At 40.7% G+C, this 72089-nt stretch overlaps 2 protein-coding genes across 3 annotated transcripts; one reads left to right on the top strand and one right to left on the bottom strand.

The window, feature by feature from the left end:
* Positions 1–59865: 59865 nt before the first annotated feature.
* wdr83os (WD repeat domain 83 opposite strand) lies at positions 59866–63442 on the bottom strand. Its single transcript, XM_030736424.1, has 4 exons — positions 63282–63442; positions 62380–62485; positions 61296–61393; positions 59866–60223 (listed from the first exon to the last, which is right to left on the bottom strand). Exons 1-4 carry the CDS (start codon positions 63329–63331, stop codon positions 60157–60159), a joined length of 321 nt encoding a protein of 106 aa, XP_030592284.1. The 5' UTR covers positions 63332–63442; the 3' UTR covers positions 59866–60156.
* Positions 63443–63548: 106 nt separating this feature from the next.
* Positions 63549–71418, top strand: wdr83 (WD repeat domain containing 83). Of its 2 annotated transcripts, none has more exons than XM_030733561.1 (10): positions 63549–63676; positions 64739–64849; positions 65073–65193; positions 65533–65638; positions 65772–65820; positions 66055–66181; positions 66373–66440; positions 67351–67459; positions 69046–69160; positions 70461–71418. In XM_030733561.1, the coding sequence occupies exons 2-10, from the start codon at positions 64747–64749 to the stop codon at positions 70614–70616; spliced, it is 954 nt and encodes a 317-aa protein (XP_030589421.1). In that variant the 5' UTR covers positions 63549–63676; positions 64739–64746; the 3' UTR covers positions 70617–71418. The 2 variants fall into 2 exon arrangements, with proteins under 2 accessions (XP_030589421.1, XP_030589430.1); XM_030733570.1 differs by having other exon boundaries at positions 63588–63723.
* Positions 71419–72089: the final 671 nt, after the last annotated feature.

The raw sequence follows: 72089 nt of genomic DNA, 5'->3' as shown, positions 1-72089 counted from the left end.
AGATTTCCACAGGAATCACAAACTATGGCACCAGTGAAAATGTGCTTAGTGGTCAGTGAAGGCAGTGAAGCTGAATGATGGAAAAATGCTGGTAGTGGTCTTTGTTCAGGAGTCAGTTTTGCACAGGAGTCTTGTTTTGTCACTCCAATGTGACATGAGAAAACAGGGCAAATCAACAGCATTCAAAAAGACTCATATAAGAATGCAGGCAGACCTTTTTGTTTCCCGTACAAATCTTGCTTAAGTGCAGCTGCAGTGTATTTGGCAGGCCACTGGAAGTTTAAAGTCATTTACCACATTAATCTGTCAAATATAAAGTGAATGCAGCCATATGTATGTGTGTTATAAATGTCCTCAGTGTAAAGGTTTCATTGAGAAAAAGCTGAGGCATGAAGGGTAAGGAGGTGCCCTCGCTAAATGGGGGGAGTTGGCAGTCATTCAGCTGTAAAGAGCAGTTTTGGCGGCAGATGCATTTGATTTCTTTTAGCACGCCGTGACAATCAAAGTCATTTTCTTGCTAACCCTTTCAGTGCAACAACATGTTCATATCTGAATGCTTCATTGACATTGAGCATGTCTTTTGTGATATGACCAGTCACAACTGTATAAACTGTATAAATATGCCCCAGTCAGCACCTGATTTTTGTGTAGAGATTTGGGTGCACTTCTCAGAACAGTTGCTCTTGCAGTCAAAAAAACAAACAAACAAAAAAGGATAGTCAGTAGATAGAAAGTAATAAATAAAGAAATAAAATAAGTAATAAAAAAATAGAGTATGTGCACAAAATAGAAAATAGTAAAATAAATATAGAATTCACAATCAAATACTGCTGCTGTACCATGTGAGGCTCCCATAGGTGTTCTCAGGAAATAAAGTCGCTGTTGTACTTTCTTGACCAGTGAGTTTGTGTTTATTGTCCATGTGAGGTCTTCAGAAATATGTGTGCCCAAGAATCTGAAGCTGGAGATTCGTGCCAATCTGTCCCCGTTTATGAGAAGTGGCCGATGTCCTTCCTGCTGTGTCCTGAAGTTGATGATCAGCTCTTTTGTCTTTTTGGTGTTCAGTGTCAGGTTGTTATCTGAACACCAGTCAGTCAGTCTCTGAACCTCCTCTCTGTATGCGGTCTCGTCACTGTCAGTGATCAGCCCTACCACTTTGGTGTCATCTGCAAATTTAATAATTGCATTGGTGTTGTGGCCTGGTACACAGTCATGTGTGTATAGAGAGAAGAGAAAGGGGCTCAACACAAAGGCCTGAGGGACCCCAGTGCTGAGTGACAGTGTGGTGGAGTGATGAGGTCCCATCCTGACTGACTGTGGCCGGTCTGCGAGGAAGTCCTGAATCCATCGGCAGGTGTTGTAGTAGAGGCCGAGATTGGACATCTTGGAAAATAATCTGCTAGGGAGGATGGTATTAAAAGCAGAACTGTAGTCCATAAACAGCAGCCTAGTGTATGATCCTCGCCGTTCTAGGTGTAGCAGGGTGGTGTGGAGTGCAGTGCAGATGGTATTGGCCTATTTCCCCCATAGGCGTATTGGTGAGGGACCAGGCTGGGTGGGAGAGCTGCTTTGATGTGACTCAGTACCAGTCTTTCCAGGTACTTTATGATGACCAGTGTCAGAGCCACCAGCCTATACTCATTAGGACAGTTGACTGAAGTGCTTAGGGACTGGCACTATGGTGGACACCTTTAGGCAGTGACGCACGGTGCACTGTGACAGGGATCAGTTAAAGATGTCAGTAAGAACTCCAGACAGTTCCTCTGCACAGTCTTCGAGTATCCGTCCAGGCACGCCGTCACGTCCAATCGCTTTCCAGACATTGATCTACCGTAATGTGCAAGTGACGTCAGCTGGCAACAGGATGAAATTAGTCTATCAGAGTAACAGTTCCGGCTGAGCGCTTTGGAGACAAAGTTCGAGAGGCAAGCTTGAGATGGTTTGGACATATGCAGAGGAGGGATAGTGGACAAATGATGCTGACAATGGAGCTGCCAGGTAGGAGGAAAAGAGAAAGACCACAGTTTAGGTTTATGGATATAGTGTGAGAGGACATATAGAAGGTTGGTGGTTGGTGTGACAGATAAGGATGCTAGGGATGACAACAAGCCACCATGGCAACCCAAAAAGGGAGCAGCTGAAAGAAGCTGAAGGAGAAGATCATCGATGTTGGTATATTGTGACACCCAAATAAATAGTGCAAAGCAAACTCACTTAAACAATAACATCTGAACTATGAACATCATCACTCATTATTGGCATATGCTGTGAGCATCCAAGGTCATGAGAAATACTTTCAAAGTTAGAGCAAATTATCTTCCAACCATCCATCCATTTTCTTGACCACTAAATCGGGGTCACAGAGGATCTGGAGTCTATCCCAGCTGTCATTGCTTGACAGGTGTGGCACACCCTGGACAGATTGCCAGTCTATCAGGGGGTAACACAGAGACAACCATTCACACTGTCAATTTAGAATCACAAATTAATCTAATATGCATGTCTTTTAGCTGTGGGATGAAGTCGGGGTACCTTCAGAGAGCCAACGCAGACACAGAAAGAACATAAAAGCAGAAAGACCTCACCTGGTTGGTGGATTTGAACCCAGAGCCTTGTTCAGGTGAGGCAATAGTGCTAGCCACTGCACCACTGTGCATTATCTTGTGGTCAGATACGAGTTTTCAAAGTTCTAACATCTTAAATTTCACACTCAGCAGCCGAGCAACCTTTACATACATATTGTTTCGTAAGATGACTAAATGCAGATGAGCACTACGCTCTTTTTGATTGATGAGTTTGCTCTCCTAAGTGCTTTTATCTGTAATTTCATTGAGAAAAAAAGGCAATCCAAACCTCTACCTCTTCCATTTTCTCCTGCATGCAGAGTAGCCAAACACTAAATACACCACCATCCAATTCCTTCTGTCCAGGCAGAGAAATGGCTGTGTCATTACAGGAAGATAGCAGTGACTAAGACTATTAGCTAATTGATAGGCCAACTGTGTTGGCTGTAGCTGTCCATCCAGGCTGACACAACAAAACCCACACACCCGGCATTTGCAATAATCATTTCAGACTCCCAGACATCCAGCTACATTTGCCTTTAAAATAAAATAAAAAATATGGAGGTTCTTAGTGAGTGTAGAAAAAAGGAGAAATCACCTAAAAACAAGGGTAGCATTTTATAATATTTATGCGTTGCACAGTAATTCTAAGAGTACATCCAAACTTAAAGCTCAGTGGACAAAAAAAAATTTTGCTGAAAAGTCAAACCTGTTTTCACAAGCTAAAATGTGATTGTGGTCTAATGGAAACAGTGCAGATGAAATAGCCAAATAAACCATCCTGCCACTGACCCCTGCTGGGAAAGAGCCAAAAATCCTCCACCTTTGAGTCCCTGGCTTGATTTACGGCACCTCCACTGTAATAGTATGAAAAGTGGAAGTAAAAATTTGTTTATACAGGTAACAATGCAGGAAGCTGAGCACTGCCTTAAAGGGCCAGTGTTAGGATTTAGCAGAAACAGAAACTAGTATGGTGGCATGATGGTGTAACTGTTACCTAGCAAACATGCCCTATTGGGGTCCATGTGGTGCTACTGTGGGCAGACCCACATGGCCCACAGTGTGGTGCCTTGTACTGGTGTTAAATGTAGGGCACATCTGGGCCCCAGAGGGGCAGCCCATGTTGTGGATTGAATGTGGGCTGCCCACAGTGGGATCTATTGTAGGTCTGCAGCATACCCACACTCTAGGTCTTGGGGTTGGGTGTGGGTGAACTGTGGGGCTGTGTGGGCAGGGCAAATCCACACTTATCCTATGCAGCCACAAGTAGGTTTGCTCACACGGGGCCCCCAGCAGTTCTGCCCTTTGGGGCCCCTATATGGGTTTTCTATGGGCAAGCCAAGTGGGGCTAACCCTTGGAGGGAGAAGTGAGAGTTTTCTGTGGGCAAGCCCACTTTGGAGTTTGCATGTTCTCTCTGTGCCTGCATGGGTTCTCTCTGGGTAATCCAGTTTTCTCCCACAGTCCAAAGGCATGCTTGTTAGGATAAGTGATGATTTTAACTTAGCTGTAGTTGTTCTTGGAAAAGAGAAACCCTTCCTCATTCCCAGGGCATTGAGAGATAGCTAAATGACACCATCTGCTTCAAGATTTGACATGCTGTGCATTCAGAGTCCTCTAAGCTGAAGCAAGTTATTATTTGAGATGCTGTTGCCTTCCTATCAATTCCAGCAGTTTGGGCATTCGCCTCCGACCTCTTACATCAACAAGGTATTTTCACCTAGAGAACTGCCGCTCACTGGATATTTTATCTTTTTTGGACCATTCGCTGTGCACCCTAGAGATGGTTGTGTGGGAAAATCCCAGCCTGTCTGGTATCAACAATCACGCCATATGTTTATGGGAATTTTTGACCATTCTTCTAGAAGCACATTTGTGAGGTCAGACACTGATGTTGGATGAGAAGCCATGACTCACAGTCTCCGCTCTAATTCATCCAAAACGTGTTCTGTCGGGTTGAGTTCAGGACTCTGTGCAGGCCAGTCAAGTTCTTCCACACCAAATGCTCTCATCCATGTCTTTATGGTCCTTGCTTTGTGTACTGGTGTGCAGTCATGCTGGATCAGGAAGGGGTCATCCCCAAATTATTCCCACAAAGTTGGGACCGTGAAATTGTCCAAAACGTCTTCGTATGCTGAAGCATTAAGAGTTCCTTGCACTGGAACTAAGGGGCCGAGCCCACCTCCTGAAAAACAACCCCACACCATAATCCCCCCTCCACCAAACTTTACACTTGGCACAATGCAGTCAGACAAGTACCGTTCCCCTGTCAACCGCCAAATCCAGACTCATCCATCAGATTGCCACACAAAGAAACGTGAATCGTCACTCCAGAGAATGTGTCTCCACTGCTCTAGTCCAGTGGCAGCGTGCTTTACACCACTGCAGCCGATGCTTTGCTTTAATGTGAGGCTTAGATGCAGCTGCTCGGCCATGGAAACCTATTTCATGAAGCTCTCACACTGTTCTTGAGCTAATCTGAAGGCCACATGAAGTGTGGAAGTCTGTAACAACTAACTCTGCAGAAAGTTGGTGACCTCTGCTCCTCAACATTCACTGACACCACTCTGATTTTACGTGGCCTACCACTTTGTGGCTGAGTTGCTGTCTTTCCCAGTCACTTTCACTTTGTTATAATACCATTAATACTTGACTGTGGAATATTTCAAACAGGACTTGTTGCACAGGTGGATCCTATCACGGTATCATTGCTGGAATTCGCTGAGCTCCTGAGAGTGACCCATTCTTTCACAAATGTTTGTAGAAGCAGTTTGCATGCCTAGGTGCTTGGTTTATACATCTGTGGCCGTGGAAGTGACTGGAACACCTGAATACAGTGATTTTGGATGGGTGAGTGAATACTTTTGGGAATATAGTGTACATTTATGCATAAGGGGTCTTTGTCTTTACAAAGTACAAGGTAAAACTTGGTGCTTTTGTATGGAAGCTTGTAATCAATACTAAAAAAAAGCAAACAAAAAAATGCCATCCGTAACTCAAAAATTTGAATTAGTAAGACAAATTTTCAAGAAAAAAAGTCAAAATTTTGACTTATGTATCTCAAAGTGTTGCGTTAATAATGTGAAATTTCCAGTTTTTACTGCCACTCAGGAAGCTCCGTGAAAGAGGTCATTTCCTTGTTACCCGGAACCAGATGATGCCAACGCATGCGCACTCAAAATGGGGTAGTGACAGTATCAGTGAGCTAGCAGTGTCAAGCAAATGTGAACAAATTGTCATCAGATTTTTGACAGTCAACAGTCAAAATGCCTTCTGGTGAAAAACAGCTGCATAAAAGGTAAGAAATCAATGTTTTCATGTTGATCTGTTGGACAGCTGATGCCTTCAGCCTCCTGCTTCCGGTTAACAAGGAAATGATGTATAGTCACAGAGCTTCCTGATTGGCAGAAGGAACTCGAGATTTCGAGATATTTTCTCAAAATTTTGACTTATTAACTTGAAATTTTGAGTTACAGATGGTGATTTTTTTTAATGGCCTAAACAGGCTTCCATACTTTTGAAATCAAGATCTGAGAAGTTTTTACTTTGATGCATGATAGCATACACAGTGTTAAAGGCACTTTTCAAATTGATGGCAATGACTTATTCACAGGGACTTAATTCTGACACATAGGATTTAGATGAGTTTCAGCTCTTTTGATTTGCTGCATGTATGAGCTGTTTTAGAGACGTTCAAAAACAAAGCAACTGATGAAAAACTCTGAATTTCTGATGAGAAATATGTGGCATGGTTTATTGTTTCAATACTGTAGGACAGCGTGTAATGTGCAAAGTACATGCCTTTTCCTCTGTGTGTTTTGAAAGAGGATATTTGTTTAAACTGCTGTCTTGTGCACTGTTTAATCCTCAGAGAGAGCATACGCATTCCCAGTGGATTTAACCTCATTAAAATAAAGGACGAATCAATGATTTCCAAACCTTCTATTTATTCGGGAAGGGAAATTGCTGAGCTTTCATGCTTTCTCTGCAGAAAAGCTTTAAAGCCTCTGCTGCAGATTCACACACCTTAGATCTTACACCGTCTGAAATCTTCCCATTGTAGCAGCCAAATGTGACTGATGCAACTGATTTATCTTGGACTGATGGTGAAAATAAGATTGTTTTTTTTTTTAAATTATTGCAGCTGTACTGTTTACACTTTGAGTAATGAACTGTTGACAATTACAATAAAAAAATCTCTTAATCAATTTTAAACAAGATGCAGCATATGAAGTCTGAAGTTGCTGCTTTTATACCTAATTTCATTCCCAGTATGTCATGATGACACGACAGAGTACATGGCAGATGTAGCGTGAGTGTTTGTGTTGATCAGAATAGACTGATGTCAAAGGTGCTCTGCTGACACTTTGTGGTTGCACAAGATCTTGCAAAGAGGTGCACAATCCAAAAATCCTCCAGAAGTAGAAAGCATTGGTCACTGTTTCACATATAAAGAATAGATAATGACTTTCTTTTTTCTTTTAATAATTAAAAGTAATTAATTAATTCATTAAAAACTAAGTTAAAAAGACCTCCCCTCAAAAAAACAGCAACAAACAAAAATTACATCTGTTTCAGTCAAATCTTCATGAAAACAAATCCTTTTAATTGTTTTTTAATCACATAAAAAATCAGAATATATAAGTTTGTGCTTTGATAACTTGTAAATACATTTTAAAAAGTAAATTATATAAATTTTATAGTAATTTTAATAGTTATAATATACAATATGGAATCACACTTGACAGATTTTTAGACCAATGGACTGATTAAATTTAAAAAAATCAAAAACAAAACTGAATAACTGAAAATAATACTGCTATCCGTCTGCATTACCCTGCTGTCACCTTTGCATTGGTATTTTCTTTTCAAAATTATCATGATCATGATCAAGTCTTGTTTTTGTTATTGCATTAAGGTGCATGTATTTGTGTCTGCTGGCACCTAGAGGCCTTACAAGCTACTGCAGATATCACACAGATATCTGAGTGCGTGTGTGTACCATCACTACTCTGTCAGATGGTTGAAAATAGATCACCCACAGTCTGGCGCACACGCAGAGCAACGACTGCTGTGACAGAACCACAATTACCACCAGGCCTGTGTTGTGTTTCACTACATACTCTCTGTCAGCCAACTCCTCCTCTGTAATTCTTTACATTTTTGTGCTTCCATCTGTCCATCTCTCTTTCTATTTCCCTTCTGAAGTATAGTGAAGACATCAATTAAAAACTGTTTTTAAATACAGGGTGTAATTATTGATCCCAAAACAAAAGTCTCTAAAGGTGAGCTAATCAACCACTGTGTGTGTTTGTTCATAGCCTGGGACTGCAAGAAAAACGCAACTTTGTGTGGAATCTATTTGGATATTCAAACCATTACCACTACAAAGCCATTGTTGCATCGTTTCTAAATGTTTGTAGTACTACTACATAACATTTATGGCAAAGACACACACAGCCACGTGTCACACAGACATGTCCTGTCAAACCTGCAGCCTTGCTGCAAACTTTGGCAACAAAGTTGTGAGAGATAAGCAATTTTAAACTCCTTCACATTTATTTAAGCATATCCAGTAGGAAGATAGTGAGAAACATAAGAACTAAACAATCATATAGCACAGGAAAGTCTTATTATTATATCTCTGCTTTTAAAAACAATCACGTAAGGTGGGAAAATATGTTCATGTTAGCTTCTTTGTTGCAAGTCAGAAATAACATTTCTGATTGGTGCTTTCTCTCCCACTTGGAAAAAAAGCTGTCAGCAAATTAGCAGAAATAACTACAGAGCTGCAATGTCAGTCAAAATTCCACATTTAATAGTTGATTCAACTTTTATAAAAAGGACTTCTACTTTTCCACTTTCATTAGTTAACAAACCACTCTGAATAGTAACGCATAAAAGTAAAAAAAAACACAGGTAGTACTAGAAATAACCCTTTGGGGAAAACTGAAGTCAAGTCAGAATCACAATCTCACACGAACGAGCCCCACTTTGGTCACCGCCCTCAGCACATCCAGACAGCCCAGTGCAAGAGCTCTAAACGCTTCAAGACCTTTCTGAATCGTATTCATTGTGTGGGCACGGAGCCCATCTGCGTCAGCGTATGTGTCAGTGTGACGCATTTGGTCCTCTGCTTTGAACACACACACACACACACACACACACACACACACACACACACACACACACACACACACACACACACACACAGACCTCTGATTTATCTTCTTGAACACATAAACTCAAACACACATCACTGATAGTGATATCACACTTCACCACCATGGGCACAAGAGGGCGGCAGTTTCCCACCTGAGTACTCTATTACCTACTCCTCATGCTGGAGTGCAGTCCTCTTGTGTTTGTGGCGTCTGAGTGGTTGTCAGTCAAGGGACCATGGGACCTTTGATCAAACTGACTTGCTAGTGTGGTGCAGGCTGTTTGTATGTGTGTGCACACATGTGTGTGTGTGTGTAGAGATGGGCAGGTTGAGGTAGAATAAAGGATAGACAATGGGAGTGAGTCACTGTGGATTTGGATGTTGCTTATATAAACAGAAACAGAAGGAGAGGGGCAGACTGACTGAGAGGTGAAGGCTTCTGTGAGTGCCTTTCCATGACAGGACCTTTCCCTGGAGACGGGCAACCTTTGAAGGGACTGTTCCCACAAAAAAATTCTTAAGTTGGATCTAAACAAGGTTCTAGGTTGTAATTCTTCCTCAAGAACTTTTAGAGTGGGGCTTCCAGTTGGGAAAGCATGTTAATCCCCTGCATTTTTAGAAACCCGCCACTGCAGACATGTTGTTTTGCTTGTAGACTGAGAGAGCTCTACAGATTTTATGGCCGACATGAGTTTGAGGCCTTATGAGATGCGAATAAGCCAAAGCTGTGAAATCTGGGAGGGAAATAATTTTAACACTGGTTGCAACACCTGTGTACAGTAGAAATATTTCATACACGTTGACCCCCAGACTGTCTTTCCAGATTTCTAAAGCCATTCACATCCTTCTGCTTAGCTGGGTCACCAGACTCATTTCACTGAAATGACTGAGGAGGCTCCTGCTTTATGTAGGTTACAACAAACTCTGAGACTCTGGCCTTAGAGCCATTTAAAATCATAAAAACATTTTGACTCTAAACCCAGCTCCCGCACCTGCCAGAAATGAAGTTTGTCCTAAAGTCACTTATTTACAGCAGGGAAACTTTCTTAGTTCAGCTGGTTCTATCTGAGCTGTCTGCAGAAGCTTTGTGACAGTCTTGAAATAATGAGCCATTCTAATGACATGTGGGAGGTCTCCTAGTGTCAAAATGTTCAGTCATTGTGTTGTCAGAACCCCGGTAGGAGCAGCTGAATTGCTTCCCAGTTAGGATGAGCATACACGGATACTATAGTCCTTTCTTGTGGCTTTTTTCAGTTAGTTCACATACTGGGTAACAGTAAAGAAAGGACCCCATTCCCATGGCCCTTTGTAGGCTGGTCTGAGTGGCTTCCCTTCTTTTTGTTAGTTTTTGCCAGCCTATTAGTCCTTTGTTGTTTTGTGTTTATGGTTATTCTTTTATTTCTTCTTGTTTGTTAATAAATAATTGTGGTTGAAACAAATATTTTGATAATTTTTAAGAAGTTTAAAACAAAATTTTCAGTTAACAAGGAATATGGAAGAAGAATTAAACCTTTCAAACTATTTAAGTATTACTAATGCTGAAACAGCTGTTTGCTGTTCTACTTCCTGGCCCTTCCATCCGCATACGTGAAAAACACAAGGTGGAGAGAGCAGCAGCAAGAGCCAGCATAGAACAGAGCAAGCAGGGACAAATGATATGATGCTGCTTAAGCTATTAGTCACAGAGGGATAGAGACCTGTCAGCAAACATTTGATAACCACCAATTGGTGGTGGTTGCTGGCAATCACTAGTGTGAAACTGGTCGCAAAGAGGTAAATGGTGCTGCACCAAAACCTTCTTGTGATTGCTTTGGTTGGCAGATTTTCAGATTGCAGTGATTGCCAGTAATGTGTCTGCAAAAACTTCCAAACTATTTGTTAAGATGTGGTGAAACTGTAAAAAAGTGTGATGTAAGACTGTTTCCCTTCAAAATAAAAGCTGCACTTTTTGAAATGTGTTTGTTTCAGCGGTAAGGCACAACTTTTACTTTGAAGACAAATGTATGCATCACACTTTTTCAAGATTCACTACAGCTTGGAGAGTCAACATCGACTGCAAACTATGGGTGAATCTGCAAGCGACCAAAGTGATCACTTCTTGTGCAGCATCCTCTTTGGGACTGATTTCGATCAGCAGCAGCCGGGAATCTCCAGCAACCACTCAGCAACCAGTTGGGGAAAACACATTTTTCCCTAGGAGATTGCCAGGGGGATGCCGACTGGTCTCTAGGTCTGTGTGACTGAGGCCTACAGATATAGCCGCTTTATAGTTGCAAAGAGGCTTGCAGATGTGTGGCAACTGTAAGTGGACCAAAGCCGTCTGCTGTTAAAATCTAATGTATTTAATGTCTGTGAAAAGCAAATATAGGTGGAATGAGACATTTCGTGTCGTCTGCAGTCTTAAAGACTTTTAAAAAGACACAGAAAAACACTGAAGTGATTTACAGTTAACAGAATTTACAACTTGGGAACTGTCCAAGTTTATATAACTGAAAGGGATGCAGTCATTTGGTGTATGAATTATGAAAATGCTTTACAGTATTGATTAAAATACAACCCACATAGCCTGTCTCATTAGAAACTGCTGTTGAACTGCGGAAATGACTTTTAATGAAATCAAACAACCTTGGGTGGAGACAAATGTCACTAATGTGCTTTGTAGACATACAGTGACAATCGACCGATCACCAAAAACATCAGTGAGTATTTTCAAATCAGAACACTAATCCACAAACTGATAGAAAGGGGAGAGGAAAAACTGTTAGATAAATGAAGGGTGAGAGGCATTAAATAAGATGAAATGAAAGAGTGGAGGCAGGGAAGGAAAAGATTGGATAGAGAAGGACTGATGGATGACTGAAAAAAGGAGATGTAGAAGGAAAAAGAGGAGTAAATATTAAAATGAATGATGTGCACTCTCCAGTCAGAAGTGCAGCTGGCAGTAGAGTGGCATCATCAAGCCAACTTACTGATGCTGGCACTCATACAACTCAACAGAAAGCCAGCCACTGACGGAGAGACAGAGACGAGGAGGTACATTTTACTTTTTTCCTTCTTTATTAAAACCCACCCACAAGCTGCCCCTCACACAGTCCTGTCTCCAAAACATTAAACAGCTGCTCTTTACCTTCATAGTTTTGTCAAATATGTTGCCCTGATCATACTTACTGGTGGCATTGTGTTCAGGAAGTGTCAAATTTTAATGCCTCAAAGAAGAGAGGCAGGAAATAACTCCAAGACGATTAGTGCTAAATGTAGCATTTGAAACACACATGATAAACTGCCGCTAAATGCAGACCCTACCTACAGCTTAATACTAACCCAAAACCCTGAAACTGTGCTGATGTAAATTAATATCTTATGTCCTTCATTCATCCACAAAATGAATCCACTGAGAATACCCTCACACCAGTGGTTTAGCTGAGTTATCGCTCTAGCTGTTATACCTGATCATCACCCACCATAGTATACCCCAACGAGTCATAAAACTGAAAATGTCATGTAATCAGTAAAACTATGTTACATATTACTCCCCTTCACTTATGTCTAGTTTGCATTTAAGCACAGTGGAAATTGTTTTATTGCCATCCTGGAAGCGAGTAAAGTAGCTGGGTTGCTGGTATGTATTCCATCACCAGTTGGTGAGTGGTTGCTGAACCTCCTTGTGATTGCTTTGGTTGCCACGGTCCTCCGTAGTTTGTGTGAAGATGCCAACTTGTCTGCAAACCCTTGTAAACTGCTCATTAAGCAGTGGGTGCATCTTTGAAAAGTGTGATGCCACTGGAAACAGAGACTGTTCACCCTTAAAGTAAAAGCTGTGTCTTACTGCTGTAACCAACACATTTCAAAAGGAGCAAGTTTTGCTTTAAAGGTGAACGCTCTTCATTGCCAGGGCCTCACTTTTTGAACTTTCACTGCTGCTCTGGGAGAAAATAATGAGTGCTAATGAGTCAGTGTCTTTCATGCAAACTACAGGAGACTGCAACAACTTGCTACTGACCAAAGCAATCACAAGGAGGTTTTTAGTGCAGCAACCTGTTTGCTGTTTGGGACCAATTTCACCCAGTGACAGCCAGCAACCTCCAGCAACCATGTGCCAACTGAACGGGGAAGACACATTTTTCCCCAGTGACTGGAGGCTGCCAGGGGCCTCTAGGCCTGTGTGGCTGAGGCCTCATCCCTACATAGAAATGCAGGCTGACTATTAGTATGCTTCTGAAAGAAATGTGTTCCACTTGAGCACACCATCTCTCTCTCTCACCCACACACACACACACACACACACACACACACACACACACACACACACACACACACACACACACACACACACACACACACAGAGTAGTTTATGGGTTTGTGGTGTTGGGGGTGACAGATTTTGGCAAGATGTTGCAGCTTTGGCGTGAGGGCACTGCAAATAGCTGCCACTGACGAATGAGCAGAGAAGAGAAATGAGAAGAAACCTAGGAGGAGAGGGACGAGGTTGGAAACATTTCTTATGTATATTATGCTACTTTACTTTAATTTTGGTGCTTTGAGCATCACTGTGAAATTACTTGGATTAGAGTTCCCATTTTTTGTCATTTACTTTTAAACACAAAATCACAAAATCTAGCAAAACCAAGTATTAGATTCAAACACTGTAACTATGGTTACATGGCTACAGAGAGGCCTATCTGTTCTAAACTGATCCTTCACATAGTAAACATAATCAAGATGTAAACTTAGCTTATAAATAGAAGTAATATTCCTATGTGCCATATATTCATTGATAGGTGATGATGTTTCACTGTATTGTATCCAGTTTGGTTTTGGGGATGAGCCTCTCATGTCACTGAACTGTCTGCTATCTTTACACAGCAGCAGGCAGATGTTTACATGACACATTTTAAAAACAGCATCCCAGAGAGTCTTAGCCTTAAAGTTGAGAAGGTCTTTGCTAATAATCAGTTTACATTTGCATCTGAATGTTTTTTGCTTCTTTCTTCTTTTTTTTCTTTCTCCTATTTATTGATTAATGCATGTGAGCCAAACAATAGTGTTGACACTTGTGCTTGGATCAATGATCTTTATGATGGTCAAGGAAAAAAACTGCTCAGGGAATCAAACACTGATCTTCCATGTGATACTATACTAATGAGGAACACTGTAGGTTATGTCACATCACTCTCACCCTGTTAGAAGGACTGACAAGGAACGCTTAGATTAACAACAGAGAAACAATCGGTACATGCTTGTGAATGTTGTGTGGTGTGATGGTTAGCACTCTGCACTCTGAATCCTGCGACCTGAATTCAAACTTCAGTGGAACCTGCCTTTGATGTAGTGTACCACATATTCATCATCCATCAGATAAGACACCTGCAAACCCATTAGGAAAAGGCCTGCCTTCAATCTTTTTAGAAGCCGGCTAGGGCAGCACATATAATGATGTCATGAAATTATATTGAACTGTAATTCAAATTTTTGGCGCTTCTGCACATAATCTCACTTTTAAATGGTAGACGGGTTTAAAGGGTTCACTTCACACTTTATATAGTCAGTCTTGGTCACCTTGGGCACCATTCTGGAAGTCTTGACATGTGTGATGTTCATGGCCTTCACTTAATGTCTCTGTCCCAAAACTACTCATACTCTAAACTGTTCTCAGTTCTCACTCTGTTTTGTCCCCTTCAGGCAACCTTAGGTCACCTTAGGGATCATTTTAAGGGTCTTAACATTCGATTGGTTGCCCTAAATTTGAGACATTGTTTCATCACTTTGAGCACTTTGAGTCTGCATTGAGCTCTTCAACCTCTACAATGAAAAAGGACCTTAATTAAAGTTGTTCTAAAATTGTTTATCATGTAATATATGTTGGTATTACACCCAGGGACCCCCAAGTGGACAGAACTCTCCTAAAAACGTATTGCAAAATCTTTACATTAGGTGAGGTAGTACATCACATGGACACTTGATGTATGCTGACCTTCTAAAATTATGACAAAATGGCCAAAAATGACTAGTAACTGACAGTTTAAGAGCCGCATCTGTGATGGAGGGGTATTAATGCACATGGCACGTTGAGCTTAAAATCTGTGAAGAATTAAATTAATTGAATAAATTCCAAAACAATGCAAATTAATCTGCATTTTCTTTCACCTGCTCCATTTAGGGGTCGCCAAAGTGGCTCATCTGCTTCCATCTCACCCTATGCCTGGCATCCTTTTCTGTCAGACAAGCCTTTTGGATGTCCTCTCACTATATCCTTCTCTGTGGTCTTCCTCTATTCCTCCTGCCTGGTAGCTCCAAATTCATCCAACATATACACTATGCACACATCCAAACACATGTCCAAACCATCTTAATCAACAATAAACATTGAGAAAAATCAGCACATCCTCAGGCAACATTTCTTGGTGGATGGAAGTTACTTTATAATTGTCCAAATTAAATTTTTTTATAAGGTCGCTCCCACTTGACTGACATAAAGAGAACTTGGCTTTTTCATTTCTAAATCATGATGTGTACCATGGCATGGCAGACTGATAAGTTTACTGGGAAATGATTGATGTAGTGGTGTTTTTATTTTTTGGATCATTTAATATCATTTAAAAGATTAAAAAAAAAAAACCCTCATCTGATGTTTTAGTATTTCTTGTCAGGTCAGCACATACAACAGTCAACTCTTCCCTCTCACCCCTGCCTTTGCTTTTTTTTTTGCCTTGTGTTTTTCAAACCACAGGCTTTCTATAATTAATGTGCCCTTAAACAATGTCACAGCCCAAAGCAGTGTTTCTCAAACTGTGGGGCGCAGGGTCATGACAGGTGGGGTGCGAACGACCTGAGAGAAAAGTCACGCAGAGCAAATGTTGAACGTCGGATTCATTTTCATGGCGGACCAACGAAATTACGTTAGCAGGCATTAACAGGTACATTAGCACAGCGACTAGCAAAATACTCCAGCTTCATAGAGCCATTGTGCTGAGGGAAAGTGGCGCATGGAGGAAAAAGTTTAAGAACCACTGGCCTAAAGACAGATCTATGGTATCTGAGTGCTAATGACAGCAAACAGTAACAGGGGTCTGACAGGCTGCGTCCCAGCTGACTTTCAAACATGGCTTTAGAAAAAAACAAATGTTTTATTGTGCTTTCTTCTGAAAATCTGAAACTGTAAAAATTAAAATGGTATATCATGAATAAATGTTAGAATTAGATAAATAGCTGAATTTGGCCATATGAATATATTTAAGGCTTCATCCTTTTTCTTTACCCCCAGTTAGAGGGATTCTTTGGATTCTTGGAAGGGGATTGATAAGAACTTTGTCGATCCACTTGCTTTTACTTTAGTTACCATAAAGCATGATAAACTGCAGAAGTTAGAATTTAGCTCAAGAACTACTGCGCTAACCACTAACCATTTGATAAAAGTGCACGCTAAGACCAGTCAGTGCTCAAGATTACCAGAGAATGATCTGGTAAAGCCAAAGAGACGGCCAAGGTACATGTATGTACCCAATGTGAGTGCCTGATAGCTGGACCAAAGTTGGAAGAACCAGCAGACTGAAAAACATCATGCTGCTTAAAATAGACAAATAGCTGTTGTATTAGGCCTTTGTTTTCCAAGAGGTTCAGTTTGGTGACTCAAATTACCAAAGGCCTTTCTCTCTGTTACTGTTTCTCTCTCTTTATACATTAAATAACAGTAGCATTTGGGCAGCCACCATGTTGATTTTTAGGAGCCAGAAGTTAGCTTACATAGATAAAACAGCAAAGTGCTAATTTACCAGGTAAGTTAGCTAGCTTGGTTTGTAAGCTTGGTGAACAGGCTGCATGCATAAATCATATCAGTGCAATGCACCAACACACATATTGGGTAATTAGAGCTAAGCAGTGGACTAATAAAATACAAGCATTTCAATTTCTGGGATGATCTGTACCTCACAGGAAGCCATAATATCATCCAGATAATCTCTAGCTCAATTATCCAGATGGATGGAAATTCACCATACTGAGAGTTGTGATAAAGGGTGGGGGGAGGACTATACATAGAGATCAAAACTGTACCAGGCTGTAAATATGGTTTTTAACACTGTAAAGCTGGACATTTTAACATAGGAGTCTACGGGGTTTGACTCCATTTTGGTGCCAGCCTCAAGTAATACCTAGAGGATTTGCAGCTTTTGTAACTTCCAGGGTGGCTTCATTTCTCAGCTCCAAAGATTGCCCCTTGGGATTGGTAGGCTTTTGAGGTCAACTTCAAGAGGCTGTTCAGAGAAACTGCAGTTCCTGGCCCTTGTGTGCTGGCTTTAATATTTAAGCCACAGACACTACCTCTTGGTCTTATTGTGTATGACACAGCTATATATTCCAGAAGGACACAATTGCATTAAAATTCAACAGTTTATAGTATATTCAGAGCCCATACATAGTTTTCTGTCCTTAATTTATTTATTCCCCGACTTCTCTTGCTGTTGTAACACCAACTGCTTTTTATTCAATTGAGGTGTGTCTTTTGAATGACTTTATTTTTTTTAATTTTTTCTGGCAACACGTGGAACTCGGTTTTCTGCCAATAATGAACTCACTTAACTGAACTGGTGCCAAAGACAGCAGGTCAGCAGACAGGTGATGCACCAGAAGCAGTAAACATGCTCTCAGTTACAATTAGAAGGGAATAATGGCAGAGGATAGATGAGATGATACGGCTGTTGGTCCTGTTGCATTACTTGCCATTCAGGTGTGATCAGCTAGCAGACGTGTACTACCTCTGAGACTGGCATTAAAAGAGATGGAGTGACAGACACACAGCACCAGAGGGTAACAAAACCTATCCTGCCCATCGGCAATCTTTCCATCCACAGATCTACTGCGTGACAGGGTAAGTGGGGCTTTAACCTGTCATGTCTAATAAAAATCAGCTTCTCCCCCTCAGGCTTTGCTGACACACCTGGTCTGATCTGCAACTGGGTCAGCAGCTGTCTGCCTGCCCACTGTTCTGCTTGTTTGTCTGTCAAAAAACCCCCAAAACAAAACCACCCCACCCCCCAAAAAACAAGGCAGAATAAGACCGTTTCTGTCACCGCTCAATGCCTCTGTTACAAATCTCAGTACTCAGCTGGCTCAAGGACGTGATGGACAAAGTTAATTTTTGCCTTTTGAGCGGCAAGAGGGTCAGGCCAGGTAACGATTAGAGTAACTGTTCTGCCACGTGGTCCTGTGAGTAAAGATGTCATGATCTTTCTAATTAATCCTTGGTTTCTGGTGTATTTTTAGTTTTTCCTTTCACCTGGTGATCATGGCTATTTGGTGTGTTTACTTCACTCCTCTGTTCCTTTTCCCATCCTTATGCTATCATCTTGATTGAGTTCAGCTGTGGCTTGTTACTCCTGTCGCTGGTGTCTTTTTTAAGCTATCATCTGACATTTCTCGGATTCTGTGTCTTCCTCCCTGTTTCCCTCATATTGGGATTTATTTCATGTATTTTATTCTCTGTAACTTCTCATTAAAGACCTTTTTAATTTTCCTATCTGCCTTGAGTTTCATGCTTTCACCGATTTGGATCCATAAACACGTTCCAACCATTGTGACAAAAGAGTCTGAATGTACATATGGCAGCCACGCTCACTTTCATTTCACTGATTACTTCTTCTCTGAAGGTGTTACTCAACCAAATCAGCTGCTGTAGCACTTGATTGCGAGGAAAACCTGCAGACTCTTTTTCTGTTACTCACAAGTGAGAGATATGACACAAATAGGAATACGGATCATACAAATCATATAACATTGGTTGTTAATTTCTATTTTAAAGGCATGAATATGCTCTATAAAATAAATACAAACCTGTTAATGAATTTCAAGAAGTAAATTAAAATACATGACTTTGTAAAGAATAAGAAGAAAACATTTAGATATTTCAATATATGACGAGGTTATACTGCAAGATTTTTCAAATACTGAAAAGATACTTCAGATACTGCTTCTGCATCTTGGCTTAGTTTTTAATAAATAAATAATTACATGGTGTAATAAACAGTACTGTGCAAAATTATTGATTTCAAAATTTCTTTACATGTTGCTTCTAAGGAGTCAGACTGCACATTGCACAAGTGGAGGACAGAAGAAGAAGTTGAAGGCCTAAAAGAAACTACATACAGCAGATGAACAGTATCTGCAAGTTCTGTCCTTAAGAAACAGGAAAAAATCCAACAAGGACCTGACACAGGACCTGAAATACATCTGGGTCTTCAGTTTATCCTTCTACTGTTTGAGGAAGCTTCAGCAGAAATGGGCTCAGTTGAAGGGTAGCTGTCAAAAAGCCATTCTTAAGGGAGGGAAACGGGGAGAAAAGGCTGCGATATGCCAAATTACACAAGAACTGGACTGAAAATCAGTGGAGTGATGAAGCCAAATTTAAAATCATTGGTTCAAATCAAAGCAAAGGAGGCCAGGCAAGAAGGTGAGTATTTACAGCCATCATGGTTTTTCATCTGTCATGGTTTGGAGCTGCACTTCAGACAGTGATGCTGGAGATCTTGTCAAAATTGATGGAATAATGAACACAGAAAAGTACTGTCAGATTCCGATCCACCATTTAATTCCATCTAGAATGCATCTGATTGGCAATAGCTTCATTTTTCAGCATGACAATGATCCCAAACACACTGCCCATGCAGTAAAAGCATAGCTGGTCATGGATTTGCCTCCCCAGAGTTCAGACCTCAACATTTAAGACATTTTATATTACAGAGGCGTGGGATCGTCTTGACAGAGAAACAGAAGGCAGCCAACATCCAAAGAAGAGCCCTCAAGAAGCCTGGAGAACTATTCCTGAAGACTGCTTAAAGAAATCACAAGAAGGCTTGGCTAAGAAGGTTCACGCTGTGTTGAAGAATGAAGGTGATCAAACCACATACTGACTGCCAGGTTCATTAGAAATGTACAAACTCTGTCCATATATGTTTGCACATGTTTCAATAAATAATTGCATCAATTTCCCATTTTCCTAGCAAAATATAAAAATTGCAAGATTTTTTGCACAATACTAAATCACGTGTTGTTGTATTTAACCAATTTTAAGACCTGCTAAGGACCAGATGATTTTTATTATCTCTGTAGTCGATGGTCGATGCATAGTGAAAAAGTAATTAAAGTGGTGCATGAGCCAGAGTTTATTAACCATTAAAAATATTGTTTGCTGCAATTGCATCCATGTCCAAGTCTTTTTCACGCGTTTGTGTGCACCCTGTACTTAATAATTATAGCTGCTGTGAACTGGGACCTTGTTAAGATGGCTAGATCCTAGATATGATTACTTAAGTATTGTTATTAGTGTTGACTAATAATAAATATATATTGATTTTCCCTGGCTCTAGGTAACGTGCAGAGTCCTGTGTTAGGCATATGCAGGATAATAAAAAATGTTGCTATGGAAAACAGGATGAGGAGGGAGGGTGGGAGGCAGACAGAGGGGTGGACAGACATAACCAGAGGGAAACCATTCTGATGTTGGCTGAACCTGATTAACTGATACCACACCTCAGTTACCATCAGTCTAATTTAGTACATTCTGTTTTAAGCTCTATATGTGTTCCCAGAAATAGGAAATAAAACATTGGCCTCTTAAATTTAACTAGTTAGTCAACATAATATGACTTACAGGTTGTGCGCAGCATACTATGAGAGTCAAAGATCCAAGATGGTCAAGTCTGGCTAGTTCTGACATGTGGACATGGAAGCATGTTATTGGTTGATGCTTCAAAGCATCATTGTTGCTCAAAAAAAGTAACACTAGTTGTGCAGACGCAAGTGTCAGATCACCAGCTCCCTTAAAAAGGACTTGAAGCTGATACCTTCTTCACTGACAGTGTGAACAGCATGATGCTTGGAATTATGGCTGCAACGTTTATATCAAATGTGCTGAAAAAATCTATTTTTTTAATCAATAGTCAAAGGTATTTCCCTCTGGACATTAAAAAAGTAAGTGGCAGAATATTACTCTCCAACAGTACTTTTAGTTGGTCTTCTTAAAATGTTTTTACTACTAGCAACCTGGATAATCAGACCAGCAATTTGAATCAGCTCACAACGCTGGGTTCAGTGGTGTCATGTTTTGGTTCACAATTCAGTGAAACAAAGGCCAGCAAGGACTGATGGGTAAAGTGGTTTTTACAACCTCTTGCCATACTAGACTGACAATAATAAAATGTAGTGCAAATTTATTCAGGAGGAACATTGAGAAAAGGATTAAGTTAAACAAGAGAAAATGCCCTCCTAATTCAAGTAAGCTTTACTCACTCCCATTGTTTCCTCCTGGCCTGTGGTGTGTTGTGCAGCTTGTGCGCCTGATGGGCCAGGATGACATCCCGGTGATCCACCAGTCCTCCCCTCCGGCGAATCAGTGGAACTGTGGGATCATTGTTGCTGGTAACCAGAGACAAAGAGTCCCGGCTGGAGAGATGCCCATAGCTGTCACCTCCACCACTGAAGGGCACTTCACTGTAATGCTCCACCTGGACGTCGTACACAGTATGATAGTATGTGGGGTTGGGGCCCACGCTGCTCCCGCTGATTGGTGGCGGGTGGCAGTGTATTGGCCGGTGAAGGCCCTGAGAGGAAGAGGAACAGGATGAAGTCTGAGGCCACAACCCCGAACCGCCATGGTCCTGATAGAGGGGGGACAGCATGGAGCTGGAGGAATAGGAGGGATGGAGAAAATAGAAGAAAAGAGGAATGAGGAGAAAGGAGGGAAGCACAGAAGTGAAGAAAGAGGCGGACAGGGAAAAGAAAGACAGAAGAGAGACTCTTAATAATCAAAAGAACATTCACTATAAAGCTGCAACAACAAACCCAGAAAATGAAATGTAATGTAATTATTACTTCATTTTTCATTGTTCAAGCAAAAATTCCAGTGCCTTCTAAATATGTGAAGCTAGAGAGGGAACATCAATAATCAGACAACCCATGTGAGCAACCCCCTGTTGACAGTGAGCCTGAGCCTGGTGCTGCCACAAACTACAAACAACTAGTGGAATATAAATGCAGTCACTGGTGGCCTGAGTCCACAGCAGCATAACTAAGGGATGGTTCAGGGCAGCCGATTTGAATGTTATCAGTCCATTAAATGCACATTATTAACAATTATCAGACCCATAGTTAAGGGCCAGGAGGGGCCGTCTCCACCTCCTAGCCAGTCAAAAAGGTTGTTATCATCGTTCTAATCGAGGATCACGTTTCCGGTTTCTGGAGTGGATCTGGATTCTGCTCTAATTAGTGATAACGGCCTACTGAGACGGATAGCAGGTGCAGGAGGGCCAGTCTGAACTACACTAATGGGACTGATAACTGTTAATAAAGTGGATTTAAGGACTGATAACATTCGAATCAGCTGAATTAGAGTGGTAGCTCGCTGCTGGGAGGGACTTCGATGAATCCAGATCCACTCCAGACACCCACTCCAGTCCACGTCACACCGGAACAGTGTTCCTCAATTAGAATGATGATAACAACCTTTTTGACCAGCTAGGAATTGGAGATGGCCCCTCCTGGCCCTTAACTATGGGTCTGATAACTGTTAATAACGTGCATTTAATGGACTGATAACATTTGAAGCGAGTGGTTCAGGGCCACTTGATCCAGCCCTAACTATATGTCATGGCCGGGGAGGAAACGGGCGAGGAAGGGCCAACACGAGGGACTCCAGAGAATGGCATAACTTAAAGGTATTTATTGGGACCGGGAGAAATGAAATACAAAACCTTTTGGGAGGGAGACGAAGGAAGCACAGGAAACACTGGAACACGGGGACACGTAGGTACACATCACACGCAGGCACAATAACGTCAACGACGCGACAAGGAACACATGGAAACTGAGGGCTTAAATACATAATGGGTAATCAGGGTAAGAGGAAACAGCAGGGAACAACAGGTGAGGCAAAGGAAACTAATTACACAGGGGAAGCAAAGCTAGACACAAAGCACAGGGAAACCACACTGGCAAAATAATACAGGAAGTGATAAACCAAGGAACACGCAGACAAGTCACAACACTGGGAACAAGACATCAAACATACTGGGAGGACAAGCACAGGAAATAAACTATAAACACAAAACGCTGGGCAAACAGCCCAGGACATGACACTATAACCACCAAAACCTGCTTTTAAAAGCAGAGAGGGTGTCTGTCTCCCAAACCCAAACTGGGAGCGAATTCCAGACGAGGAGCCCAATAGCTGAAGCCATTTAGTCTAGGAAACACAAGTGAGCTTTGAACTCTACTGGGAAAGTATGGTGCTATGAGATATTTGTACATAAGTGGAATAATTTTTGTGGGCTGTGGATTTAACAGGGGACCAATGAAGAGAAGCTAATATGGGAGAAATATGATCTTTATAGTCCCTGTTAGTAATCTAGCTACAGTGTTTTGGATCAACAGAAAGCTTTTTGGGAAATTTGTAGGGCAACCTGATAATAAGAATTTACAGTTTAAAAGTAACAAACCATAAACTTTGTGCAGGTTAAAAAAGATCTAGCATATCATATAGATATGGGGACTATCACCACACAAGTAAAAACTACCAACAAAACAATATCAAAATATCATTTTCTTGATTATTTGAGGGAAAAAAATAATCAAATATTACTAATTATTACTAACTACATCCCTAACCAAGGCTAGGTTCAGTAACAATATGAGTTTAACAGATTAGCAGGTGCTCAAAGCAAACCACCTCACCAGAAATATGATGTGAATGCATGCATTTGGCACTATGAGAACATCAGAGGTGGCAAAAGTACTGACATCCTGTACTTAAGTAGAAGTACAAGTACTTGTGTTAAAAAATACTTTGGTAAAAGTCGAAGTACTGGTTCAAGTTCTTTACTTAAGTAAAAGTAAAAAAGTACAGGCTCTGAAATTTACTCAAAGTAAGAAAGTAAAAGTAGCTCTTTGGAGGACGTTTCTACCTGCTATTTTTGTGTAAAGCTAACTGAACCTTATTATATATTATTGTAATAATATAAAATAATACATGAGAACACAAACGTTATTCCAATCTAAATTTTAATTCTAATGAATGTACTCAGCTTGAATCACAAACTGTGAAAGGGAATTTAAACACAGGTCTGTTCTCTGTGTCCTCCATGGTAGAGGGTGACTGTGTCTCCACCTAAACACAAACATGAGGATACTCAGGGGTTACAGTGGGATTCAGAAGCTGGAGGAACCTTAAGATCAGCTGTAGTGGCTCTGCATGGGGAGAAGAATCACAACTTTCTATTGTGAGCTGCAGTAAATGATGTTGGTGTGCAGGCTGTGATCAGCTGACCTGCTGCTGCTGCTCTGGGGTTTACTGCTCTGTGTGGATGAACTGAACTCACAAAGATGTAACCCAGTATTTCACAGCTATCTGAGCGGATCTCCATCCCCTACACTGACAGCATACAGGCTGTAGAAATGTTGGATTCAGTGATCTCAGCATCAGCAGCTTTGATTCAAACTCATCTCTGCTGCACTGATGTAACCTGTAACTCTGACCATGAACACAAAGTGCACCAACACAGAGCTTTACTGTAAATACAGTACAACAAGATAACCTGTTTATTACGTACTAAACTGCAGTATTTTCATACAATCTTTGAATAACACAAAGTCAGCATACTTCTGTTTATTTTCCAGTCCTTACCTTTAAATCTAACCTCTCTTCTTCCTCTCCTGTCCTCTTTCTCCATCTCTGAGTGAACTTCTCTCTCTTTGCTCTCCCTGACATGCAGCAGCTCTTCTTTTAGCTAGTAGACACACTGTGTGACAAACTGCACACACTTTGTGTGTTTGCTCATATTTGTTGAGCATTTAAAAACGTTGCATTTACCTGCCACACGTTACTCCCTTCATGCTCGCTCCTCTTCAGTAGCGCTAGAGCTGTTTATGTCCTGCGAGCATAACTTACGGATTCGGTCCGGCCCGCTGTAACCCCTGATTATAGCGCTATAAATGAGACATTAATTACATGGGTTTGTGTATTTAATCCCTTAGTACCCGATAAGCCCCGGTGATGGAGGATACGCCAGTACGATTGTCTCTTATATGTTAATAATCCTCCGTTTAGGCTCAGATCGCTTGATGACTGACGGCGCACTGACCGGAAACGCAAACTTCTCCCTGACGTGTTAAAAAGTAACGAGTCTGTTTTGAAAATGTAAGAAGTAGAAAGTACCGATACTTGTGTAAAAATGTAGGGAGTAAAAGTAAAAAGTACTCAGAAAAATAAATACTCAAGTAAAGTACAGATACCTAAAAAATCTACTTAAGTACAGTAACGAAGTATTTGTACTTCGTTACTTCCCACCTCTGGAGAACATACTATGTATAGATTAAAAAAACAATAATAAATGAATGCATCAAAAGCATATTAATAATATTGTTAGGTACTTGTTTCAGTTTCATCATGTAAGTGTGTTTATGTGCAGCTATTAAGTGATTTGAATGTCACGGAAAACTCTTTTTGTGATCATTTTTGTTACTTTTCAAAGCCAGTAATTGGACAGGCACAACCACTTCATGCAGAGACCGGCCAGCTGTGTGGAGGCGTAAAAGTAGGCAGTATACTACTTGTCATTATCACTGTCACTTGCCATGAACAAAACTGATTGCAAAATCATGAACCCTTCAAGGCTGTTTATACCTGTTTTGCAATTCATTGTGTAGAGAGAACAAAGACATACACAATGGACTACTGGGGAGTTGATGGCCACTTTTTTTTTTTTTTAAATTTCTTTTCATGTTGCCATTAAGAAAAGGTAGGAACACCTATTTTCTAGACTTAGTCAGACATGTCACGTGTCCAGGTTTGTTTCTGGGAAAGACCGGATCTGATAGAATCAAAACATGGAAGAATTGGCAGTCGTGGCCTTAAATAATATCCCTGTGTGTTACAGCCAAGCACTTCTTATCATCACAGCCTCAAAATTAATTATTAAGAAAGTTAAATTGAACTGTACAAACCAAAAAGTCAATATTTCAGAACGTCAGCTTCTAGATTCCAGATGTTCTTATTATAAATCAAGTGGTTCTTCCTTAGCTGACTCTGTGAGAAGAAGCAAAGATCTGTATTCTTTCTTTCAATCATTACCATAAATAATCCAGTGCTGCTCTGCTGCAGCCTACACCAAATATGTTTGCAGCTGTTATTTTGTCACCGAACCCTGAGGTGTAACACATCACTTAGGAAAGTACAGCTCTAACAGCAAGACGAGGAAAACAATTTCAGAGGTTTCAGAAGAGAACACCTGGTTTGAAGAGTATGTTTTGCAACAACTATGAAGTATAAGAGCAACAGCAGAGTAGACTACAGTCAGTAATTTAGAGAAGCAAAAACAGAGGAAAGAAACAGGGAGCTTTATATTTAATGTCAAGCCCAAATGTCGCCTTGGCCTATTGTTTAGTCAGCAGACAACAATTATGAGACCTACAGCAAAATGCACAATTAGCAGATTTAGGGTTGTAAAAGTTATTTAAGCAGTTTTCAAAAGTAAGCATTAGCTGTGGAAAACACATGTAGACAAGCCACTAGCACAAACCACAAGCAGCTTCACAGTCCCTTGTTCAAACAAGCGACTAAAAGATAAAGGAACACTTTTTAATCAGAGTATAACATCAAGTCAGTTAAACCTCTGGGATATTGATCTGGTCTGGGGTATGGGGTTTAGTTTGAGGGTGGAGCAGATCCTTATACATTGACATACACGGCTCAAAATAAACAAATAAATAAACAAACACTTTTTAATCAGTCTAGCATCAAGTCAGTTAAACCTCTGGGATATTGATCTGGTCAGTAAGTAGCAGAGGAGGTTGTTAATCAGTTTCAGCTGCTTTGCTGTTCATGAAATTAACAACTGGTGCACTAGAGGGGCAACAATGAGACAACCCCCAAACAGGAATGGTTTTACAGGTGGAGGACACTGACATTTTCCCCTCCTCATCTTTTTTGACTGTTTTTTTCACTAGTTTTGCATTTGGCTAGGATTGCTGTCACTACTGGTAGCACGAAGCAAAACCTGGACCCTACAGAGGTTGCACAGGTAGTCCAACTCCTCCAGAATGACACATCAATATGCGCCATTGCTAGAAGTTTTGTTGTGTCTCCCAGCACAGTCTCAGGAGCATGGAGGAGATTCCAGGAGACAGGCAGTTACTCTGGACAGGGCTGTAGAAGGTCCTTAACCCATCAGCATGATCAGTATCTGCTCCTTTGTGCAAGGAGGAACAGGATGAGTACTGCCAGAGCTACAAAATGACCTCCAGCAGGTCACTAGTGTGAATGTCTCTGACCAAACAATCATAACAGACTTCATGAGGGTGGCCTGAGGACCCAATGTCCTCTAGTGGGCCCTGTCCTGACTGCCCGAAACTGTTGGACCCGAATGGTATTTGCAATGGAATACCAGAACTGGCAGGTCCACCACTGGTGCCCTGTGCTTTTCACAGACTAGAGCAGGATTACCCTGACCACATGTGACAGAAATGAAAGGGTCTGGAGAAGCTGTGGAAAACATTATCCTGCCTGTAACATCATTCAGCATGACCAGTTTGGTGGTGGGTCAGTGATGGTCTGGGGAGGCATATCCATAGAGGGACACACAGACCTCTACAGGCTAGGTAACAGCACCCTGACTGCCATCAGGTATCAGGATAAAATCCTTGGACTCATTGTCAGCCCGTACGCTGGTGCAGTGGATCCTGAGTTCCTCCTGGTGCACGACAATGCCCGGCCTCATGTGGCAAGAGGATGCACGCAGTTCATGGAGGATGAAGGAATTGATACCATTGACTGGCCCCCACATTTGCCTGACCTAAATCCAATAGAACACCTCTGGGACATTATGTTTATGCTCAATATAGAAGTAACACATATGCAGAATTCTATATATTTTACATTTGTTAATGATTACCAAATGTTATTCTGGTTTGTGATAAAGGTTTTATCACTAATCAGTAAGTAAGTAAGTAAAATTTATTTATTTAGCAGTTATCACAGATAAAAATCACAAAGTGCTTCACAACAAAAAACAAAATAAAAGTACAACAATATCAAACAATAGAATACAATATAACATGTTAATTAAAAGCTTGTCTGTATAAAAATGTCTTCAGCTGCCTTTTAAAAGAGTCAGTGGAGTCTGTACAGCGTAAAGACAGTGGAAGAGAATTCCACAACCTTGGTGCCACAGCCCCAAAAGCCCAATCCCCACGAGTTTTGAAACGAGTGCGAGGGACCAACAGTAACCTTTGACCTGATGATCTAAGAGCTCGGGATGAAGAATATGGTTTCAGCAGGTCAGAGATATACTGGGGGGCTTGGCCATGTAAGGCCCTAAAGGTTAAAACTAAAATTTTAAAATGAAATCTAAAATTTACTGGCAACCAATGAAGAGAGGCAAAAACTGGAGTGATATGAGATCTTCTCTTGGTGCCAGTTAAAAGTCTTGCTGCAGCATTCTGCACAGTTTGAAGGCGATCCAAAGCTGATTTGTTAAAACAAGTAAAAAGACCATTACAATAATCCAAACGAGAAGAGATAAAAGCATGAATAATCATCTCAAGCTCAGCCTTTGACACCAGTAATCTGAGTTTTGAGATATTCCTTAAATGATAAAAACAATTCCTAACCAGCTGTTTGGAGTGATGCTCGAGGGACATTGAACTGTCGAAAACGACACCTAAATTTCTGAGGCTTGATTGCACAGAAGGGCCTAAGAAGCTGATATGTCGCCTAATTTCCGAGATCATGTGGTCAGGAGCAATAATCAGTGTTTCGGTTTTATCAGTATTTAACTGGAGGAAGTTGTCATTTAACCATTGCTTCATTTCTGTCAGGCAATTACTTAAACTGGACAATTTATAAAACCCAGAGGCTTTGAAAGAGCAATATAGCTGAATGTCATCAGCATAGAGATGATAAGAAATTTCATTGTAACGTCTTATAATTTGGCCTAGAGGAAATATATAAAGTAAGAAGAGAACTGGACCCAAAACAGATCCCTGAGGTACCCCACAAGACAAAACTGTTGTTTCAGACATCACTCGATTCATATGAACAGTAAAAGATCTCTCAGATAAATATGACATGAACCATTCTAAAACGACACCAGCAATCCCAAACAGATCCCTAAGCCTGTTTATCATGATACTGTGATCAACAGTATCAAAAGCAGAGGTGAGATCTAATAAAACCAAAACTGTGAACTCTCCAGAGTCTGCTGCCATCAAAATGTCACTAATCAGTGACAAGTACAAACATCACTTTCAATATCATAATAGACACTGAAATAATATTACTAGATATAGTACACCAAGCATTTACAAAATTTTATAGCAATTCCAACTTATTGTTTTCATAGGAATTATGAGGGTAAGTTGCAGTCAGCTGCTGATAATCAAATGTATTTGATTAACTGATCATCAGCAAATTTGAGCACCTTTATAAAAGCAGAGCTTTTGGCAGTTTGCTGGTCTGGAGCATTCAGGTGTGTGTTAATACAATGCCAAGGAGGAAAGACATCAGCAATGAACTCAGGAAGCAACTGTTGCTGACCATTAATCTGGGAAGGGTTACAAACCCATTCCCAAACAATTTGAAGTCCATCATTCAACAGTGAGAAACAGTGAGTTGCCAATCATCTGAGGACTTAACGTCCCAACAAATTTGCCCCATGATCAGACCAGAGAAACTGCGAAAACTCAAGAGCTGCATCGCAGAATCTATAGGCCTCAGTTAGCATGTTAAATATGGGGTGGCTGTAGCTCAGTAGGTAGAGCAGGTCACCTACTGATCGGAAGGTCAGCAGTTCGAATCCTGGCTACTCCGGGCTACATGCCAATGTATCCTTGGGCAAGATACTTAACCCCAAGTTGCTCTCCGACCGAGTGAATGTTAGGTAATTAAGAGCACTTAGCTTCATAAAAATGGAAGTGCTTGTATGAATGGGAGTGCATGGGTGAATGCAAACAGGTTGTATAAGCGCTTTGAGTGCTCTGACTGAGTAGAAAAGCGCTATATAAGAACTAGTCCCAAATGTTAAAGTTCATGACACTACAATTAGAAAAAGCAGAAGCAGAGTGGCTGAGAAAGAAAAGAATTGAGATATGGCAATGGCCCAGTCAAAGTCCAGATCTCAGCCTGACTGAAATGCTGTGGTGGGACTTTAAGATAGCTGTGCATAAATGAATGTCTGCAAACCTAAATGAATTGTAGCAACGTTGTAAAGAAGAGTGGGCCAAAGCTCCCCCACAATGAAGTGAGAGACTGATAAAGTCGTACAGAAAATGGTCACTTCAGGTTATTGCTGGTAAAGGTGGTTCTACAAGCTGTTGAATTATAGGCTGTACTTAATTTTTGACAGGACTGCATGACGTCCTATAAAAACCTTTCACATGACTGTATGTGATAGTATTTCATTTCAGTATTCCAGTATGCTTGGTGAACCAGGAGGCCTTGGCTGTGCAGCTCTGTGCTTTGCACTCTAATGCTTGTTTCTAATATTAGAGTTTAGCTAGGGGGAAGTAAAATAATATTTGTTAGTCTTAGCAAAGAAGAAACTAAAAAGAAATAAAAGAGTGAGAAAAAGTGGAGAATATAAATCTACACTGTCCGAGGAGGGCGTTAATAAACCAGAAGATCAATAAAAGTGCAGAGGACAAACAAAAGTAAGAGGCATGAAAGAAACGGAGCAAGAAAAGAGGGGTGGAAAGAAGTTTAAGCAGATGAAATGCCTGCAAATAGCAATGGCACCAGTTTAGCCTTTAAATTGTTTTTACTACACAGTTGCCGCCATGGACAGCACAGTGTCATGGTGGTTAGCACTGCTACCTCACAGCAAGAAGGCCTGGGTTTGAATCCACCATCTTATGTGGCCCGTGTGGAGTTTGTGTTCTGTCCCATGTCTACACGAGTGCTCACTGGGTACTCCAATTTAATCCCACAGTCCAAAGACATGTAGTTAGTGGGGTTAGGCGACTTGGTGCCCATAGGTGTGAACGTGAGTGTGAATGGTTGTCTTGTCTCTCCATGTTAGCCCTGTGGCAGACTGGTGATCTGTCCAGGGTGTACCTGCCTCTCACCCTATGCACCCCCACCCTGTCGCAACTCTGAATTGGATAAGTGAAAAGTATGTGGACAAATGGAGTTGCAAAAAAACAAAGAAAATGAATAGAAAAAAATCCCATTTGTGTATGTGTTTACGTGAATGTAGAAGTGTGTGGATAATGGACACAGCGTTTTCCCTCACCCATTACCTGCTGACAGTGCATTACACATTATTTCTTCCTGACATGGTGTAAAGCGAAAACTAATTCACAGAGACAGCCGCACACACACAGATTTACGTTCACACGCTGCAGGTACAATGATGAGACATATTGCAATGGTAAGGAGTTTGTTGGGTAATTGAGGATGGGTGTGCTTCTGTGTGTGTGTGTGTGTGTGTGCCGCAGGGCTTGAATAACACAGGTCAAGTTGTATTAGTGGTGGCAGCAGAGAACACATAAACTGAGGACCATGCACATACAACAGAACAAGGGCAAAGTAGAACTAACAAGGACACAGATGATTCATGAAGAGGTGAGGCACAAGAAGCGATTATAGAGGGAGACAGACAAGGTGATGGACAGGTGAAGAGGGGGGAAGAGGGTGATTGGGGCACAAATGAGAAACAAGAGGGGAGAAAGAGAGTAGCAAGGAAGGACAGAAAACGGTGTGACAGTAGCAAAAGCAGGAAACCAGCAGTCACCCAAAGGCACTGTGGCAGAGAGCGTGCTTTAATGAAAGGTACAGAGGCAGCAAAAGAGAGGAGAGAGGGAGGATAAGAGTAGGAGAGATTAGTGGACATGACAGATGAGTGGAGGAATGACTAATTGCTGAGAGGGAAAGACAGAGCAGAGCCATGCAGATGAAGCAAAATTCTTTCTCACTTTCACTTATTGTGTCCCTCTCTTTCTCCCTTGAGGATTGACAGCCAAAGAGGAGGAAGGTTCTGCATTTCTGGCCTTAGTGGGGAACTACTTCAACTCTCCATACTGTTCATATATAGTACAGAGGGCCAAACTGGGTAGACAACCAAAACACTACCTCACAGTCACAAGTCCTTTACAGACATGGTGATGAGTAATGTTGCTGAAAGACTTCTAGAAACAGCTTGAAGCCACAAACTAACCTCAGCATCTATAATGATTTTATTAAAACTCTGATAATTTTCTTTACGGTTGAGTCCTTTTACAGATAGCGGTAACACTTTATAATATAGCCTGTGATTAAAGCCATAAGTTTAAGTATTTTACAGGGATGTACACTGTAAGTACATTTAAGTTCTGTGTAATTACAGTGTACTTACAGCCTTAGGCCTGGAAGTTACACAGAATTTACATATAGGGTATATACCTGCACTTACACGTAAGTACAGGGTACTTAAGGCCTTATTCATGGTACATACACATAGGTACGGGGTACTTACGGCCTTAGTCAGGGTACTTTCACATGTTTATGGGGTACTTACGGCCTTAGTCATGGTACTTACACATTGGTACGGCATACTTATGGCCATAGTCCCAGAAATTACACATAGGTACGGGGTACTTACGGTCTTAGTCACGGTACTTACACGTAGGTACCAGTGTTAATTTTGACAGCAAATTTTGATTTAGTTTTAGACATAGTCTTTTGACGAAAATGCTCTGACACGCTCTGAAAGGTACAGGGCAGTGTTCAGGACTAAGTTTAGGAAAGGCTAATCCACCGCAGTGTGGTGATTTTCTCTAAACACAAATGCTAAACTGGGAAAAACACTTTACCCTGCATGACATTAAAATGCTTACCTTTGCATGGAGATCTGGGTGACTGGTTTGCAGATGTTGTTTAAGATTTGTCATGTTTTTACCTGAGATAGTCGCCCCACATGGTTTACACATCGATTTGTCTGTCACGGTATCAAAGGACAAATGTGTCCATACATCGGCTCTTCTCTTTCTTCCTGCTGACATTGTTTACATAACTTAGTTCCCTCGGAAGTAAAGAAATCACAGGCTAATTTGTCCTTCCCGGGTTTAGAGCAAATTTGCGCAACTGTGCGTTTGATTGAATGTTTTCCTAACTTGTCCCGCCCTGTCACAAAATTAAATCAGTTCTGACTGGATGTTGTCCCCGCCAAACATTTTTGTCCCGTTTTCATTTGTTGACGCAACTGTCAATTAATTTCATTATCGTTTTTTATCCTTTGAGGTAGTTTTTATTTAGTTATCGTCATGAAAAAAGGGTCGTTGAAGAAAACTATGACAAAAAATAATTCGTCAACGAAATTAACACTGGTGGGTACGGGGTAACTTATGGCCTTAGTCCCAGAAATTACACATGGGTATGGCATACTTATAGCCTTATTTGCAGTACTTTCGACTTTAGTCATGTACTTGCACATAGTACAGGGTACTTACAGCCTTGATCACAGTATTTATGACCTTAGACATGGTACTTTCATATAGGTACAGGGTACTTACGGCTTTAGTCCTAAAATTACAGAGAACTTAAATGTACGTACAGGGTACATCCCTGTAAACAGTGATGGACATAGTTACTTTGAAAAAGTAATCTGATTACTGATTACTCCTTTAAAAAGTGACTTAGTTACTTACCGATTACTTAATTTTAGAATTAACTAAGTTAGATTACAAGTTACTTTATTAGTTTACATTCAACAGCTGCCAGTGTTGTGCCAAAAAGTGATCATCTGCCATAAGTGATTCCGATGTTTCTGTGTGCTTTTATGTGTAATGTCTTTGCTTATATTGGTAAATAGAGTGTAGTAAACATGAGGGCTTATACATAAAATGAAAAAATAACCTGCTTTTCAAGAATCTTTATGAGTCTGTGTTATTGGACCTACATATAATCAATCCAGTGCTTTTTGGCCACTTAAAATATCTTTATAGAACTGTGATGTTATATTTGTTGTAACTTCTGCAGCCTTTTGAGCCCAGATTTCTGTTTAAAAAGACATTTTTAATGTCAATGACAGTTTTTTACCTTGATTCAAAAAAACTAATGTATAAAAGTCACTTTGCCAAAAACTGAGTACAGATTCTACCTTGTGATAGAAATGCTGTTTCTCGCTCAAAATGACCTGATATCATTCATGAGATATGTTGACATATCTTTCACAGATTATAGGTCAATATAGTCATTTACAGCTGTTGAAATACAGGCAATCATTTTTGACAAATAACAAAAATCGCTTTTTGGCAGAGCAGATCACTTTTGGCACAACGCCGGCAAGCACCCCCTGCCGCCTCAACATAGAAAATGACAACCATGAAACAAGGGTGAGTAAACCGTGTTTTAAGGGCAGCATTTCCTCTACTACATACTGTCAGATCAACTTCTTCAGCTCTCCTCACTTACTGTTTTTGTACAAAGTCCAGCTTTTGTTGTTTGGGTGCTGGGCGGCCTCCTGCATAGCCGCAGCTCTCTGCTTTGCACCATGTGGTGGTACTTGCTCTGTAAGTTTGACTGTGCTGTGCTGTGACTCCAAATGTTTTCAAATCTTCCTCCACTTTGTTGCCAGTGCAGTGTCCAACTAACCTTGATATTGTCATCTTTAGCTGACACAACTCAAAATGGTGCCTGTATTTCCAGCTAGAAACACGCATCTCTCTCCTCCCTCCATTGTTTACGTTTGTGTCGCTGTGTGCCGTTATTGTTCTCATGCTGAAACAGGACTTAATTGTCGCATCGGCCAGATGTCACGCCCCGAGACACAAGAAAAAGCAAAATATATCTTTTTACTAAGTAAGAAGCTCCCGGGGTTTTAGAGCGGGCCTGATATTCTGGCGTGGGTGGTGGCCTGCTCCCTGGGGTTGTGGTTTGGGGTGGCTTTGGCATCTTCGGTGTGTGTGTGTGGTGTGTGTGTGTGTGTGTGTGTGTGTGTTGGGGGGGGGGGGGGGGGGGGGGGGGGGGGGGGGGGGGGGGGGGGGGGGGGGGGGGGGGGGGGGGGGGGGGGGGGGGGGGGGGGGGGGGGGGGGGGGGGGGGGGGGGGGGGGGGGGGGGGGGGGGGGGGGGGGGGGGGGGGGGGGGGGGGGGGGGGGGGGGGGGGGGGGGGGGGGGGGGGGGGGGGGGGGGGGGGGGGGGGGGGGGGGGGGGGGGGGGGGGGGGGGGGGGGGGGGGGGGGGGGGGGGGGGGGGGGGGGGGGGGGGTCTTCAGTGCTCTTGATGGGTTGCCGACAGCACAGCCTGGGTGTCCTGGATCTTTCTCTATCATGGTGGAGTTACGGCTTCCACCCTTGTTGGGAAGTACATTTCATGACATGGACACAGACACTCACTCTTACTCATGCAAGCACGGCATAGCAGGATTGTTGGTTTGTGCAGCCATGCTTTGTTTCTGTCTTGATTTTTTTCCTTGTAAATTTATTTTTCCAGGTATTGTTTGTTCTTTTTTGTGTGCTGTTTTATCTTTTTTTTTTTTTTTTTTTTTAAAGTGCAGCAGTTGATAAACCATTGTGGTTTATTTGCTTATGCTCTGTCCTTTTTTATTCTCTCTTCTCTCTCAGCCTGTCTACACAACAGGCACAACAGTGCATTCAAATCACAATTCTGGTTGTAATATCTGCCAGACATGACAGGCTAAAAAAAGTTAAGTAGTAACGCACAGTGACTTGGATAAGTTACTAATCTGATTAATGGACTGCAAATAGTAACGCATTAGATTACTCATTACTGAAAAAAGTAGTCAGAGTAACACGGGGTGTCTCAGTGGTGGAGCAGGCAACAACATGCATATGCCATGTCGCAGTGCAGGTGGCGCAGGTCCGAGTCCTGGCCTGTCGCCAATTTGCCCGTGTGTCTTCCCCTGTATCTTTCCTGTCTCCCTCTACTGCTGATAAAAGCCGCTGTAGCCAAAAATGCAAAAAAAAAAGATTAGAATAACGCATTACTGACATCACTGCCTGTAAAATACCTGTACATACAGCACATACAGTCTATTATAAAGTGTTACCCAGATAGCCTTTAATGTAGTAAATATTTTACCATAAAGCTGCATTTCATAAAAGTTTCAAAGGAATGCATTTCTGAAGGGGCCTGATGTCAGGGTCTACTGACTGTAGACTGTGTGGTGTGTGAGGACCCAGAATGCAAGGCAAGCAGGAATAAACAGAAGGTGAGTCATTTATTAAGGCTAGTAAAATTCCTATCAAGCAAAACACAAATCCAAAGTGGTAATGGGGAGCTAAGAATAAACAGAAAGTAAACTATTACTATGGCACAGGGAACTGAGATACACAGGAGGAACAGGAAATGTCAGAGAAACTGGCTAGGGAATGGAGAACAGACAAGGACCAGGACAACAGATGCTCTGACCAAGACAAAAGGAAAGACAGAAATAATAAATACACAGAGGGGACACTGGGGGAGAGGAGAAACAGCTGGGAACACAGCTGAAACTCAGCAGGGAAACAAGACAAGGGAAACAAAATTAAAAACAGCACACAAGACAAAAGACTACCAAAATACACACACAGAATACCAAAATAAAACCGGACGTAACTAGACACAGAATCACTAACAAAGACTTGACAAGAAGCCACAGGGAACATGGGGGAAGCATGATAAGTGAAACAAGTGAATACAAACAAACTAAACAAGTACAAAACCCTGATAAATAAAACTAAGGAGAATTGAAAATGTAAATACTAAACACAGAAAGAAAACTAAAAAACTGAGCTATCAAGAACAAAGAATTAAACCCTAAGGCATTATAACTATGATGAAAACCAAAAGCTGGAACTGATACCCCAGCCTCAAAATAACAAACAGACATGAATTCAAAAGGTAGAAACACAAAAACATTGTGCCAACAACCCAGGACCACAACACCTGTACTCTGAATCTACAATCTGACACTCAACTCTACATCAGACTGGGGACCAGGTCTCTGAGATGAGGCATCTTTCTGCAAAACTGACCCACTTTTTATCTTGGGTTGATTGTGATCATTTGGGCAACTTTTTCTACCATTTGGGTGACTTTCTTTGAAGAAAGATTGGGCTATATTGCAAGAAATCAGCTCTCACTCACACCTGAGTATAATAATGTGGTTTAACAATAGCCTTGAATCTCTCTCTTAACACACAATCAGCACAGTGATAAGCAATGACCTGATCAAATGTCATTTCAGATTATTATAATTAGCTTCCTCATAGTACAGATTAATTATCACTAATGTGGCATAATTGTTTGATAAAAAAAAAACACATAAAAGCATGAACTATATCTTAAAGGCTTTTGTTAAATTTGACTCCTGTTAAGGAAATACCATATTTTCTATTACATGGTTTGTTGCAGTCTGAGCAAAGCCTAATACGCTACATGTGACAGTCCACTGTAGTGTGAACATGCACCGTTTCTGAATAACTACTAAAATAACATAACAAAGCGCCTTCACAATGAAGTGCTCTGAATGTTTTCTGTTTCTCAGAAATGAAACTGCTCATTTGGATGAGTGTATTCAGTTTGCTGTTATCACACAGCGAACTGAATACACTCATCCATCCTGTTCACTGCTGATATACTGACGTTAGAACTTTAGTTTCCAATGAAAAACAACAGTCAAATGAACACCAAGACTCATCTCACTCCATTAAACATGACTCACCCGGCAAACAACTTCTTTACATGGTTTAATTCAAATTCAGTTGTCATGTTTTTCAGTATTTTGTCTCCTCCTTTTTTATTATTAGTATTATTGATTAGAACCACAGTTTGCTTTACTTGCAATGTAGGCAGGCACAAAGCTGCGGTAGAAACTGGGTAAGTTAAAAGAGGCAAAGATTTGGTGCATTTAAGTGAATAGAGGAGAAAGCAATGCCTCAGAGTCTTGGTAATGTCTTGGGAACGCTGCCGAACTGAATCTAGGGGCTGTCTCTTTTTCCTACCCTTGAAGCAGTGGTAATGATTTGCTTGGACCAGATTTTTTTATCAACACTGTGTAAAATTATATTTACAACATGGGGGTGTCAGTGAAGGCCATTTCAACAAACCTCAGTTAATGTCAGACTCCAAGGTCCCACCCAGCTCTTCTGCTTTCTGCTCTCAAATGTTAGTGCAAGTAGGCTGCAGCTGGAAGAGGAGTTTCCTAACGACTAAGCATGCAAAGCTCCTTCTGGCACCATTGAGGGGTTTCATAAAAGGATATAAGAACTAAAAAAAAAAGCAGCAAAACATACTGCATCGCCTATCATGTAACCATCTGATGTGACATACAACACAAAGATATATTCTAGGTGCTATGCGTGTGTCCTGTTATTGAACTTTTTCTTCATAATTTTGATGTGCCATATTGAATTTGATTTTCTAATTCAAGACATTTTGTGGTTTGGTATTATCAGTGCACCTCATCTTAATCTAATTTTTGTTTGTAGGAAAAATAGATGATAGATATGTGACGCATTTAGTCTGCTGACGTTAGTAAGCGTCAATAACCCCACGTGCAGTATATTTGTACAGTCTGCCACACCCTCAGTAATAACTTAAAAAAATGACATCAGAGCAGCTGGACTGTCCCCAAGTGATTAATTATTGCAAAATTAAGTTGTCCTACCACAGGAAATTAAATAACAGCAAGAAGGTAAGTCACATTGAACTGAAAGGCCATTCAGTCTAACAAAGGCTAGGGCAGGACAATAACTTAATATCATCATTAATCATGTCCCCATAAAAATTTATGATAAAATTCTTATTCGGTTAAGAGCATTTGTCAGTTACTCAGATTAGTCATATACAGAACAGACAGCCCCATTGGTCAGTCCATCAGTCATTCAGCAGGGATAAGAGTGATCCAGCTTTCCATTTACTGTAGCAGCCAAACACAACTTTTGGACTCGTGGTGTTCTGTCTGACTGCTGCTGACCTGCTTCTGTCTATCACCCCCCCCCCCCCCCCCCCCCCACCCCCCAAACCACCCACCCACCCCCCTCAAAACAAACTGACCTCTCAGGTCACAGCTCTCTGACTGTTGCATTCATCGAGGAGCAGGTGAATGCTAACAAGCCCCACTCTCTCTCTCTTCTTACATCAGCCATATGAGGCTATTGCAAATCGGAAACCGAGCATACACATTCAGTTCCTTTAACTAAGATTAATTACCAGAATGGTGGATCTGACTGTAGCCTTGCTGACTCTGCATTAACGTAAAACTCCACAAAACAAAAAAACTAGAATCATTAAGCAATACTGACATTTGGTTATTTGGAAAAGAAACTTAAAAAACAAAAGGCAGTGTGTTCTCAGCTATACTTTTCTAAGATGAGGCACAATGGAAACGTTACCAAAACAACAATTACATATTATTTTTAATCTTTTAAGATTTTTAAAAAATCTGTTACATTTAAGTTCAACCTTGAAATAAATTTATATTCATGCAGTTTTTTTTTTCTTCAGATATCAGATATTCAGATATCCAGATTGTGATTGCTTTAGCAAGCTGGTAAGAAAGCAATCACGACTGACACCCCGATGTCGTCTTCCTGGTCAAACCGGTTGTTGTACAACAGCAAGAACTGAACAGCACACAGACAGATGTTGTTTCCATGTAGAATAGAGGTCTAGTGAGATGGCCTCTTACAAAGTGAAATCTAGAACTCTGTCCTCATTGTTTGCATAGTGAACCTAACACATCAGAGTGTTACAAATATCACTTCTCTGTCACCAGTGTCAGCATCACAAACCAGGGGTGGCAGTAACAGACTGTGAAGTCAATTAGCTCAGTACGAAAAGGGGTTTGAAAGTGTGAGATGTCGAGTTTGAGTAATTATTAAGTTGTATTTTTTCACATTTTTTATGTTTTGTTTTTCTGTCAATTAAGAGAGAGTAGAAAACAAACTTCTAAACACAAAATTTCTCTTGCTAGAAAGTCTGTCGAGGACATCTAGGATGGTGATGGTGAAGACTTACTTTGAACCAATGCTGTGGTAACATAGCGTACGAATGGCCGCAGTACAAGCACTGTATGTACACAAAACATGGCGACAGCTGAGTTTTCTGGTTTTTGGTGTTGTGCCAAAAAGTGATTTCTGATTTTTCAAAAATGTTTTATCTTCGCTTATATCCATAAATAGACTGTGGTGCATGGGATTTATGAAGGGCTTATATATAAAAAGAGGAAATGACTTGTTTTGCAAATATATTTATGAATCTGCATTATTGTATCTACATTATAATCAATCCAGTCCTTTTTGGCTACTCTCTATAAAACTGTAATGTTAAATTTGTTGCAATTTCTGCAGCCCTCTTGGCCAGATCTCTTGGGGAAAAAGATAAAAAATAAAATAAATTGACATTAAACTGGCATGATTAAATAAAATCACTGACATCAAAGGGGACATATGCTTTTAAATCCTTCCTTTTCATGTGTAAATCATTCATTTGTAGCTCCACAGACCCCTCTTTTACCCCTTTTCTGAGGTGCGTCTTAGAGCAGCTTGTTTTGGTGTATTCTCTTTAAATGTGAATGAGACATTTCACGCCCCGCCCCCCCTCCAAGTCGCAGAGAGTTCCACTCCACCCCGTTCGGCCATTTTTGTAGTTTGATAGCAGCGATGTGATTATCTACTGGCAGAGAAACAGGCACTTCGAAGTATGCTCTGATGCCGGGGGAGATGTAAGGAATCGTGTGGGATAATAAACCCAACAACTGAACATTTTGACTTGTCTACTTGCAACTTCGACATAACTGAACTTGGACTACAAAATCACTGCGAGAAAAAAATGGCGGATTCACGAAATTGGTAAGCCGGAAGTCCATGACCTTGTTTAGCAGTTCTACAGCAAATACTGTGATGTAATAGACAAGAAAATGTAACAGGGAATAGAGAAAACTGAACAGACTAAAAAATATGACCCAAAAAGAATATAAAGATATCTACTCAGCACCGGGACAGAATAAATTTAAATTTTCTGCACTCCTAAACAATAAAAGTACACACACAAAAAAAAATTTATTTAAGGGCTAAAAAAGTGGATTTTGCATGATATGTCCCCTTTAAAGTATTTTTAATGTCAATGACAGTTTTTACCCTCATTAATAAAGAATATATGAAAGTCACTTTGCCAAGAAGTGATTGCAGCTTCTAACTTGTGACAAGAGTGTAGTTTCTAGCTCATAATGATGTAATATAATTTATGAGAGATATGTTTGACACGTTTCATAGAGTTTAGGCCAAAAATTAATCTACAGCAATCCAAATACAACCAATCATTTTTTTGTCAAATTCAATTCAGTTCAATTTTATTTATACAGCGCCAAATCACAACAAGCAGTCGCCTCAAGGAACTTTATATTGTAAAATAAAGACCCAACAGTCAAAAGGTTGAAGAGAGCCAGAGATTAATAATGACAGAGGATTAAATGCAGAGTGGAGTATAAACAGAGTGAAAAGAGGTGAATAAAAAGGAAAACTCAGTGCATTACAATAATCCATCCTAGAAGTAATAAATGCATGAATTAGCTGTTCAGCATCACTCTGAGAAAGGATGTTTCTAATTTTAGAAATATTGCACAAATGCAAGAAAGCAGTCCTATATTTAATATGCACATTGAAGGACATATCCTGGTCAAAAATGACTCACAGTGTTACTGGAGGCCAAAGTAATGCCACCCAGAGTAAGTATCTGGTTAAACACCATGTTTCTAAGATTTGTGGGGCCGAGTACAAGAACTTCTGTTTAATCTGAATTTAGAAGCAGGAAATTAGAGGTCATCCAGGCCTTAATTCTTTAAGACATTCCTGCAGTTTAACTATTTGATGTGTGTTATCTGACTTCATGGATAGATAAAGCTGGGTATCATCTGCATAACAATGAAAATTAATGGAATGATTTCTACTAATACTGCCTAATGTATAATGTGTATAATGTAAATAAAATTTACGCAGGTGGCTGGTGTTGCCAAAAACTGACTGCAGCTTCTACCATGTGACAGGAATGTTCTTTATGACTCAAAACGAATTGATATCATTCATATGAGATGATGTTTGAGATACACTTGACAGATTATAGGTCCACAATTCATTTACAACAATATAAATACTAGCAATAATTCTTTTGGCAAATACCGGAAATCACTTTTTGGCACAAGACCGGCTAATAAGATGACAAATTGCTCCACAGCCACTGTGTACAGTGTAGCGGCGTGTACATTTTGCATACATGCAGTGCAGTACACATTCACAATAAAATTCAAATCAGTTTTTATTGCACCCTATAAATTCTAATATATAAATTCTAATATAAATAATAAATTCTAATATATCAGTTTATTACAGGGTGTACCCTGCATCTCACCCTTTATAGGCTCCAGCCCTCCCGTGATGATGAAAAGTATAAGCGGAAGAGAATAGATGAATTTTTATTAGTGCAACAATACAGTGTTTTAATAGATAGGGAAGAGTATACCAGGATGTGTTTTTAATACTTACTATTACATTAAAATACCAAAGAACCAGTTGAAATTAATGTCATGAAAAAAGATCAACATTTTCTTTGTACACTTTTTGGGGGTCTGAAAAATAGTACGCTTTGTACGCTTTGGAAAATGCTGATAATCGTGAATGACCCCTAAGTGCAAAAAAAACCCAGGCATTGCACTATAGTCCAAGTATTGCTTGTGATGGCTGAACGGCTCTACTTCACTGCGGAGCAAAACATCCCACTACTGTTCCTGCTGGAACACAATCAACTTGGGTGTGAACTCACTCCCAGCTCTGATTTCTGAGGTAAAAGGAATGTGGCATTAACTACTAATGAAGTCAGAAACTAAGAAGAACAAAACCAAATGCACAGCAGGCCACTGGAGACGCAAAGATGATAAAGGAACAAGGGGATGACGAGAGCATGGCCCGACAAAGACTGAGGAGGAAAATTCAGACTCAAGTACACACACCAGAGAGATAATAAGGCACAATAACAAGGGTGGGAAATAAAACTGGAAGTGGAAGAACTGAAAGAGGGACAAAGAACAAACACACACACAAACAGTACGGTGCAGATGCTGAGAAAACGCAGCATCCATGAAACATTCAATACAAAGACACACACAATACATAGGAAGATAAAAGTAAGGATTATAAGAAAAACAGAGCACAACACTACCCCTACCCCAAATCATACGATATATGAATAACGGCAGTTGCATCTGTATATGAATCCCTGTAGAGGCAATGGCTCCATTTCCATGTGTGCAGCAAGGTTATTATAGTTTACTAAGACTAAACAAAACAATTTGGTGTGAAATAGCATATTATTTAACTGAAATAATGAGAGAAGGTCATGAAAAATGCAAACAAGCGACACTGTCTCACAGCTGCAGAAATCTCCCAGGTGGAAACACTGAGAAATAAAAGTACTGAGCTAAATGAAGTATGAGTGTTTCTCTTAGACCACTGGACTGTTAAAGATTCAGTACACATTCAAAGAGTGTGCTTGTGTTATCCAGACACCTGCTTGGTGGGGGGGTGTCAGGATTTTCAGTGGACTGGTAGGGCAGTCCACTGAAAACACTGGGCATAAAAAATTTAATGTAATTAGCAATATTCAATATTAGTTATATAAGGAGAATACCCCAACAAATATTTTTCATCAGTTTTGTTCTATTTTAGAAACCAAATCCTACAACATCCCCATTTTTTGGATTGAACAAATCATAATGGGTTGTGTGCCAATCAGCCCACCAGTATGAGCTACAGAAAACAAAAGCTTAGATGGAATTATTTGGCTGGGGAAAGCTTAATTAAGTTGTAAACTGTCTCAGTGAGTCACCACACCAGCTCTGGCTCCACTGGCAACGTACTGAGAGCCATGATTCTAGTGGTGGAGGTATTAGTACAGCTTATAAATCTGAATGACTGAATTCAGACAATGCCAACCAGAAAAAACATTAAGGTAAATACTTCTTTTTATCAAAATACAAATATGGCATATGTTTGCTTTCCACAAAAGTGCACCTCTGAATCCTACTGTGGACATATTTACTTTGGGTCTCGTTTCAGCTGTCATACTAGCTACTGCATAAGACCTAGAGCAAAGTATCTTGTGTACTTTCCTAAAACCCAGCACACCCATGACAACCTCATTTAATTTATGTCATTTGATTTATGCCACCTACCTGGAAGAGAGGGGGATGTAAACAAATGAAATCCCAACCAATCGTTGGGCTTTTTGCATTGATTTGTGAGAGTTATAGATGTATTCTAAACCTGTACTTTGGTGATCCAGCTTACAGAGAACTGTGACATAGAAAAACAAATGACTCATAAAAGTGACATTTTTGAGTTATTGTACTTTAAATAAGTAACAAACACCAGGTATTTGAAGTAGAAAGAAATGTCTTATATCATTCAAACCAGTGCTCAGTAAATTCAGTAAGTCTCATTAGGAATCCTAAAACTTCTTCACAGGAGCTGGTGGTGTCATAAAAACACAAAAAGAGACTGCATAAATTTGACCTGCACCAGGGATGTGCCAGCAAAAGTCTGCTGTCCCTCAAAAACATCAGGCAAAAACTAGTGTTTGACAATTAACATACATACAAAGATCGAGCCTTTTGGAACAATGTGCTCTGGACAAACAAAGATAATGGACATGTTTGATGCACATATAAAAAAAGCTTCTAACAAAAGGAACCTCATATCATCTGCTGAGCACAATGGCAGAAATGTTGTGTTTGCTTTGCTGTCTGAGGGACTGGGCAACTTGCAGTCATTATAAATTCAAAGAGTTGCTTAAGGACATTTGTCTGAAAGATGAATTTGAACCAAAGTGGATCCATCCATCCATCCATCCCTCCATCCATCTTATACCACTTATCTGGGTCAAAAGAATGACTCAAATGTTTTGAATGTTTCAAACCGTAAGAAAGTTTTAAACTGAATAAATTTACTTGTAAGAGTGGTCAAATCTATTCCCAAGCTAATATCTGTGACCCTACAGAACACCTGCAAGAAGTTGTTTCTGCTACATTTAGCAATACTTGGCCAACTCTTGCCTGAAAAGCAAATATGAGGTCATGTGAACACTTACAGTACATGCACAAAAGTATTGGGCAACCTACACATTGCACCTACAGGAGCTGCTCAAACGCAGACACTCATGCCACGAAGCTCCCGGCACATCCTTTTCTTGCTGATGTGAATGTCAGAGGATCTTTGGAACTCTGTAGTTAATGTGCAGTTGTGTGCTGGTGAACTTTATGCACTATGTGCATCAGCCATCCCGCCCACTTTGTGTAACTTTATGTGTTCTGCCACTTCATGGCTGAGTTGCTGTGGTTCTTGAACACTTTCACTTTGCAATAACACCACGTACAGTGGATTGTGGAATATCAAGGAGGGAAGAAATTTCATGAACTGCCTTGTCTCATTTTATACACCTGTGCAATGGGATGAAAAGACAAAGATTAAGAGGTGTGCTCAAGACTTTTGTCAATATAATGTATTTTTATCACAGATTACTACATCCACAGAAATCTTTGTTCATTATTTGTATCAACTTTTAGCAGCAGTTTATACTTTGTGCATGCCTGTTTATCTTTGTTTACTCCATAAACTGTATATTAATTCTGTGGTTTGTTGCCACTGTTGATTTTTCCACTTGGCCAGCTTCTGTTTATTGTTACTTTAATTTGACAGCTACAGACTCTGACATCGCCCCTGTTTCGCCTCATGGTAATAAAGCAATAAAGTTCCGTTCAGCTGAGTAAAGCTGACAAACAGATAGATGGAAAACACTGAGATGGACTGAGAGATAAAGAGATGGAGGGTCAAGAAGACATGACCCAGAAGCAACAGGCAGGTGTGGCACTGGATCGGGTAAACAACAATACAAAATCACACATCTGTCAGCATCACTCCACTTCTTTACTACAAAAACACCTACATATCTGTGAGCAGTGGGAGAAGCCCTGCTCCCTGTAAATGCTCAATAACATTTAGATCCAATTATGCCAACACATGGCAAAATAGTAAAGGAAAGCAGAGGAGAGGGAATATTTTTGGCTCCAGTAGTACTTTGGAGTGATCTGAAAGTAGAGATTTTACATAACTCACTCATCCAGCAGCAGGTTTGACACTCGCTGAATATGTTCAATAATAACCTGGAAAGAAAACCTCAGTGTTTATCATGGTCTTGACTAACTTTAGAAGGAGGGCTGAAGGATCTGAGTGTGTTTTTTTTTTTTCCAACAGCAGTAGGTGAGATGTTTGTTCTCTGTATAGCTACAGGATGTTCTCAGGCTTAAAGCACTTTGTGTTTTTTTTAACTGAAGTTAGGGGTTCAATACCAACATTACTATAAACAATAAAATAGTTTCCTCTGCAAATTACTACAGAGTTTGACATTATATTAATAACTTTAAGCATTAATTGGGTTTACAGTAACCTAAAAACACCTAAAAAAAATAGAAGCAAATGCATTTATCTGTCAGCCTACTGCAGCTAAGCTAGACTGAGCTTGTGTGATGTATTGTTTTGAAATGGTGTGTGTGAGATGCTGTTTTGGGGCAGAACAGAGACAAAAGGTGACAACATGTCAGTGTTGTGTTTCACTGGCCCTAAGAGGCCATAATACTCATACTAATAATAGCAATGTACCTAGAATAATCCAGTAGTTGGCTGGTTTTCTGATATTAGCATTATATTAGTTTCTACGCTTTCATGAACACGTGTAAAATCGTGTTTATTTTCCTTGATCCTTGGAATTTGGAAGCAGTAAAAAGTGCACGGGTCTCAGCTGCAGTGGACTGTAAATAAACTGCTTTCCCTCCTCTGTGTGTCTTTTATCAACAGTGACTGAGGAAAAGGCAAACGGTTATTATTACAGTGAGATGAAGATGCTCCTGGGCCTGTGCAGTTCTCTTCACTGCTCTGCTTTGAGCCTTGTCTGTCAATCACTTGTCAAATCGCATGTGGGATTCTCAGACATCTGCAGGTCAGATTTTAGTTGAAAGTGATGGAGTGACTGTGTGACTGTGAAAAAAAAAAAAAACATGAAATCTTTCAGGCCTGAATCTTTTAATGGCTTGATAATTATCTAAGCAAATTTTGATTAAGGACATATAAAATTATGCTAATTAGGCCTATGCTGCAATTTTGTTCAGTAGTCATTAAAAGCTGTTTAAGATTTCTTTTTTAACTCTCACTGCAGTATCTGAGACGCTGGCTGTCCTAAACAAAGAGAAGGAGTGCAGCCAAATATATTCCACCTTAGTCTTTAAATACTATAAGCAGTTGTACTTGTGATATATTATTAACATAATTTGAGTCCAACTGTGAGATGATGTTATTTTACCAAATGTCTTATTTATGAAGAGATATGCTTTATGTATAGAAGTATAGGAAATCAAAAGTACACGTAAAAACCTCCCAGTTCTTTAATTCAGTGTCACCAACCACAAAACGTCAAGTGTTATTTACCTAGAAAACACTGTAGACTATTAATCACTAACTAGTATTTTGACTAATTGCTATTCATTAAAAATGTCTCCAATTAAAACAATGAATAGAAATAATAATCAAATCTTAAGGTCTAAACCTGCTTAATTAATTAGTTAATTAATATACGTTTGGATTAACTCACAATTTGCCAGAAAATAAGTTTTATTAGCTCTCTTCTTTTGGCAAATGATGCATGAAGTTAATCTCACGCGTCATTTAAAGTGAGCTGATGTTCTTGTAGTAAAATGTTTCATTAGTGTCCATACTGCGTAAATGCAGTTGTGCGCGGGCACACAGCGAGTGACCTACCTGTCAGGTGCTCTGCTCTCCAGGGAGAACTAAAGCTGCGGACTCCTGGGACTCCAGACCCTCCCACCGGGTGTCCGGTAGTCCCGACCTATTCACCTGTCCGGCGGAGGCGGCTGGAAACCAGTCAGCAGTGCTGGGAGCAGTGGACCGGGAGAGAAGAAACAGTAACGCATCCACCACCGGAGGGGAGGAAAACTCCATGTTCACATCCAGAACATCCCGACTAAAGTGACGTCCGCCGGTCAGTGAAAGTCCGTGTTACGCAAACTAAAGAGGCTAGATGTGATAATGTTGTTTAAGGACGAGAAGCCACCGGGGAAAGTGGAAAGCTCATGGATATGAGGATATGTTTTCCAGTCAGCTGTGGTCTGTTCTTTAAGGACGTTTCGGTCAGTGCGCTGACGGCACCTCTCTCTCTCTCTCTCTCTCTCTCTCTCTCTCTCCCGTCCCCCCCCCCCCCCCCCCCCCCCCCCTCTGCTTCTTCACTCCCTCTTAAATATTCAGACCGACTTTATTTGTTGGTTGTAGTGTTTTGACGCATTGTGCATGGCTATAGTAGCCTACAGTATGATCTGTAACTACATTTGTTTTGCATGATCTGCTGGAATATTGACAATATTGCAATATTGATTTCTACATTAAAAAAACTGGACTGTCATTGTCTAGCTGATGTACATTCTTTAGGAGGACTATCCTTTTGTTTCCCCACCTACCTTTTCGCCATCAGCTTTTTGTCATGTTTGCTTTGTTGAGGGTCAAAGGAGAGTAACTGTGTAGAGGGTTGTACTGTACATTCTTAAGACCTATATATATATAGACCTGCAGGCTGTAAAGATGAAAGTGCTACATATGCCCAATATTATTTGCCATACTAGTTTATTTAACCTTTAAGTGGTCCTCTGTCTCCATTTTTATGTCTACTGGTCCATTCGCCGGTGTGTGTCTTTAAAATAGAAACAAAGGGCATTAGGAGGGCAGGACAGAACTACTGAGATCATTTTCAGGCAGCTAGGCTAAAGCTGCAGGACCTATGTCAACTGAGTTTCTCTTGTTTTTCAGTGTTAAACTGTGATGCACATGGCAAACTCATGTCATGACACTGGTAAAACGGTGCACACAACCACTTGAATTTTCTGTGCATGTTTGCCCCCTGAATTATGGCATTATTTCCATGCACAAAGAGTCTGTGTGTGACAGGCTGATGATGCAGAATAGCAACTCGGCATCTTCTCACCAACAGCGCTGGTGTTCCCATCCAACTGTCATAAATGCAGTTTAACCTCATTCGAGGGCACAGAAAGCTGGCGAGTAACAGAGACTCGGTGGGGTTTCAGTAAGCTTTACATGCACTAACACACATGCACACTAATGTCCAATCACAAGTGACACAGGCTGTGGTACTGAGACTACTACACCACAGCATCTAAAGCAGATAAAATCAAATACATAAACACTATGAAAGGGAGGACCCAGCCTGAAGATTACAGGACAGCTAGGGCTTAAACTCCTGGTTCAAATCCTTGAATTGCCTTCGCCTTATAAACAGTTTAGTCTTTGATGGTTTCAGATTGCTCTTGACTTTGTCATCCTATCTTATCACTGTCACCATATCATTCAGCATATGAAAATAATGATCAGAAAATAATGAGTAATCCCATGACCCCTCATTACGTAATGTAAACGATGTGTGCATGTTAGTTTGTCTGTCCAGTCACACTTAATGACCTTTCATATTTATTGGGTTATGCATTTGTACACTGTGGATATCATATATTTTAACTCTTAACCCATTTGAAATTCAAGTCTTTAACCTTGTTAACATGTAATTATTGTCTTTTATGTGCTAGAAGACATGTGAGATGTATGCAGTTTATGCCATGACTCAGCATAGCACGTTGGCACTGCAGCACACAAATGACAGGCTCAAAAGAACAGATTCAGTTGGGAGTTGTGAACATGGTAACACCAGCAATACATAATAAGCTGGTTGATATTATAGTAGTCAAACCAAAAACACATGTTGTTGTCTTGTTTTTTTTTAACTCAGTTTCAGATCTCTTGGCTGTTGCATTTTGCTGTCACTTACAGTCGTACTCGTTTCTCTCCTCTGCTCTCTGTTTCATGATTCCGGAGCAAAGCAGAGGAGAAATGTGAAGATAGCACTACTTGAGTTGATAACTACATTATCGCAAGTTTTTGCTCAGATTTTTGTTTCATTTTAACAGCTGGCATATATGCGTTGTTCATTGCATTCCAGGTAGAGTTGATAATTTGATGTGTTCCACAACTTTTTATGTTCCTTCACTGTCTCTTACCAGCAACCTGTCTGTGTCCAGGACTGTTAACAATTAATTAAGCACTGGGTTTTCCTCAGCTGCTTAACAAAATACTCTCTTTGGCAGTGTGGGCTGGCACTATGTCTCCCTTCTGGAAGCAAGGGAACTTGTGAGTGAAGCTGGACTTGCTCACAGATGGAGAGGAGGAATAGGGTCAGGCTGCAGGTGAGTGGTGGAATTGCATATTCATTGATCTGCCCCAGGAGTTTAACCATTTTAAGGCATAATGGGATTATTTTTATACATTCAGTCTAAATATGTATATATTTTTTAGGAGTTTAAGTGAAGATAGGAATTTTAAGTTAGAAAAAAAAAAAGAGATATAGTTTGGCTCAAGTAGAACATGGATAATTGCTACTCTAAGGAAAGGTACTTGGAAAGGTTTCCATATAGGTGTGTTAAATCTTGTAGCCACGGCTATTTTCAAATAGACACTTCTGCAATAAAAAAAAAGCAATTAATGTGTGCATATTTAAAACTAATGAAATATTCTGACAGGCAGATAGCATTTTTTTTAATAATCATTACAAGTTGCCTTTCAGCAAGAGAGAAAAGAAATGCAAGCAAAATGTATTCCACTAACAACTTCAACAGTATTTATCATTTTGGGAGACATGCAATCTCTTCTCTGGAATTTATTTGATATTCTTCATTCTTGGAAGAATTACTGTGAATGACCTGCTTCACAGCACAGATGTGACAGGTTTCTAAGGTGAAAAGCAGGATTACACGTCTTCCTGTGGTTGTCAGGGGAATGACTGCTTAACTAAGCAGAAGAAAGCATAATGTACTGAGTCACTGATGTGAAACCAGTCAAACAAGGCACACAGAAATTTTGACATCATCAGCACATCATTTTATGGACCAAGTTTTAAGCCTTTGGCATTTTTATTGCAATACTAATAAGGGCATTTTTTTTTTTTTAACTGTAGTCAGTGCAGTACACCTGCCACTTCCTGTGCATCATTATAAAATAATGTGGAAATGATTCCAAACCAGGTGATTTTAAAGCAGCTACAGGGAAAACACCACTGCTAGAGTTTACATATTTTCAGCTATAAAGTCACCATCCATTTGAAAACACCCCTGAACTTGTGTAATTTACTGACTGTTCATTAGAGGTTCATTCATTTGTGATGGCACTGTGCCCTCTACTGTTAGAGAGACCTGTTTTCTCTGTACACACATTGGATCAGATCAGGCAGAGCAGAATAGTGAGATTAGATTTAATTAAAATTGCCTGCAGCCAGTCTCCCACTGAACTTGAGATCTCCATTCAGTAAAGTGAGTTTTTTCAATATTCAAATTACGCAGCCCATTGATCATTACTGCTAACTCAGGCGAATTCAATATCCTCTCCACAGAGTGCAAACAACCGGGGCAGATGGAATGGAAACACTACAGAACTGGGTTCTTTAAGTGCTTCAAAAAAACAATTCAGTTAGCAGTTTGACTCAGGACAAAAGCAGGGGAAAATGCAGTGGAGGTTGCTGTGAATGTGGCAGCAATCCAAGCAGTTCGAATGCCCACTCGACACAGCTGTGGTGGAACCAGGCCTGGAGGCACGTGAGTTATAAGCCACTAAATCAGCCTTACATCCAGCTGACTTCCAAGCTTCTTACCTGTCATCAGCACACAAAGTGTAGATGTCTGCATGACTTGTGCTCAGTGCCTTTACCGAATAAGACACTGGAGAAGCAAAGAATAAAGGTTGAGTGCATGTAAGCTGTTCACTCTTTTAGCCAGTGCTTCTAAACTGTGGCGCATAGAGCTAAAGCAGGAGATTTGTGGATCACTAGAGGTAGAAAGCAAAGTTGCATGAATATGATTTGCGCAGGGAAAAAAACCAAAATGACTCAGTGGTAAAGGGTAAAATGTTTGGCTGTCCTATTAATGCAAATGTGATTGGTCTTGAACAGATTCAAGGAAATTTCTTCAAATTTAGCTTAAATGTTCACTTGGACTGATGGAAAAAACTGATTAGCATTTGATGATCAAAGTTCAAAGATCACTTTCACCACCTTCACAACATGTTTTTGTCCAGAACTAAAAAATCAAAACAACATAACATTTCAGCAAAATCACCGCACAGAGCCGCAGCTTAAGCCTGAAAGAGCCGCATGCAGCTCCGGAGCCGCGGGTTGCCGACCCCTGCCATAGACATATATACATAGACACTGCATTGAGTGCTGAATTTTTTGCCATTAATAATACTTAAACTAATAAAAATCACTGAACATATATTTTTTTAAATTCAGAAACCTGCAGAGGTTCTAGCTACATGACAGGATCTGGTTATTGTAGACATTTAACATCACAAAAACAGTGTTACAAACATCAGTAGCTGTAAACACTCATAAAAACATTAGAAATACATATGCTGGTAAATGACCCTAAACATAGGTGGAGTATTTAAAGATTATCTGAAAATTCTTTCAAAACTACAAAGAAAAACAATTCAAAAAGAACGAACCGCAGACACAAAAAGACACAAAACATAACCACAACAATCAAAAATTAAAAAAAATGAAAATGAAAAAAAAATGTAAAAATTAAAGTCCTCAAATCAATCCAAAAACTCTCTCTCTCTCTCTCTCTCTCTCTCTCTCTCTCTCTCTCTCTCTCTCTCTCTCTCTCTCACACACACACACACACACACACACACACACACACACACACACACACACACACACACACACACACACACACACACAGTGAGTGTGTTTTCAGGGCACTGCCTGCTCTACCTTCATGTGTTGTTCTCACCTCTGTAGCTGATCTGTTGTTAATTCAGCTCCATCTGCTGGTGGTTCAGGGGGAGTGTGCTGCCTCTGCTGTTGTAAGAGCTCCAGAAGTGAATTACCTGCTCGTATGCGCCCTTCATGAAGTAAACTCCAGCCTTGTCCTGAAGACAGGAGGAGGACAAACCTGAGTCCCAGCTTCACTGGGAGGAAACCATAGAGACGATGAAGGGAACATTGGAGCTGCTGATAATCTACAGTGCACACTTTTACAGCTTTGTTTTTATGTTTGATGATAAACTGCTGTTCATTTTTCCCCTTTACGACATTCCAAATTGAAAAGCTTGTGACAGATGAGCTGTGAGGCCACAGTCAAAGTGTGAGCCTTCATTTGAAACATAGTTTGTTTAACGTGCATCGTCAGAAATCACTCAGGTTGTTTTTATAAGGCCTCGTCTATAAGCTGAACCATTATAACTGCGTCACAATAACTCAAAGATGCTTCAAACCTGAACGTCTCCAAAGGGCGACATTGATGCTTTTTCTCTAAACAACCTGAAGTTCTTTGAAGCAGTTTTTCCTACACATTTTTGTCCTTTAACCACAGCAGAGCTCTTTACAGCGAGGCCTAAAGGGTTCATACAAGTTTCTCTAAAAGCAGATCATCATCAGCTCTGCATCACACCTGAAATACTGATTGCAGACCTGCTGCATGCCATCGACGCAGCAAACATCCATCCACTTCGCTGAGGTGAACGGATGGTCCTCCAAACGCCTTTTGTGACAATTGAGACCACCAGCTAAGTCAGTGCTCTGCTATCCTCAAGGTTAACAAGGACCAACTGACCAACTGGACTAAGTCTAACAAATGGTGTTGGCGCTGTGCCCGTTCCCATCAAGCTGCTAAAGAAGCCCTGCAAGCTGTGCCAGGGTCGCCACCTACAAGTTCTGCATGAGATCAATGTACGGCCTGTTCAAGATTCAGCACTGGCTCAAGCAACACCACGCCAGGGTGGGCAGCCAACGGGTGTGTTGTCCCTGTCCATCTCCATTATAGTGGCCAAACAATAGACACCTATGCAGTATTAGACGATGGTTCTGAAAGGACCATGCTCCTCCCTGCAGCTGTTCACATACTCGGCCTCCAGGGGACGCCAGAGACTCTAGCCCTACACACCATATGTCAGGATATCCAAACTGTCCCTGGTTCTATTGTATCCTTTGCCAGAGGTAAACCAAGAATCCAGTACAGAATAACCAATGCTTTTACGACCACAGCCATTGATCTTGCAGATGACACTTACCCTATAGACTCTCTCCAGAAGAAGTACAGACATTTAAAGGGGCTCCCACTCAAGTCATTCAAGAGAGTCAAGCCGCTGCTTTTCATAGGCAGTGACCAACCTCACCTTATCACTCCTATTGAGCCCATTTGACATGGCCCTCCAGGAGGCCCTGCTACCATCCGCACCAGGTTGGGTTGGACGCTACAAGGCCCGTCCAGTGTCATCGGCCAGCTGTCCCGATCCCAGCAGTGCCTGTTCACATCCACTCCACCTCAGGTGAGTGAACTCACGAGAAGTGTAGAGAGATTGGCAGGCTGACGTTATTCCAATTAAGACAGACAAAGTAGTAACTCACTCAAAAGAAGATGACCTAGCTATTAGCCTGCTAGAATCAAAGACTGTCCGTGTAGAAGTTGCAGGCATACGGTGTTATGCAACCCCTCTGCTACGCCAGAAACACATGCCCTGCCTTCAAGCGACTCCCGAGTCTATACTACCAAGTCTATGCAGTGTAGAGAAAAGGGTTCAGAGAGACTCAGAGCGGGCAAAGATTTACTGCATGGAGATAGAAAAGCTAGTCCAAGCAGGTTCTGTGGTTAAGCTCTCCCCCTCCCAGGTGCACCAGGGCGATGAGACATGGCACATTCCTCACCATTTACTCACAATAACAAACATCGCCTAGTGTTTAACTGCTCATTCCCGTACAGAGGTCAGAACCTGAATGAGTACCTCCTGCCTGGCCCCACCTCAGGACCATCCCTGCTCTGAGTTCTTCTTTGCTTCCGCGAACACGCAGTTGCTGTCCGCAGAGACATAAAGAGTATGTTCCACCAGGTCCAGTTCCTTTCTGAAGATCACTCACTCCTGCGCTTCATTTGGCGTGACCTGCATCAAAACCAGTCTGCTGCAGTTCACGAAAGGCACGTCCTCCCCTTCAGCACTACATGCAGCCCATGTTGCGCCACGTTCGCCGTGCAGCGTGATACCAGAGACCACAGTCCACCTGATGAGCAGCTACAGTTCTCTGTTGAGAGGTGCTTCTATGTGGATAATTGCCTCCAGAGCTTGCCTATCCTTACAGAGGCTAGAGACCTAGTAAACAAGTTAATAGCCCACCTGTCACCTGCTGGTTTCACACTTAGCCGGTGGCCCAGCAATGAGCCTAATGCCATAAGCCATCTCCCAGAAGACCTCAGGTCCACTAGTGCAGAACTCTGGCTCTAGGTTTCATCTTACCTTACACGACCAGGGCAAAGATGCTAGTACGCCATCTCTGGGACAAGCATAGAGGCTGGGACGACCCCCAACTGCCCCCTGAGCTATTTCGGCAGCGGAAATCCTGGGAGGGAGAGTTCCAGTAAGGGGAGAAGTTCACATATTTTGTGATGCAAGCATACGGTGCAGTGGCCTACCTGAGGATGGTGGAAAAGGATGAAAGCTCCTATATAGCCTTCATAATGGCCAGATCCCGAGTCGCTCCCCAACGCCTGCATGCCATGCCTCAATTAGAGCTCTGTGCCGCCTTCACCGGAGCCCAGTTGTCCAAGCTGTTAGAGAACAAGCTCACTTTGAAGATTGATAAGGCAGCATTGTGGTCCGGCACCACCACAGTACTAACCTGGCTACATTCTGATTCATGCTGTTTCAAGGTGTTTGTCAGCACCTGTGTTGCGGAGATTCAAGAACTGACACACCAGCATACCTGGTGCTACATCGACTCTGCCCAGAATCCTGCCAATTATATCACCAGGGGCAAGACACTACAAGAGCTCAGTCAGCCTAACTGGTGGAGCCAGGGACCTTCTTTCCTTCTCTTTGACCAAGATCAGTGGCCAGCTAATCCGACCAGTCTCCAGAATGAATCTCCTGAACCAAGTGAACTGCCCAGTGTTTTCTGTGGTGTATCCAGTGTTGCTCCAGAAACCTCCTCTGTCCAGTACAGCGCCTGGAAAGAAATGTTGGAGGCTACAGTCCAGGAGCTTCATGGGGTGGCTGATCAAGTTGGCTATTCAACCGCTGATACCTAGCAACAAGCTGAAACCCTGGTTCTCAAGAAAGCCCAACAAGACAGCTTCCCCGAAGAATACCGCCAGCTAAAGGCCAGAAAACCCATCCCTCACAGTAGTCGCCTCCTGGCCCTGGCTTCTAAGTTCGACCAGAGCAGTGGAGTAATCAGAGTGGGTGGCCGCCTCCGCCGCTCAGAAGATTTAGCTTATGTCAGCTCACACCCCCTGGTTCTTGATCCCTCTCACCCAGTCACTCACCTCCTCATTCAGGACCTTGACAGTCATCTGTGGCATCCAGGGCCAGAGTGAGTCTTCGCAGAAATCCAGCGCTCCTATTGGATCCTAAGAGGCTGGGAAGCTGTATGTTGTTTCCAGAGAACCTGTATAGAGTGTCTTAGGTGGTGATACCGACCTACTGTCCCAGGAGTGGTGGACCTTCCTGTTGCTTACCTCTGCCTATATAAACCTGCCTTCTACTCAACTGGAGTGGACTGTTTTGGCCTGCTTGAGGTAAAACTGAGACGTCGGGTGGAGAAAAGATGGGGCATAATATTCAAGTGCCTCACAGTCAGAGCTGTACATCTTGATGTCCTGACCTTTATTGACACTGAGTGTGGGCCGGTCCTTGTCTGGACATAGAAGCCGAAGGGTACAAACGTGGGAGAATACGTTGTTGTGCTGCAAAAATATTTTACATTCCAAACAAAACTACTGCAGCATCTATGTGTGGTACAAGGAATACACAGACAGCAATTACAAGCAAGACAAGTACACACTTTGCGCATTTTATCTGTGATATGAACTGATACAAAGCAGCAAGTTCAGCCTTAGGGCCCAACCTAATTCACAGCAGTGAAAATCGCATGGCTTTTCTCATGTAATACACACAATTCAGTGAAATAGTGGCAGAAAACTTTAAGTTGAGATGGCAGAGTCATGCCCTTCTACCTCTTTCATCACACGTTCTTGGTTCCAGACCAGCTAGTTTGCGGGGAGTGCGTTCGCCATGGAAAAAATGCTGAACCATTCAAATACTGGCACTGGCACTGGCACCGGCACCCCATCGGTGGAAAAAGGGCCTGAGAGGGGCTGCCGTCTTGTCATCCGGTCGGTGCCTTTGTGAGGAGGGAACGTATACTGCTACGTGTTCTTCCGAACCACCGAGTATTTGGATCAAAGTACTCACAGACACACTTAATTTATATATAGAGCTCAATATATCTCTTTTCTTTTATAGTGCTGCCCAGCTACTTTATTTAATTCAAAAGACTACTTAGAGACTTGTTGAGTTACCTTCAGAGAAGATACTCTCTCGTTACATTTGTGGTTTATATTACAGAAAGAGACTCTATGGTTAAAAGGACATATTCACATGTCCCAAGGTTAATCAGAAATTAGTTATGTGATGTCAGTAGAAGTGTTGTAACTGATGAAACAATTTATTTTTGTTTGTTTTGAGATAAAGGGCATAAATCCTAATTGTAGTTATATCTGCCCAGTAGTGAATTTTGATTATTGTTAGTTAATTTTCCTTTGAATTACACATGCATGGCAGATGTAAAAAAGGTGATGATGATGTACAGCAATTATTAAGGACATACATGCATCAGTCCAGACAAAGTAATGTGATACTGGACATGTATGGTAAACTGCCGTCAAGCCTTGAATAAATTGTCCTCTGTTATTATGCATACTGTTTCAGGTGTTATTCTTTAACAAGCTGACATATTGGTTACATAGTTACTGTAGCATCACTGTTTACATCACACTGATCTGTATGAAGCTTTAGACGCAGAACACATTGGTCAATGATAAGTCATTGGTCATGTTATAAAAGGTCACTGATGGAAAAATGTCTGGTCATAAATGATTTTAAAATTTGAAAACTGAACTAAATGAATTTAAAGTGACTTAAATCATGTCAACATTATGAAAGTTACAGTATCTGATAACAGTATCTGTTATCAGTCCAATAAATGGACATTATTAAAGGTTATGGTCTGTGTACTTTTTGGTCATTTTTCATTTACAAAAAGGATTGATTAAAAAAATGAAAAAGTGTTGTTTTTTAAAATTTTCATTTCATACTCCAAATCTATGTAATGTAAAATGAATTATATTCCTTTTTTACCTTGACATCAAAACAAATTTGCAAAGAATGGGAAACAGAAAAATTATCCCTCTTTTTATTTTTTTCGCACCAGAAATATGTTTTTGTGTGGCATCACAGAAACTTTCAGATCAACCACTGTAAAGTTACTGGAAGGTGGAGCAGTACAGAATAGAATAGAATGCCTTTATTGTAATTATACAGCATGTACAGTGAGACTGGAGGGCCACTCCTGTTCAGTGCCCTGCAGTAGAAAGTCAAACTTAATATAAATTAGAATTTCTATAAAGAAAATAAAAGAATGCATAAAAATATACATAAAATAAAACAATATGTATAAAAAAATACAGAAAATAAGAGAATGTATAAAACTATATACATTGTAAAAAATAAATTGTGTATACATATAATAATGAAGATGGTGAGTATTACTTTTGGTGAGTGAATATTGCACTTGGTGAATGAATATGTATGTTGTTTTTCGGAACAGCAAATGCTTGTCGCTTAGGCTTTTGACACCTCCACCTGCAGATGTGCATAGAGTCCACTCAAACCATTTTCCCCGCAAAATCTCCCGATGCTCCTCAGAGAGAACCCCTTTCTTCTCCTTAGCAGTGCGAAATAACCGCAGGCATTGCTGTAGAAGACAGTCCCCTTCTTGCCATGTCTACAGTTGTTTCAGAATGTGGTTCTAAGGCCAAGCTAAAAGCTACATCAGCTACCAGTTTGGAAAGCTGTTCAGTGATGCACCAACAATCAAACATGTCTGGTTCATACGTCATTGTAGTTTGTGCCTTTGCTCTTTCAGAACTGGATTGGAAATCAAAAGGTGCTTGAAAGCTTTTTTCTCCAACCCTCAAAGCCAAACTTCACTCATGAGAGCAGACAGCATGCCATCTTTTTTGAAGTGACATGGGTGAGCAATAATACTTTGTGTGATTTTTGATTAGCATGTTTAAAGGTTTGTCATTGCTCATAGTGGCCTTGTGTTCATTAGACAATTTCCAGGATGGCATCCAGCAGTTTCTTCTTCCACAGGAGTTTCAGTGTGAGGCTGCTGTGACACCTGAAGAATCATTTCATTCATTTTCCACGATTTTAGAAAAATGGATTTCTCCACCAAAGGGTGTGAACTAGTGTGTTTCCATAGATTACCTCTGTATGTGTGTATCAAGGTGTTTGTCTTTTCCTTAGACACAGTGAATATTAAAAGCAAGTGTTCAACATTAGAAGACATGAAGCAGAAGTACTCTAGGTATTCCAATTTTTAATGTACTAGTTTGAGAGCTAAAATATAGTAACCAATGCTCATTTTTCCCCCACAACCCTTCAAAGCCCCAATTGAGGGTTAAAGTTAAAATTAAGTTTAGGTTTGGGCTATTGTTAGGTTTTAAAACTTAGAGCTGATGGTTTAACTTTAGGTTAAGAGGGCTGAAAATATGACTCACAAAGGCAGCAAAACAAACACTTGTGTACAAGTTTAAAGTGGATGGGATGAACAGTTGTGGCGACAGGTGACTGACATACAGATCTGAAAACGCTATGTCCAGGTGAACAGAATCAACTTTCTGGGATTTCCTTACTTGGATGATTGAACACTGACATACAGAGATTTCTTCAGTTATTAGCAGTCCATTCAGTAGGACTTAGTGTAATTCAGCACCGATCGTGACGCCTGGTGAAATAAAGTAACCCAAAGTGAAAATGACTGACAGGAGGTGTCATATGTTATTTATTTGATGTACTGTCAAATGTACCCAAGTGTCACATGATGAAAGCCAAGTAATTTAAATGTGATATAAGCATGTCATTAGCACATTTCTTCCAAGACAAATAAAAGCCAGCAGCTCCTTTCAAAAACCGTACAGTTTTATTTATGACAATGGTTCATGACCAAACAAAAGACTTAGAAAAAGGTTAAAAACAGAAAAAAATGGAGAGCAAAGTCCAAGATGTTTTATCTTTCTATCTCGACATAGTGCTCTCCTTACTGTCTACCTCTCCTTTTCTCTCTATTACATTATGTTCCCCTCTCTCTGTTTACTCCCATAGATGGCCAGGAGGGGTTGAGTCAGATGTCTCGTCACCCACTCCAGCATCCACAATCCACTTTTGCTCTTTCCTGAGACTGGCCCATGGTTACCATGGCGGTGACATTGGCTGTGGGTTCTGGAGGTAGGACATCACAACTGCTGAGATGGACAACCTGAAGACAGCACAGAAAACGGGAGGAAAGCATCATGAAAAGTGTGCAATTTAGCTTTTTAAATGCACAATAAAAGTTTACTCTGTAGCAACTTTTATTTTATTTTACTCTTTTCTGTGAAGGGAAGGTCTTTAAAATGACTTATTTTGACATTGGTTACAAAGCAAAAACGCTCCAGGTCGTTTTGAATTTTATTTTATTATTTGAGTTGAGCTCAGCTGAGAGTAGAATTTGTGCCTGAACCATATAAAGCTGCCATGGGGTAAATTCACCTGAACATGTGGGAGCAGATTCATCTGATAACCTCAATGACATACCTGCCCGCCACAGCCTGCTTACCCTGTATAGCTACTTTAATTTCTTTAATAACGCAGGGATACTTTAATCATAATTTTTCTGTTGACCAGTGTCCTAAGACTGGCCTTGAACCAGCTTACACACACACACACACACACACACACACACACACACACACACACACACACACACACACACACACACACACACACACACACACACACACACACACACACACACACACGGCTGGTGTGCCTTTAACTCATCATCTAACATTATTTGCTCAGCCAGACATTTTGCATTACTAAGCGAAGAGTGCATGGAGTTCATCTTTAATACTACCTCATCTAGACAATGGCCAAGAAGGTTTTTCCTCATTGTAAATCTGTCTGTGAAGCCCAGAGCGGTGCCCTGCTGTAGTGCTCTTTTATAGGAAAATGTACTTCCCATAGGGGTCACACAGTTAAAAGCTTTTGGACATTAAAGCTGGCTTGTCTGGACTTGCAGTAGTAGGCAGGCACAAGATCTAAACTCCAGTTTCAAAAATGCAGACTCCTACACTGTAATGTAAACACGTGTTCCTTTTGTTGGCCATCATGCCTAAGAGTTAACAGAAACAGCTTTAGTTTGTGCAAGTTTGAGCCAAAACATGTTAACTTTATATTGTATCAACTGTCTTGAACAGTCACAAGTCTTAAACAATGTGCAGTGCACTGCTATTCACATATTGTATAGTATGTTTATAGTACATACATAGATGGGGTGGTATACTCACATGAAGCTGCTCATCATCTGTTTGGTGTCTTCTGAGCTTCTGGAGTTTGCAAAGCTGATGAACGAGCAGTAGACCGCAATCCACGCACACCACTTAAGCTGAAACACAAACACATGAGCCAGCTTTATGGCCAGTCTGCCTTTATGTTCTGACAAGCTTATGAAAAATAAAAGGAGAAAATGAGTTGTAGGACAGAAGTGCAACTAAAAGGATAGAAGGGTACTTAACACCATAGCTTCTAAATGGCACTTAACTGGAAAGAACACAAGGAACAATTATGTGGTTTAGAAGTGCTCGTATCCCAGCAAACATAAAATGATGCATAACGCAGCATTTCCCCCACACACAGGTCCAAACGGGATAACAACATTCCAGGAAAAATCTATTCTGAAGGCAAAGGGTGGTCCTAATATTCCTTCATAGTAGTAGGTACCAGATATTGATGAGTGATTTTCACACACGCTCCTGAATCATTAAATGTTTGGTTACAGTATTGGGTAGAGAATGCAGGAGGCAGGAAACATGAGTCACATGGGCAAAATGATTTTTAATTTATTTAAAATTCCTGCTCCGACTAATTAAAAAAGTTGCATTCTCAAATAGGGATCCTTTGAGTACTGTCTAGAAAAGTTCAGAGCTTAAATGCATACGTGAAAGAGTACTTTATTAGGTGTTGCCATTGTTTTGTAGATGATCTATAAGACCCCAAATCCAAGTCATTGCTAGTCTTTGCCTAACATTTCAGTGACATTTTATAGAAATTTTGACTTGAATCAGCAGCAAGTAAAAATTGCCCTGTGATGTTATCTCATTAAGAGAAAGTCAGTGTCACTGGACTTAATGGCGGTCTGCAGCTGCCCCGTCTTTGTTTCACTCATGTCCTTAGTGGTGAAAGTCAGTAGCTGTTTTTTATGCTTTCATCTAAAAGGTGGGTTTACCTTTAACCTTCTAAATGGAATGACTGGACCTGAGATCTGCCCTTTAGGGACAACATGTGGATACACATAAACATGCAGGGAACAAGGGAGATGGAAGTCACAGGTTTGGTGTGAGGGGCATGCGGATTTGAATGTGTATGTGTCACCTTGAGCATGAGTCCACACATGCTGAAGATCATGCCGAGCAAGTTCATGTAGTCAGGTGTGGGGTCCTCCAGTGTTGGGTTGGTCTCTGTGCTGGGGGGTTTGTACCTGCCACACCACAAATGTATATTAACCAAAGACACAATTAAAAAGGTATTTCATTGCTTTGTCACTGTTAACCCCCCCTGGTCCTGTTAAAAATTTTACACATGACAACTGAACATCTCATTCCAAAAACACAGACTTTAATATGTTGTGTTCAACAATCTCCACTACTTCAGGATCTCTTCTCCCACTCAGCCTCAAAAGCATTACTGCAGTGCCAAACTTGCACTTGCAGTTGTTGATCCACTTGATCTCACATGTTAAACTATTTAAGTATGCTTAAAGGGGATTCATCATGTTACAGGAAATGAGCCATGCTCACAGTGTTGCCACAGAGCTGGAGCAAGTTATTACCTAATTTATTGTTACTGCATGTTTCCCTTAATTAGAACTGGGGAGCCTAGGCCACACTAAAACAGCAGCGCAATAGCCCCCCAACAACCCATTATGTAACCCGATTTGCTGCTGTTGTCATTTTGCCTACAACAGTTTCCAAGTTAACCACTGAACACCTTTATGAAAAGTGATGCTGCCTGCTCCTATGACAGCTACTCAAAGGAGACCCAGTGACAAATAGCCACAAGGGTAAATAAAATGAGAAGTTTGAGCAATGGAAAAATGAAACAACCAAGAGCGCCCACCTCTACAGGTGCTCTTCAGCGGTGTGTATTAAGTCCTACAGCTAATTCACCTACTTAATCCTTTCAAGTTCCACTCAAGTGTGATAAAGGTTAGCTAGCTGTTAGCTCTCCAGCTTATTCTGTAAGACAGAGATTTACTTTCTGAGTTAAATGCCCACCTTAGAATTTTATTTTGCCTCCTCGGGTCTGCCATATTGTTGGAAGACATAATATGTTTCAACGTCCTCCTGTTCCGAGTAAATGAAAATAAGTTTAAACCCTGAAAACCGACAGACAGCTGACCGGCCTCCTCAGGAAAGGAGTGGAGAAAGGAAGTCGTTTCCTGTGTATTTAACAATAAAAGCTTAAGGTATTCCTCAAGCCAAGTTTATATGGGTAAACGGTCTTTGGGCTTTTATTTTGACGGGAAAATGCGTTCCCAGTATGCATTGCGTGCCTGCTCTAGCAAACATGGACGAAATTATGCGAAGGGGCTGGTGATACTTACAAACTGAGGGAAAACGTTGTTTTAATTAAGACTATGGCACTCCCCCGAAATTGTACTTGAATAAAAGTAAGTTAATACGTTACAGAGAACTAAATCAAGTTGTCTGCTTTTAGGTAAGAGGTGCTTTAGTTTTGTCTGTTTTAAGCCATTCATGCATTTAGGAGAATTTACCAAAATGTATCCGATAAAATCCCATAGTTCCATTACTTATTGGTATGTAGTGTTTTTGTGAAAGCGTTCTTTTCTGGGTGGCTGTGGCTTAGGAGGTAGATCAGGTCACCTACTAATCGGAAGGTTGGCGGTTCGATTCCTGGCTGCTATGTGTTGTATAAGAGTGCTCAGTTAGAGTAGAAAAGCGCTATATGAGAACTAGTCCATTTACCATTTTTCGGGAGAAGATATGATGCTCGCTTAGCTTACATATTTGTAGCTGTAAAAAACTTAAATCTACAGTCCCAGCAAACCTGACTGTCAGAAGCAGTTATTAGTTTTCTTCTTTCGGTTGCATCCTCTTCTGTCACACCAACCCTCTGCATGTCCTTCATCACTACATCCATGAATCTTCTCTGTGGTTTTCCTTCTACCTGGAAGCTTCATATTCAACATCCTTTGTCCATGTACATGTCCAAGCCATCTCAGCCTTGTCTCCCTAACTTTTTCATCAAACCACTCAACCTGTACGTATTTCTAATCCTGTCTCTCCTGGTCGCTACCAGTGGAAATCTTAGAATCTTCAACTCTGCCACCTCGAGCTTGTAAACCTGATCTTTCACTCTTGTTGCTATCCTTCTGTCACAAATCACCCCTCACACTCATCTCCGCACTATCCACCCTGCCTGCATTCTCTTCTTCTCCTCTCTTGTGGACTGTCCGTTGTCTCGGATGTTTGACCCCAGGTATTTAAACTCATCCACCTTCACTTCCTCTACTCCTTGCATTGTCACTGTAACACCTGCCTCCCTCTCATTCACACACATGTACTCTGTCTTGCTTCTGCTGACTTTCATTCCTCCTCTCTCCAGAGCATACCTCCACCTTCCAGTCTCTCTTTTACCTGTTCCCTGCTCTCACTACAAAATGAGAAGTTAGTGTGGGTGGTTACAAATTTTGTTTTTGTTTCTAACATAGGTTAAGTGATGGCATTTCCTCAGCCCAGACCTCAGGCTCCTCAGCTTCCTCAACATCTTCTCAGGACTATAGACTGTCAGCAGGGAGCTGTCAGGGCTGTTCGCTTCAACAGTAAGACAAAGCTAAAAAATATAATCCTCAAGTTGAGTCTGTTGAGCAGTTGGCACAATATGAATAGCCAAATCTGGTTGTAATGTAAATATGCATTATAATATATTATAACAGTTCAGTTAAGCTGAATAGAATATGTTCTTTATTTCATTTTTTTCAAATCATGAAACCTGTCCTCAGTTATGAGTTAGTCACTTAATATCTCTGTGTCACATCTTCTAAGCTGATGGGAGCTACCTGCTGTCTTGTGGCAGTGACAAGTCTTTAAAGCTGTGGAGCGTGAGCCGAGGCACCTTGTTGAAGACGTACAGTGGTCATGGATATGAGGTTTTGGATGCTGATGGGTGAGAGAATTACCAGAGGGTTGTACACAGTGTCTCAGGAATATAGCGTCGGAATTACAAAAAAAAAAATAAAAAAAATGCATGTAAACACATAAGAATGGAAGCTATTCTACAAAAGTGTGCTGGAGAGATGGACTGATTTATAAACACATGGATAAAAAACATTAAAATGTTTTCCATGTACAAAAATGGAGTGTCCTTGAAAGAGCTTTGAAATTTGCCATCAATAGTTTTTAGCGAATATTGTTTGCAGTATTTATTTTATGTATTACTCTACTTACATACAACTGAAATTCAGCACTTACAATGCATGACATTTGTCATTGGCTGCTTGCACAGATCCTATGACAACAGCCAGATTTGCTCGTGCAGCTCCGATAAGACGGTGATTCTGTGGGATGTCGCCACAGGCCAGGTCACGCGCAAACTCAGGGGTCATGCCGGGGTCAGTGCTTCTTTATAGTTCTATGTTTTCTGCTTTGATGTTTTCATTGCTGCTGCACTGTTTCGCTGTACTTGTTTTATTTAAGATTTTTTTTTTCAATTTGTGTGCATCCTTTTCCAATTTTCCTTTACAGAAAGTTAACTGTGTGCAGTTTAATGAGGAGGCAACCGTCATATTGTCTGGTGGGTCATAATGGCAATAAATTATAGTATTTATGGAAGGTGGATGTATCTGCTTTATGTTAAAGTCAGTTATCTGTAATAAAACCTCAGAGTTTCCATGCTTTAAACATTCAACATAAAAATGTTTTTTTTTTTTGCATTTCCTGAATTTACTTAGCAAATGTGTATAAAAATGCATGTCATGTAAGTATTCTTGCATTTACACAGTATTTTATGTATATGCTCATCATTCAGGGTCCATAGATGGGACAGTTCGGTGCTGGGACACAAGATCCAGAAGATATGAGCCCATCCAGGTTCTAGACGAGGCTCGGGACAGCATTAGCAGCCTCAAGGTGGCACAACATGAGCTGCTTACCGGGTCAGCACATTAGACAGAGCCAAATAAATAAATCTGCATATTAAGAGTTTTACAAATGTTTACATCCCTGTTATCTTCTACTTATTCAGAATGCAGCAGAATCTATAGTCTTTCTGCATGTTAAATAGAGATTTGATTTATTTATTCATTTTTGCTGTGGCAGTTTTTAATAACAATGTTCTTGTGTTTAGGTCAGTGGACGGCAGAGTGAGGTGCTACGACCTGAGAATGGGACAGCTGCATGTTGACTTCATCAGCAGTTAGTAATTGTTTTATTTGAAACATCTTTTTAACATTCACAAGGTGCTATATGCGATTCATGACACGCGTCAAAACAATACAATGCAAACATCCATCAGTCCATTTTCTTCCTCTTATCCCAAGGCTGCATCCTGAGCAGTGGAGCCCAGACCTCCCTCTCACCTCCAATCTCATTTTACATCCTGTATAATGACAATAAAGGCATTCTATTCTATTCTATTCTATTCACCCAGCCTCATCCTCCATTCAGACTTCAGCTGCTACGAGTGGCTGATGTTGTTGCCGGCGTTTATATCTGTGCAGGTGCATTGTGTGTTGAATACCTTTCGGTCGTGTCCCGGTGTTTTACATGCGGTGGCGGCCGACAGAAACATGAAATGCTGGTACTTTTTTCCCTCCTGGGTCCTACTGATTGCTGTGGTCAGTTTTTTTTTTTTTTAAAGGCGCAAAAACATTTGTCCCACTAGTTTTTTCGCTTCTTTGTACAAACTTGGAGGAAGTAGCCAGAAATACAGGAAAGGAAGGGTGTTTCTCGGGAGGTGCGCTTCAGGTTACGTTATGGCATTTTTCTATGACGATGTAAGGGCTGCAGCTCCATCTGGTGGCAGATGGCTGCATAACATTTAGGACAGACATTTACCAGCACTGGGTTAATTTAAACCTTAATAATTAGACCAACTAATACATCTGGTACCGACTAATAACAATAGCGATGGTTATTCGTCTAGTCGAGTAATCGTGCACATACCTTTGTGTGTGTGTGTGTGTGTGTGTGTGTGTGTGCGCATACGTGCACGCACACACACACACACACACACAAAGATTGTTCTTGCAACAAAAAAGAAAGAAAGAAATGTCACTGAAAAGTAGAACCCTTTAACTTAAGTCTTTTGAACCTTGTGTTCCAGGTCCGATTACCTGTGTGTGCTTCAGTCAAGATGGTCAGTGCACCCTGAGCTCCAGCTTAGATTCAACACTCAGACTTCTGGATAAGAGCACCGGTGAAATGTTGGGGGAGTGAGTGTTGGTTGCTTTTCATTTACAGTATGATGGGCTCCCATCGTGGCTTCATGTAATAAAAGACACCTGTTGACTGTGAGAATTTAAAAATTTTATGTTTATACTGGGCCACAGAATCTAATAAAGTATCACATTGTACATAGGCACACTGTACAATGATGATACGCACTGAATCGCGAGTTAAGATGCACGACTGCAGTTCCTCCACTATCTGTTCCCATGCTGTGTCCTCCTTGCTGTTGTCATTGTAACATTTGGAGGTTATACCATACAAACGCGTTTCTACTGTTCCAACTCTGCTTGATTTTCCTCTTTATTAGACCCCTGAACATTATGTTTTTCATGTTTCATTTCTATCACATTTGGATTTCGATCAGAACGTCATTAATGGTGGGTTCCATTTTGTTGGTTAGCAGATGTAGGTCGTAGCAGCGGTCAGATTGTGAGGTGGTCATCCTAAAGTTCTGGCACTGTTTGAACTTTTGGCACAAGATCAGTTTGGCAACACCCAACATTGATGCTCTCTCACAGTGCAGCGTACGACCAGTTTTTTAAATCTTCAACCAACCATATCATGGTCTTTTCATATTGGTCATCTTTCATCTGGGATAGCCTAAAACCACAGTATATACTGTGTATACCCTCCTTAATAATTCTAAAGAATGGTAATATGGAAAGTGTGAAAAGTAGAAATTTTATATTACCTCTAGAGACTAGCCGGCTCATTTATATTTTCTTTCTTTCTTGTCCTATTCCAGCAAGACATGCAGCAAATCTTGGATGCAAAAAGACATGCAATAATAGTTTAAAATATGTTCAACTTTTTCTTTGGTAAAAATCTGCAAAAACAAAAAGCACATTTATGAGTTTAAAGCAGCATTGAGGTTTTGAAGACATGGTCTCTAACCCCACATGATGTTAACTCTGCCGACAGACTGGTGAAAACCGTTTTGCATCTCTTTGTTTGCTAGTAGATTGCTGTGGTCGTCTGTAGTTTGCTTGGAAGAAGATGACTTGTCTGTTGACACTTGCCAACGACTCTCCAAGTGGTAGTGAAACTGAAAAGTCAGAGACCATTTGCCTTCAAAGTAAATGTGCCTTTTGAAATGTGTTGGCTGCAGTGCAGTTTTTACTCTGCATGTGAACAGTCTCTGCTTCTGGTTTGTGTCTTTTTCAAGTTTTACTACAGCTCAGCTAGTGGTGGCCGAGCATTTGCTGACAAGTCAGCATCTTCCATACGAACTAGCGATTAAATATATCACAAGTGGGTTTTTGTTGTGACGTCTTCTTTGCGACCGATTTCACTTGGTGGCAGCTAGTAACCACCTGCCAGCCAGTTGGAGAACACACATTTTTCCTTTGTGACCGGTGGTTATCATGTCCAATATGGAGAACAACTTTCGAGCAATGTGCGCATGACGTCATGTGAGAAACCTCAATATTTCGCATTACCTTAAGACCAAATGACAAACTGATATTTAGAAATTGCTCTAAAGTCAAGCACAGTTACAATGTTCTAAATGGTGTATTTACTGATTGTAAATGAGTTTCTGTTATTGATGTATCAATATTTGCTTTTATAGGTATACAGGACACAAGATGAAAGGCTACAAGTTGGACTGCTGCCTGTCCAGTAAAGACACCCACGTCCTGAGCTGCTCAGAGGATGGACATGTTTACTGCTGGGACCTGGTGGAGGTAACTATGCATTTAAATTTGATTTTTAAAGGGTATTTGAAGGATCTCTGTGTAACTTCTAGAAAACCATTAAATTACTAAATTAAGCGAACTACGTTAGCATTCTGTCGATCACATCAGTGTTGGTTTGGCATTATTCATAATCAATAGTTGGTATCACTGTTAGATGAAGCAGTTTGTTAAGATAACCAAGTAGCATTTCTGCACAGATATGATTGTGTAAGCAATATAAGCTGGTAAGATACGGTTTGTCAGCTAGCTGTAATGTTGCTTAATGTAGTGATGGTTAGCTTGTAACTTTAGCTGATGAAGAAATTTCAAAATGTCAAGTTAACTTACAAGATCAGCCCTGGGAGTTTGCATGAAAAAGCCAACCTCATCCACTCAAGACAGTACTTTGACACAAAAAGTGGACTGTAGTTTGTTTTTGTTAGCAGGTATTCTAGCATTAGCTGATAACATCCAGGAGAAAGGTTAGAGTTGGATTTAGTACGTACAGCCAAACTAGCCCTGCTGAACCTGACTGTACTTTTCTACTGATAGTCAAATTCCCTCTTGCTCAGTCAAGCATTACTGTGTAAAACTGGTTTTCTTCTGGCTAATTTTAGCCTAAATGCTAATGCAGACAAATTTTTGGATGTTCAGTTTAGCACCTAGCTGGCTAACCTCAGCTGGCCGAATAATGTCTGAAGCCACATCAGGTTTTTTGGACTTAATGTACCTGTAGCTGATGATTTGTTGACATGATTTGAGGATGGCGACCTATACAGAGTATACCCTGCCTCTCGCCCTATGCTAGCTGAGATAGACTCCAACCATGGATGGATGATGGATTTGAGGACTCCACTTCTGATCTACTGTTAGCTAGTATTGCTCACTTTTGGCAATGAGACCAGAAGGGAGGGATTAAGGTACTCAGGAGTGAGGAAAAGGGTCACATCTTTTGGATTTTTGGGAAATTAATGCAAATAATTGTCTGAAAGTCTCCTTTTGTAAGTTATATTATAGTCCATTCAGACAGGGGTCATCATGAACTTCTAATACATGAAAAAAGTTGCACATGCCATGTTCAAATAATAGGGGAAATACAAGAGTTACTCAGAACTAGAGTGGGTGGAGATATTGCTCTCAGTGCAAACTGCCACCAGTTCACTATCATGCAGATCTCGCATGATTTCATGAGAGAGTAATGAATAGTGGAGATGGTTCTCAACCTCACACAAAAAAAAAAAATCATAACTAAAAGCAATCTAAAAACAATCTAAAAACAATCTAATTTTTTTGCTTGTTTTACTTTCAGGGGTCTTTGTCCTTGAAGCTCCCGGTGGGGAAAGCAGTTGTGCAGTCACTGTCCTTCCACCCTACAGAGACCCGTCTCCTCACAGCCATGGAGGGGCGTGTCCAGGTGTGGGGCGCAGAGCCAGATGAGATGGAGGAGGATGTGATAGCCACATAGAGGGTGAAAGCAGTCAAACGCTATGTCTGGATGCTAGGAATTGGCTTTCTGTTACAGTGCACACAGTCTATCTGATGGACTTTACAGCAACATGAAAGCCTCTTCCTGCAACATGCAGATGTTGTGCCCGGGGTTTGGTGCTGGAATCATCTGTAAATTGTTCGCAATGTGAGACTTACCAGTGGAACCTGCACCCTGGCGTAGTAATCAAATGGGATTAGGTGTGGGCCCAGTGATAATGCACATGCCTGAGCAATCAGGCTCTTTATCATAGGTACATGGAAATGTGCCTTCATTTATCATTATTTCTCTGTTCCACTCAAAAATGGAGTATTCACAATAAATTAAAAAGGGAACGAGAAAGTGTAAAAGAATACACTTTCTCAGCTTGAATAAAATCCTAACAAGAGAGTATTTAATTATTAGAAATGTCTATGTGGCAAAAAAAAAAACTAAAAATGTTAAGTTTGTTCAAAGCTGAGCTATGTAGATAAACTAAAATTTTTAGAAATATGTCTGTACTCTGTCTATTTTTATGGTTTGTAGTTTCACAGATATTTAGTTCTTTCTCAAGAAGAGAAAGAAAATCCTTAACAAACCAGTTGGCACAAATCATATAAAGACAAAAAAGGATGCTTGGCTTTGGTTCACAGATGTCTATAGTCCACAATCTGCATGTGAGTCCACCTTAAATTCACAAGTTAACCAGGAAAGTTTCCAAATGACCAGAGGACTTGTATTTTTGTATTTGTGTCATTTTTTTAAAAATACAAAATCCTTGAATAATAAAATTGTGTAAATGGCACCAGCTCATTTGTATGTCTTTTTTTTAAGTAATAAAACTCAGATAAATGCAGATATGATCAGCAAGAGCTTATTTTTATTAAGGACTGTAGACACAATGGATTTACAATGTAACTTGTAAAATAAATAAAAATGAGAAGGACAAAACAAAAAACTCCATATCAAATAAATAAATAACTTATCTTACATAAATACATTTTTAAACTGACTGCAAAGTCAAAGTAAAGAACTTCAATCAGCAGCATTTGTCGAGCCGCAGGGCGTGTCTATACAACTTTGTACATGTCACTGTTATTAACCATAACATTACACTGAAGAGTTTCAATAAATACATCTGAGCTTATTTACAAAAAATGGTCACTTTGTTGTTGAAGAATTTAAGCATAGTTTAGGTCACCCAGTCAGAAAAGATTTACAGCAAAATCAGTGAACATAATAAAAGCTTTCATTGAAAAATAAAAAAATCTGTATGCACTTTTTGAACAGATAACTTCTAATGCCCCATACATATTTATAGTAGAGAACAGCAATCAAAGATTTAAGACAGCAAAAATAGTTTTGATAGTTTTTACCCAGAAATCATAAAAACCAGAAAACAGCTTCATTTTGTGCTTATTGCTTTTCTCATAAGTAACTTTGTAAGAATTAATTTCAGCTTCCTCAACAGCA

Source organism: Archocentrus centrarchus, chromosome 1 (genome assembly GCF_007364275.1).
Source record: "Archocentrus centrarchus isolate MPI-CPG fArcCen1 chromosome 1, fArcCen1, whole genome shotgun sequence".
Lineage (NCBI taxonomy): Eukaryota > Metazoa > Chordata > Actinopteri > Cichliformes > Cichlidae > Archocentrus > Archocentrus centrarchus.
The sequence above is the reverse complement of the archived record's forward strand: the minus strand, read 5'-3'. Positions and strand labels throughout refer to the sequence as shown.

Coding starts and splice junctions, on each gene's coding strand:
- wdr83os (XM_030736424.1), bottom strand. CDS start 63,331: ATGTCTTCCAACAATATGGCAGACCCGAGGAGGCAAAATAAAATTCTA. Junction 62,486..63,281: donor AGGCAAAATAAAATTCTAAG/GTGGGCATTTAA, acceptor GTGGTGTGGCAG/GTACAAACCCCCCAGCACAG. Junction 61,394..62,379: donor TGTGTGGACTCATGCTCAAG/GTGACACATACA, acceptor TTTGTGTTTCAG/CTTAAGTGGTGTGCGTGGAT.
- wdr83 (XM_030733561.1), top strand. CDS start 64,747: ATGGCATTTCCTCAGCCCAGACCTCAGGCTCCTCAGCTTCCTCAACAT. Junction 65,194..65,532: donor GAGGTTTTGGATGCTGATGG/GTGAGAGAATTA, acceptor CTGCTTGCACAG/ATCCTATGACAACAGCCAGA. Junction 66,182..66,372: donor CAACATGAGCTGCTTACCGG/GTCAGCACATTA, acceptor TCTTGTGTTTAG/GTCAGTGGACGGCAGAGTGA.